At 41.8% G+C, this 72,089-nt stretch overlaps 3 protein-coding genes across 5 annotated transcripts in view; all 3 read right to left on the bottom strand.

Annotated features, from left to right (window-relative positions):
- Nucleotides 1-29,354: 29,354 nt before the first annotated feature.
- LOC147140367 (potassium voltage-gated channel subfamily B member 2-like) lies at nt 29,355-52,690 on the bottom strand. Its single transcript, XM_086042800.1, has 3 exons — nt 52,464-52,690; nt 49,632-50,363; nt 29,355-34,807 (listed from the first exon to the last, which is right to left on the bottom strand). The coding sequence occupies exons 2-3, from the start codon at nt 50,217-50,219 to the stop codon at nt 32,855-32,857; spliced, it is 2,541 nt and encodes an 846-aa protein (XP_085898926.1). The 5' UTR covers nt 50,220-50,363; nt 52,464-52,690; the 3' UTR covers nt 29,355-32,854.
- A 2,415-nt stretch (nt 52,691-55,105) lies between these two features.
- On the bottom strand, nt 55,106-70,533 carry dnajb6a (DnaJ heat shock protein family (Hsp40) member B6a). Its single transcript, XM_086042802.1, has 8 exons — nt 70,351-70,533; nt 63,171-63,271; nt 61,793-61,902; nt 61,590-61,655; nt 59,819-59,929; nt 59,587-59,733; nt 59,293-59,497; nt 55,106-55,920 (listed from the first exon to the last, which is right to left on the bottom strand). Exons 2-8 carry the CDS (start codon nt 63,233-63,235, stop codon nt 55,815-55,817), a joined length of 810 nt encoding a protein of 269 aa, XP_085898928.1. The 5' UTR covers nt 63,236-63,271; nt 70,351-70,533; the 3' UTR covers nt 55,106-55,814.
- Nucleotides 70,534-71,204: 671 nt separating this feature from the next.
- The window catches only part of exoc3 (exocyst complex component 3), a 23,897-nt gene continuing 23,012 nt past the window's right edge, over nt 71,205-72,089 (bottom strand). For all 3 annotated transcript variants that reach the window (XM_086042982.1, XM_086042980.1, XM_086042981.1), the window contains exon 16: nt 71,205-72,089. This exon is cut by the window's right edge and continues 356 nt beyond it. The gene's annotated coding sequence lies outside the window, so the exon portion shown is untranslated.

Genomic DNA, 72,089 nt, shown 5'->3' with positions numbered 1-72,089 from the left:
CATTAGACGTACTCACTATCCCGGCTGCGTCACCCGCTGTTTTCCCGGAGCGAAAGTCATGGACATAGTTAACATCCTGCCGGGTGTTCTTGACTCTCTGCCATCATCCATTACCCGGCTCATCGTTCACGTTGGGACAAACGAGACAATACGCGGACAGTCTGAGCAGACGAAGAGAGACTTTCACGCCCTCTTTGCCTTGTTAAGAACCTGCGGTCTCTCGGTCTGGGTGAGTGGCATTTTGCCGGCATTGTCTCGCGGAGCCGAGCGCTTCAGCCGCCTTTTAAGCTTGAACACGTGGCTCCTACGCACTTGTGGCCACCTTGACTTTGCTTTTATTGACAACTTTAACCTATTCTGGAATCGCCCGTCTTTTTACCAGCCGGATGGTGTTCATCCGAACTCTCTTGGTAGCAAGATTTTAGCCGCTAACATCCACCATGTCGTAACCAATTCCACTCCCAGCTGACTCTTGTTTACCAATCATATTTCTTCTTCTACTCATAAACGCTGCAATGACAATGTCACTACCATCACTTACAGGCCAATACCAGCCGCTCACAGTACCACCACCCTCACTAGCTCCCCCTGCAGGCCCTCATTATCATTACCACTATCGGACAATTTTCCCATTGAAACCATCACCGGCAGACGCTTCCCTTGCACACACAAACAACGTGGTTTTAACAGTGGTAATCTAGTATATGTTAATACTGCTCATTCGTACCACCATGAGCGCACGTCCAGCACAATAATTAATCTGGCCGTGCTGAACGTGCGCTCCCTTTTAAACAAAACTTTTATCATAAACGACCTGATTTTAGACAATTTACATGGTATACTTTTGTCTGAGACATGGCTTGGTACAGATGCTCCAGTTGCTCTCAACGAGGCTTGCCCACCGAATTTTAACTTTTTATTTTCTACAAGGGATGGCAAAAGAGGAGGCGGGACTGCATCAATTTTTATTAATACTCTTTTATCAAAGGAGATCATTTTTAGCAGCTATTTATCGTTTGAACACCATGCCTTTGTTTTTAGCAGTCCCCCTATTCTCTGCATTACCGTCTATAGACCTCCCCATCATTCCACTTCTTTTATTACAGAATTTTCAGAATTCTTATCCATTTTATATTCCAGTTATAACAGGATATTAATAACTGGCGATTTTAATATACACATGGACAACATCTCGGACCCACTATCCAGAGATTTTTCAAACCTTTTAAACTGCTTGGATTTTAAACAGCACGTCTTGCAGCCAACTCACAACAGAGGACACACCCTGGATTTGGTTATAACCTATGGCTTGTCTGCTGGTGTGTCCTCTGTTGTTGACTTGGCAGTGTCAGACCACTACTGTGTCTATTTTAACATCGCCAGTTTTAACCATCTAGCAGTCCCAGTCAGAACAGTGAAGAAACGCTACCTATCTTCTAAGGTGGCAGCAAATTTTATCGAGATCTTAAAAAACACTCCTGCTGACATTTTACCTGCACCCTGTGATCTTATTGTTGACAATTTTAACCTACATCTTAAATCATCATTAGATTCAGTAGCTCCACTTTTAATTAAAACAACAAAAACAAAGACTGTACCCCCGTGGAGAAACAATGCTATCAAAATATCAAAGAGAAAATGCAGGAGTGCAGAGAGGAGGTGGAGAAAAAGTAAACTTACAGTACACTATGAAATTTTATGCGAACAACTGAAATCTTACAATAAAACAGTAAAACTGGCAAGATCTTCCTATTTCTCAAACCTCATTACAGTCAATAAAAACAACCCCAGGGTTCTCTTCTCCACCTTTGAACTTTTAACTAGTTCTGATTTTAATAAGTCCCCACAGAGACCAACAGATGCTCTCTGTGAGGACTTTGCAGACCACTTCAGAAGTAAAATCGATGACATAAGATCCAGTCTTTTAGCCCGTCAAAACACAAGTTTTAATAAACCCGGACAATCATATTTACATGAGGAAACACTGGAAAGTTTTGCCCTGGTTGATGCAAGGACACTTGTTCGAGTTTTCTCCCAGGTAAACCCAACAACCTGCCTTTTGGATCCAATTCCCACATTTCTTTTTAAGACATTTTATGGATTTTTTGAAGAACAAATTTTAAATATAGTCAATTGCTCTCTTCAGACAGGCGTCTTCCCCGCTGCCTTTAAAACGGCGGTGGTGAAGCCCCTTCTGAAGAAGAGCGGTTCTGACCCGAGCGTTTTTAATAACTACAGACCCGTATCCAACTTACCGTTTTTAAGTAAGATTTTAGAAAAACTGGTTTTCATCCAGTTGAATCATTTTTTAAATACAAATAATATTTTGGAGAAATATCAATCTGGTTTTAGGATGAACCACAGTACGGAGACTGCTCTTTTAAGGATCTTAAATGATATTAGGTGCACTGCAGACGTGAGAAAACTCACAGTCTTGGTGCTACTGGATCTAAGCGCTGCTTTTGATACAGTAGATCACCAAATTTTATTAAATAGACTTAAAAATCTAGTGGGCATCTCTGGTACTGTTTTTGACTGGTTTTATTCCTATCTCACAGACCGATATTTCTTTGTAAGTATGGATACTTGTTCCTCTAAAACTCATGAAATTAAATGTGGGGTTCCTCAAGGTTCGATTTTAGGCCCCTTACTTTTTAATCTTTATATGCTTCCCCTCGGGGATGTCATCAGGGGACACGGCATCAGCTTTCACAGCTATGCTGATGACACGCAGCTGTATATTGCCGTGTCTCCTGATGACACAGGACCCATTGATACCCTTTTAAATTGCATTTTAGATATCAAGTCATGGATGGCAGATAATTTCCTACAGCTCAATGAGGACAAGACTGAGGTTTTAGTTATCGGTCCCGAAGGTCAGAGAGAGAAGCTTTTACCAAAACTACACATTTTTAATCCCTCACACTGTGTGAAGAACCTTGGCGTCATTTTTGACTCTGAGCTCAGTTTTATTCCTCATATTAAAAATGTAACCAATATTGGTTTTTATCACCTTAAGAATATCGCCAGAGTCCGCCCGTTTCTCTCTCAGGCTAACACGGAAGTGCTGATGCATGCCTTTATTTCCTGTCGTTTAGATTACTGTAATGCCCTGCTCTCTGGCCTCCCGAAAAAGAGCATTTCACCACTGCAACTACTGCAGAATTCAGCCGCTCGGGTGCTGACGAGAACCAGAGGGCGGGAGCACATTACGCCAGTTTTGAAATTGCTGCATTGGCTCCCTGTGTGTTTCAGGATCGATTTTAAAGTACTTTTATTAGTTTATAAATGTGTTAATGGTCTTGGGCCATCTTATTTATCTGATTTGCTTTTATCATACCAGCCCTCGCGGATCCTGAGGTCCTCTGGCGCCGGCCTTTTATTTATTCCAAGGGTGAGGACCAAAATGCATGGCGAGGCTGCATTCAGCCATTTTGGTCCTCACCTTTGGAATAGCCTGCCAGAGGATGTCAGGTCTGCAGAGACTGTTGATATTTTTAAGAGGAAGCTCAAGACACACCTTTTTAGTTTGGCTTTCAACAACTTTTAAATAATTTATCTTTTCTTTTGATTGAAGATAATTCTATGTTTTGCTTTGAATGTTTTAAAGCACTTTGAGTTGCATTTTTATGTATGAAAAGTGCTATATAAATAAAATGTGATTGATTGATTGATTGATATAAATGTAGCTTTGTGCCAGAAATACAGAACAGAAATAGGAAAAAATTGTCACGCTAGGTTAATATGTCATTGGAAGAGATGGGACTGATGGATGTGTGGAGACATATGCACCCACTAGAGAGGGAATATACTCATTTTTCAGGTGCTCATAAAGTGTACTCAATGATAGATTATTTTTTCATGAATGTAGGCGACTGCCATATTGTTGAGGAGTGTAATATTGGTGCGGCAGTAGTATCAGACCACAATCCATTGACTTGAAAATAGGTCAGAACAAGAGGAAGCGAAATACAGTATGGAGATTGAACACAAGCTTATTCAATACTGAACAGAGGAAGCTGGCAATTAGAAAAGACATCAACACATCTGTGACAGAAAATGACAATGGTGAGGTGGACCCAACGATACTGTGGGATGCCATGAAAGTGGTTGTTAGAGGAAAACTAATTGCAGAAGCTGCTTGGATAAAAAAGAATAATTCAGAATTATACAGGAAATACTTTGGAAAATTAAGGTTGCTAGAAAAACAAAATTATGATTCAAAGGTCTCTATTCTTTACATGGAGATAAAGGGCCTAAAGAGCAAAATAAACATAATATTAGCAGAAGAAGTGGAAAAAAAGAGTAAATTTGTAAAACAGAGTTATTATGAAATAGGCCCGAGAGCCACCAAATTATTATCGAGACGCATAAGAAAACAGCAAAGTATTAATAGTATTAACAAAATAAGAGATCCACGTACACAGGAATTGCTTCACTCTCCGGAGGAGATTGAGAAGGTAATTAAGGAATACTATAGTAAATTGTATGAGCAACCTTTGTCAGCAGGAGAAGGTGTGATCGAGGAATTTTTGAAGACAGTAGACTTGCCTTCGATTGGTTCATCCCAAAATAAGAAATTAATAGCAGAAATTACAGAAAAAGAGGTGTCGGATGCTATTAAGAAATTGAAGAACAGAAAAAGCCCCGGGAGTGATGGATATAGTGCAGAATGGTATAAAGCATTTAGCAAAGAATTAACACCTTTACTGGTGACATCATTCAATTGGACGCTTAAGGAAAATAAAATACCTCCATCATGGGAGGAAGCAATAATTTCTATAATACCAAAACCTGGAAAAGATAAAGAATACATCGGAAATTATAGACCTATCTCATTACTGAATGTACATTATAAAATGTTTACATCTGTTATCTCAGAAAGACTAAACACATTTGTAACAGACTTAATAGACTAGGACCAGACAGGATTTATTAAAAAAAAAAACGACAAGCACAAGATAACATTAGAAGGACACTACATATAGTAAACCAAGCTCAAAAGGACAAACAGGAGACCTTATTAGTAAGTGTAGATGCGGAAAAGGGCTTTGACTCAGTAAATTGGATTTTTTAATTTAAAGTATTGGAAAGATTTGGCTTCAATAGTAAGTCTGTGCAATGTATTAAGTCATTATACCATCAATCCAAAGCCAGAATTAAAATGAATGGCAACCTGACAGACAGAATATATTTACAAAGGTCAACTAGACAGGGCTGCTGTCTCTCACCCACTTTGTTCGCCCTTTTTATTGAGCCATTAGCGCAAGCAGTATGACAGAGTGAAGAAATTATGGGAGTAACAATAAACAACATAGAAAATAAGATTGGACTTTATGCCGATGATGTAATTGCGTACCTCAGACAACCAGAGGTACACACTAATGAATCTATTTGAAACATTTGGTCATATATCTGGATACAAGGTTAATATTTAAAAAACAGAGGTACTGAAGATACACTACACTCCATCGAGGTTCATACAAGAAACATATCATTTCAACTGGAACCAAGATGCATTTCGATATTTAGGGGTCCACATCACCAAAAAACGAACTGATTTGTACAAAGTAAATTATATTATCGATCAGGAAATTAAAAAGGACATAGAGAGATGGTCTACTTTAACAATGGACTTTAGCTCACGAGTCGAGGTGATCAGAATGAATATACTACCTAGACTTCTCTACATGTTCGAATCCTTACCAGTAGAGGTCCCACAAACACAGTTTGTACACAGGGATAGGGTAATATCTAGAGTCATTTGGAGTGGAAAACACCCAAGAGTGAGATATGCGACTTTACAATTACCAAAGGTATAAGGAGGTGTGGGTCTCCCAAATTTAAAGGAGTACTTCCTCGATGCCCAATTCAGATATATAGTATGCTGATTTAATACAGAATATGCGGCTAAATGGAAAAGTATGGAAAGAGAGTTTGAGGGTTACCCGATTCAGAGTTTGGTTGGAGATAAAGTTATATATGATAAGTTGCGTGAAAAACTAGATCCCGTTACTTTATTCACTCTGGAGTTGTGGTTTACAGTTACACAGAAATATAAAATTGAGGATACAAAGCTGTTGAAGTGGGTGGCATATGATAAAGCTTCCAAACCGAACGAATATGACAGGGAATTTGAACGGTGGCAATGTAAGGGAATAACAGCTTGGTGCACCTTGTTGGACGGAGGGCAAATTAAAAGTTTCCATGATATGAAGGAAGAAGGTGTTCTGGACAGTCATGACTTCTATAGATATTTACAAGCAAGGGATTATTATATGAAAAAGATCAGACTTGATCTCGCACATGAAATATGGGGTGTAACTCAACTTATACTCAAATCCTATTAAGGTAACTCTTTCAGAATTATTTCTGCACTATACAAAGAATTGATGAGAAATAAGAATTCAACTAATTATGTAAAGACGAAATGGGAATCTGAGTTTGGGATAGAAATCACAGAGCAACAATAGTGTAGGATGTGGAGTGCACATCAATCGACCACAAGCTCACAATCATGGAGAGAGTTCTCATGGAAAAAAATTCTAAGGTTTTTTGTAACCCCCAAAATTAAAAATAGGTATTCAAAAACGAATCTCAACTGTTGGAGGGATTGTGGTGAAATGAATGCAGATCATGCACATATCTTTTGGAAATGTCATAAAATAACCCCTTTTTCGAAAAAAATACATACGGCAATACAAAACATTTTAAGGTATAATGTCCCTTTTGACTGTAAAATTTTATACATGAATGACTTTGGTGAAGGGAAGATATATGTCAGGTTCACACCAAGTGAGACATTAGTAAACAATGTACACAATGAGGAGAGAAGACACTCTACAACAATATTGTCTTTTTACTTGCAAGGAGAGCGCAGGGAAGTGTACGATTACAGTTCCTAAAACCCTATGCCCGGCTCCCGCGCCTCCTCTCTTTTTATTTTCTTCGGAGTCCCTGATTACAAAGGTGTTCCAGCTCTAAGGGAAAGGGGAGCGAAAGCAGCTGGAACACTATGAACTTGTTTTGTCTATGTGTGTGTGTGTGTGTGTGGGGGGGGGTTCGTGTGTGTGTGTGAGGCATTAGCATACATATGTGGAAGCAAAGCACATCAAGCAAGTTGGGCGTAGATTTGGAAAAAGCTAAAGCTAAATCCACAAGCTAATAAAGCTAACAGGCCTTGTTTACAAGAATCCAACACATGAATAATAAAATACATTATTATTTTTACATTTCCCCCTGTTTTTATATAATATAAAGCTAAACCTACAAAGCTAACTAGCCTAATTATGAAAAATCCAACACATGAATAATAAAATACATTATTATTCTTACATTCCCCCCTGTTTTTATATAATATAAAGCTAAACCTACAAAGCTAACAATCCTAATCATGAAAAATCTAACACATGAATCAGTACATACATCATTCTTACAATATATGATGGGGATAAATATCTAGTAAAAATATTATTAGTTGCATGTAAAAAAGCTATAACTAGAAAATGGTGTAATGTAGATCCACCTGACCAGGGTCAATGGATGGCAATTGTGGAGGAAATCCGCATGATGGAGATACTGACTTTTCGTGTGAGACTACAGGGTACTCAAGGAGACCGAAAATGGGGAAAAATGGACAATGTATAAAACCGGACTGACAAATGGCGATTGACAAGAGGAAGAAGAGGAAGTGGAACTGAATTGTGAATGAATTGTGACTCCCCGGGTGTTGGTGTTATTGTTAGTTATTTTGTTTTGTTTTGTTTTTATTTGACCTTTTTGATGTGTGTTTTCATATATGCTGAAGAGAGTTCGGGGCGGACCCTGGAACATTGTCGAGTAGTAGTAGGGGAACACACACACCTATATATAGGTTAAGATACACAAACAGGGGGTTGGGACGAACTGACCTTTTAGGCCAGTTCAAAACAGAGATGAACATTTTTCAGAAAAGCTCAAGTTTTAGCTGAGTGATCCATAAGGTCACTCAGATGGGGTTGCTAGACTTTTCCTCTTTGGCGTATATGTTTAGATAGGTGACTTGAGCCGGGCCGTTATCTTGCTGTGACCTTTCTCTTGCTTGGCCTTCCGTGGCAAACTTACTAGTTGATTTCATTAGTGGTCACACATAGTCACAGGGGCTATCTTCACAGATACATCTCGATTTTTCTGGCACACTACATGGGTCTAAATTTATGGCGACCCCACTTTTGTGGGGTCAAAAGAGGGATTGTGCTTTTTTACAAATGACTAAATTCCAAGTTATGTTGGCCTCAGTATTTGAGGCCGAAAGAGGGTTTGAAGGATCTGAATATATAAGAATGGCTTTATATTAGCCAACAGGTTAACCAAAAACCAAATTGGGAATTACACATTGCATAATCAGTTCAAAGTCAGCGTGCCGTGATCTGTATGATTCCTGAACTTCAGAGATGGTAAAGAAAACTGACGAGAAAATTCAATCGATTTGTGTGAGTCTTTATTGTGTGAAGGCAAAAGCCTTCACACATTTGTTATTCTACACCATTCAACTTTATGAGTATTGTACTTCTATTTTATTCCTCACACTTTTTTGGCGTTCTTCTAGCTCCACATTTTTCAACTGATTCTCGCCGTTCCAAGTTCAATGTGTTCCAACCATTCACGGCACCCGGGAGTTCTTTTTCTTCATTCAAAAAATTTACGGTTTTCCCAAAATACCCAGTTTATCACTCCAACAAAACCCATTAATTTCCAATGGTGTATTCAACATTTCCCATTTCCACCATTGCAATTTAAAATTCACATGATTCAACTTATTCAACACACCCACAATTCCTATTTCCCAAAAATTCAACTTATTCACCCGTAAAACCCCCCCACAAAATTCCACCATTCATTCCCATTGCCATATTAAACAATTCACATTTAAAACATTCCAATTTGAAATTCACAACATTCATCTCATTCAACTCATATTGGTCAAGCTTTTCAACACTCCCAAAATTCCTACTTCCCACACTTTCAACTCATTCGCTGTTAAAAAAACCCCACAAAAATTCCACTATTAACCATTCAATTCCATTGGAACATTCAACTTTTCACATTTAAACCTTCCCAATTTCCACAAATTCAACTCAAATTCAGCTTTTCAACACCCCCCAAATTCTTACTTCCCACACATTCAACTCATTCACAGTTATAAAACCCACTAAATTCAACTTTTCACCATTCATTGACATTGGCCGATTTAACCTTTCGCATTTACACCATTCCAATTTTCACAAATTCAAGTCATTCAACTCATTCAGCTAACATTCAGCTTTTCAACACCCCCAATATTCTTACTTCCCACACATTCAACTCATTCACTCTTAAAAAACCCACAAGAATTCAACTATTCACCATTCATTTCCATTGGAACGTTATACTTTTCACATTTACACCTTCCCAATTTCCACAAATTCAAGTCATTCAACTCACATTCAGCTTTTCAACACCCCCAAAATTCCAACTTATTCAGGCTTAAAAAAAAACACAAAAATTCACCATTCATTTCCAGTGGACCAGTGTTATTGCCCCTTGGTCGCCCCAGTGTGGCGGCCATCTTGGTCAGGGATATTAGCTAGACTGGGGATACTCACCCTGAGGTCTCCCCAGTGCGGCGCCCATCTTGGGAAGGGACATTAGCTAGACTGGGGATACTCACCCCGAGGTCTCCCTAGTGCGGCAGCCATCTTGGACAGGGACAATAGATGGACTGTGGATACTCACCCCGAGGTCTCCGCAGTGCGGCGGCTATCTTGGACAGGGACATTAGCTAGACTGATGATACTCACCCTGAGGTATTCCGTTTCCGGCGCCGTGCGAGTGGCAGCCCGCTACAGCAGCTCCGGCTCACTGGTGAGCCTTTTCATGTGTTTTTGGACATTACTATTATTCTACCTCATACGTTTTTTCACAAAGTTGATAGTCGTAGACTTGGACACCCACACTGCGGTGTTCTTGCTACTGCTGGTGGCTATTTTTTGCGCTATCGTGTCTGGCAACTTGGCTCGGACCCGTGAGCTGAGGAGGAAGAGACAGGGATCTCGTGCGAGGGTAAAACGCCAGGAAAGGAGGAGACGATACCATCCCGTCCTCCCGTCTGTTATCATGGGGAATGTTAGATCTCTCCCCAACAAGATGGACGAGCGAGCGGCGCTTATGCGGCATGAGAGGGACTTCCGGGAGGCTAGCCTGATGTTAATCACGGAGTCGTGGCTAACAGCGCTAACGCCAACGCGGTCGTAGAATTGGACGGCTTCCAAACCATACGCGCGGACAGGACGCTGGAGAGTGGAAAGAGGAAGGGAGGAGGGCTGGCTGTGTTTGTGAATGATAGATGGTGTAATCCTGGGCACGTCACCATTAAGGAGCAGCTTTGCAGCAGGGATAATGAGCTGCTAGCTGTTGGCATGAGGCCATTCTACATCCCACGACGGTTTGGTCATGTGGTCGCGGTGACCGTCTACGTCCCCTCACCCCCCCCCCCCCCCCCCCTGCTGCCAACGGCGACACAGCCTGTAATGTCTTGACTGCAGCTGTGAGCAGGCTACAAACACAGCACCAGAAGGCCCTGCTACTCATCTCTGGTGACTTCAATCATGCCACCCCTTCCTCCTCTCTGTCTTGATTCACACAGTATGTCACCTGCCACACCAGAAACAATAAAACACTGGACCTTTTCTATGCAAACACCAAGGAGGCATACACATCACTGCCCCTCCCCCTGCTGGGCAAAGCTGATCAAAACCTGGTGGCTCTCCAGCCTGTGTACAAACCTCTGGTCCGCAGCCAGTCAGCTGTGACCCGCACGGTTCAGAGATGGTCTGGAGAGGCCGAGGAGGCCTTAAAGGACTGCTTCAGCACAACTGTGTGGGAAGTATTCAGCGATGCTCACGGGGAAGACATTAGTAGTCTAACGGACACTGTTACAGACTATATAAATTTCTGCATGGAGAACACCATACCCACCAGGACAGTGAGGTGTTTCTAAAACAACAAACCCTGGATCACACTAGACATAAAAGCTCTCCTGAAGGAGAAGAAGAGGGCTTTTGCGTCAGGCAACAAAGAGGAGCGGAAGATTGTGCAGTGCCAGCTGAGGAGGAGGATCAGAGAGGGGAAAAGGTCCTACAGGAATAGGATGGAGGAGCAGCTGCTGCAGAATAATGCCAGGGGAGTCTGGAAGGGCCTGAAGACCTGCAGCACTGTCACTTAGAGTATTTTTCCTCTGTACTATGTACAGTCAAAAATTAGTGATCCTTCATACTTTTTATGTAGATGTGAGTTGGTGTGTATATACACGTGTATATACACAGTGTTACTTGTTTATAAGATAAGATAAGAATGCCTTTATTGATCCCACAGTGGGGAAATTTTCATTGTTACAGCAGCAAAGATATAGGTCATACAGGGACGGCGGCATAATGTGGCCATTAATGTATAACATTGACGGCAAACATTTAGGATCAAACCTATGTGAATATACGCAGTACATGTATATACACACCAACCTACATCTACATAAAAAGTATGAGGAACACTCATTTCGGCCTTTACATAGTACAGAGGAAAAAATACTCTAAGTTAGTGACAGTGCTACAGGGCTGTAGTGAAATGTAAGGAACAGCATTGGATAAAAATAAAACTAGACTAACAGTAGTGGGGAATGTTGAGTATTGCACGGTATCACAGTAGTGGGGAATATTGGGTATTGCACGATATGAGCTCAGGTGCAGGACTGCACAATTGCACTAATGTCCGCCAGTTTGTAGAGACTGCACAATGTTCTTGTTAAAGAGTCTGGCAGCAGCAGGCAAGAAGGAACGGCGGAATCTCTCCTTTGCACAGCGAGGGTGTAACAGTCTGTCACTGAAGGAGCTGTGGAGTGCTGTTAGGGTGCCCTGGAGGGGGTGGTCCGGGTTGTCCAGCATTGATGACAGCTTGGCCATCATTCTCCTGTCCCCCACCGAGTCCACAGAGTCCAGGGAGCAGCCCAGGACAGAGCCGGCCGTCCTGACCAGTTTGTCCAGCCGCTTCTTGTCCCGGGCCGAGATGCCGCCTGCCCGGGTGACCACTCCCTGGAAGATGACCGATGCAACCACCGAGTCATAAGAGTTCCTGAGGAGTGTCCCATGAACCCCAAAAGACCTCAGTCTCCTGAGTAGGAACAGTCTGCTCTGACTCTTCCTATAGAGGGCGTCTGTGTTGTCGCACCAGTCCAGTTTATTGTTCAGATGAACACCCAGGTACTTGTAAGTTGAGACTCTCTCAACATCTGTTCCCCGGATATTCACTGGTGCAGGTGAAGAGTGCTGGCGCCTACCGAAATCCACCACCATTTCTTTGGATTTCCCCGCATTGATCAGGAGGCGGTTCTGCTGGCACCAGTCCACAAAACCCTGAGTAAGTTCTCTGTACTCCCGATCATCTCCGCCTGTGATGAGGCCGACAATCGCAGAGTCGTCAGAGAACTTCTGCAGGTGACAGGCAGGGGTGTTGTAGTTGAAGTCCGAGGTGTAGAGGGTGAACAGGAAGGGAGCCAAGACAGTTCCCTGTGGGGCCCCCGTGCTACAGAGGAGCACGTTAGACACACAGTCCTGTGTCCTCACATACTGTGGCCGGTTTGTGAGGTAGTCCTGGATCCATGTGGTGAGGTGGTGGGCCACCCCCGCCCGCTCCAGCTTGTCTCCCAGTAGGGTGGGCTGGATGGTGTTGAAAGCACTGGAGAAATCAAAGAACATGATCCTCACAGTGCTCCCCGCCTTCTCCAGTTGGGAGAGTGAAGTGTGGAGGAGGTAGATGATGGCATCATCCACACTGATGCCAGGCTGATATGCGAACTGCAGTGGGTCCATTGAGGAGCTCACCAGGGGGCGCAGGTGGACAAGGACCAGTCCCTCCAGGGTCTTCATCAGGTGAGACGTCAGCACCACTGGTCTGAAGCTGTTGAGCTCCTTTGGGTGGGGGGTCTTTGGCACCGGGACCAGGCAGGATGTTTTCCATAGCTGGGGGACCCTGCCCAGCTTCAGGCTCAGGTTGAACATGTGCTGGACAATTCCACACAGCTGGTCTGCGCAGGATTTGAGGAGCTGGGGGCTGATGCCATCTGGACCCGCTGCCTTCCTCGCCTTCATCTTCTTCAGCTGGTTCCTCACCTGAGATGTTGTGAAGGCCAAGGCTGGGCAGGAGGGAGTGGTGGCTATCTGGTGTAGCTGGGAGCTGGAGACTGTGGAGAAAAGGGGGGAGGGGGTGACACGCCCAGCAGGAGGAGTAGGTGGAGGCTGCAGCAGGAGAGACTGAGTGGAGGCAGGCATCTGATCGAACCTATTGAAAAAGAGATTCAGCTCATTTGCCCACTGCAGGTCCCCCCCAGTCCGGGTCTTGGGTTGTCCGTGGCCTGAGATGGTCTTCAGGCCCCTCCAGACTCCCCTGGCGTTATTCTGCAGCAGCTGCTCCTCCATCCTCTTCCTGTAGGACCTTTTCCCCTCTCTGATCCTCCTCCTCAGCTGGCGCTGCACAGTCCTCCGCTCCTCTATGTTGCCTGACGCAAAAGCCCTACTCTTCTCCTTCAGGAGAGCTTTTATGTCTGGTGTGATCCAGGGTTTGTTGTTGGAGGAACACCTTACTGTCCTGGTGGGTATGGTGTTCTCCATGCAGAAATTTGTATAGTCTGTAACAGTGTCCGTTAGACTACTAATGTCTTCCCCGTGAGCATCGCTGAATACTTCCCACACAGTTGTGCTGAAGCAGTCCTTTAAGGCCTCCTCGGCCTCTCCAGACCATCTCTGAACCGTGCGGGTCACAGCTGGCTGCCTGCGGACCAGAGGTTTGTACACAGACTGGAGAGCCACCAGGTCGTGATCAGCTTTGCCCAGCGGGGGGAGGGGCAGTGATGTGTATGCCTCCTTGGTGTTGGCATAGAAAAGGTCCAGTGTTTTATTGTCTCTGGTGTGGCAGGTGACATACTGTGTGAATGAAGGCAGAGAGGAGGAAGGGGAGGCATGATTGAAGTCACCAGAGATGAGTACCAGGGCATTTGGGTGCTGTGTTTGTAGCCTGCTCACTGCTGCAGTCAAGACATCACAGGCTGTGTCGCTGCTGGCAGCTGGTGGGACGTAGACGGTCACCGCGATCACATGACTAAACTCTCGCGGGATGTAGAATGGCCTCATGCCAACAGCTAGCAGCTCAATATCCCTGCTGCAAAGCTGCTCCTTAATCGTGATGTGCCCAGGATTACACCATCTATCGTTCACAAACACAGCCAGCCCTCCTCCTTTCTTCTTTCCACTCTCCAGCGTCCTGTCTGCGCGTATGATTTGGAAGCCGTCCAATTCTACGACCGCGTTCGGCGTTAGCGTTGTTAGCCACAACTCCGTGAATAGCATCAGGCTAGCCTCCCGGAAGTCCCTCTTGTGCCGGGTGAGCGCCGCTAGCTCGTCCATCTTGTTGGGGAGCGATCTAACATTCCCCATGATAACAGACGGGAGGACGGGGTGGTATCGTCTCCTCCTTTCCCGGCGTTTAACCCCCGCACGAGATCCCCGTCTCTTCCTCCTCAGCTCACGGGGGATATCGGGTCTCGCCCCGGGAGCCGGCGCATGGTTAGCACGGAGTGCTAACAGCTGATTCCGGCTGTAAACAATGGGGGCTCGGCTCCGAGCCAAGTCGCCGGACACGATCGCGCAAAAAATAGCCATCAGCAGCAGCAAGAACACCGCAGTTTGGGTGTCCATTGCTACGCAAGTTACGACTATCAATTATACGAAAAAGGTATGAGGTAGAGTAATATTAAAGAACAAAAACACACGAAAAGGCTCACCGATGAGCCGGAGCTACTGTAGCGGGCTGCCACTCGCGCGGCGCCGGAAACGAAAAAAAAAAAAAAAAAAAGTGGGACACTGCTGGCTCAGCGGTGCGACAGTCTGAGTGCCCAGCTTGAGCAGCGCGACATCCGAGGAACGCCCTCTTCGGATTTCCAAGCTGCATCAAGCTTGATGCCTCCTTACATATTCAGATGTCGTGAGCCCAATTTACCCCACCCTACACGGTATGAGGGTGAACCCGGTTTGTGTGGGCAGTTCCTCCATCAATGTTCCCTCATTTTTGATCAGCAAGCACTTACTTATGCCACCGATAGTTCGCGAGTGGCGTTTATGAGTCTCCTGTCTGGTCGAGCTGCTGCGTGGGCTTTGGCGGTGAGCAATGCCAAACCCGGGCTCCGGTCTTCCCTGCCTGATTTTGTTAAAGATTTCACCAAGTGTTTCACCACCCTGTACAGGGTAGGGAGGCCGGAGGTCGGTTGTTAGATTGCGCTCAAGGTAACCAATCCGCTGCTGATTATTCCATACACTTCCGTATTCTTGCGGCTGAGAGTGGGTTCGACGACTGTGCACTTCGTAGCATATTCCGTCGTGGACTGAATTCATCACTTAAAGACGAACTGGCCGCATGAGATGACACCACCAGCCTGGAGGGACTTATTGCACTTGCTATTCAGCTCTTATTTGATGTTCCCTGGCCTTGTTTTCGCCAGCGTCCTTTGTTCATACCTTGTCTGTCATTTTTGGACTTTGTAATTAAAGATTTTTCTGTTCGACGCTTTTGTCTCATTTTGCGTTTTTGGGATCCACATTTTTTCCTGTCCGCTTTTGTCGGACGTGACAGTAGCGTCTCCCAATGATACACCATCAGTCGTAGTTCAATGAACGCGTTTTTATTAATTCAACCCGCTACTGTGGGCCGTAGCCGACGCCAACACAAGTACAACAACCATTCAATACACCCAGTCACACACTCTCTCCTTCGTCCTCCGCTCCTCCTCTCTCGCCTGCACCCCCTCCCATCCAGCGAGCCGTGTGACGCATTCAACACGCTCAAAAACAACATAACTCTACAAAACACGAATTCAACCACAACAAAGATAGCTCAGTTCGTTACAATACTTTACTACTTACAAAACTGCACGCGCTTATTTCCATTGTGAGCACCGGGGTTTTTTTTTTTTTTTTGTATTGTATAATTATTTGGGTCCAGACCATCAGGAATGGCAGTCAACAAGTTACTTATTTACTTTCCACTTCCTCTCCTTCCCGGCCTTGAAAATAAAAGCATTCCAGGAAACCCCTATACACAGCAAGTTTGCTAGTCGTATTTCCGGAAGTAGTGAACGCCAGAAGAAGTGTATGAACTACACCTTGATGTGCCAACGTCAGTTGAGTTGAGTCAGCAATATACTCGTGGACACAAGTTGTTTTGCATTTAATGCATTTAATTTTATTGCGAAAACGATCTGGAAGGTGGCGGCTACGGGAATGTGGGTGCATCCGTCTCCGTGCGGGAAACTGTCATCGCAACCAGCAACGTGCGCTCAAAGCATGTTTGTATTTCCTCATTGTCACACGTCCCATAACCCGCGCCTCCCACCTGCAACTGGGGCATACCATTACAAAGAGGGGCCGGGGGGGTGTGTGTGTGGAGCAATGCCACAATCCCTATAACAGCAGTTATCGCTCGCGCCGATGCAGGAGTAGAAAGAAGCCTAAAAATAAGCCTTTCACCGAGTAGGCTGAGATTAATTTTGGCCACCTAGCGAGCACGTCACACGCACGAGGGCCGATAGTGGGCCGGACTAAAGTACACCTCTGGCCATGCTTAGTTAAGCCATTTTTAAAAATTTGTCGCCCTCCCCCGCCCCGCCCACGAAATGGGCATCCGGCCAGGCCGGAGGGTGGCCATCTTGGACAGGAACATTAGCTAGACTGGGGATACTCACCCCGAGGTCTCCCCGGTGCGGCGGCCATCTTGGACAGGGACACTAGCGAGACTGAGGATACCCACCCCGAGGTCTCCCCGGTGCGGCGGCCATCTTGGGCAGGGACATTAGCTGGACTGGGGATACTCCCCCCCGAGGTCTCCTCAGTGCGGCGGCCATCTTTGGCAGTGACCCCTAGTGACCCGCAAGTCACCCAAATGACCCGGAAATGGACCGCAAGTCACCCAAATGACCCAGAAATGAACCGGAAGTGACCCATATGACCCGGAAGTGACCTGGAAGTGACCCAAATGTCCCAGAAGTGACCCACGTAACCTGGTAGTTACCCCAAATGAACCAGAAGTGACCCCCAAGTACCCGTCACATTCAGTAATGGCACATTCAACATTTACACAATTTCACATTCTCACATTGGGGGTGGCATGGTTCAGTGATAGAGTGGTCGTTTCCCAACCAGAGGTTCGATCCCCGGCCATTCCATCCTTGTTTGCCTTCTTTTTTTCCTGACCTCCTTCTTTTATTTTTTCCTTACTTCTTCTTTTCTTTGTTCCCTTCTGATTTGTGTCTCTTTAAGGAAAGCAGCCCAGCTTGACTTGTCAGATTCCTGAACTTAAGAGACTGAAGGAAACGGATGGAAAATCCAATCAACTTTATTTATATTTGAATGCCTTCTTGAAAAATAAAACGAACATGCAGTGAGTTGTTTTTGTGAATTGATAATTGGGCTTGCGCCCTGGTGACCCAAACCTAACAACTCCAACAAATAGGGGACCCTGACGTGATCTTCCGAGGCGGGTGTCCATTGGAGATCCCGTGGCTTGCTCTTTACTCCACAATATTCTTTAGACCGGCGCCGGCAAAACACAAAAGGTAAGGGAGTGCCTGTTGACACGAAAGCTCCCTTCTATCATATTTGTAGCGTTGATGAGCACTGCCGAAAATAGTGATAAATACTCTGAAATCCAGGAATTTATTGCTGTATATTGGTTGATATTTGTGTTGATTGTGTGTTGTTATTGGCGTTATTTACTTTAGCAGTGTTGTAAAAAATGCCTTAAAGTGACACTTGGATGAGCTTAACATTGGCACTTATATAATAGGTTTGCATGTAAAACGGACATCAGTACTAAAATGCCCACCTCAAAAGACTTTGTAGTAATTTAAGGGATTTTTTTGTGATTAGGTTTACAACAAATTGCCCCGCCCCTTTTGGGGGCGTGGTTTATATTATTTTTTTCGGTCTCAGCTGTCTATGTCACTGGAGGGAGCCAAGCGTGGTGATATTGCTCGCTTTGTCAGTTCTGATGTCTAAAACAGCGACCAATCGCCACCAAAATGCAAATGCACATTGCTCCACTTCAACTTGTGAAAGTATAAAAGTGTTCTGCACAATAGTTTGGATTTATTGACATGACGTGATCTCATCATGATTACCTCCACAAAATCAAAAATACAGTGGCGATCGCTTCTCCACTTGCACAGGCCGAAGCGAACAAGAGCAGGAATGCGCACACGAACCCCGACATTTAGCAACGCTAAACTCGTCGTGTCAACTCTCGGGAGGCAGACGGCAACTGGCAGGGGGCAAGCAATCAGGCAAGCATGGATCTTTATCCCCGCCCCGTCCCTCCCCTCCCCAGCTAAGAGTAGGATAACAGTACAGCTAATGGCAACAACTAGCTTCAGGCCGTTAAAACCAAAGGCGTTAGCACAACAACATTAGCTCCTTACTGTCTGCCCAGCCTGAGTCTTCATGTCGCGTGGTTGCCTCCCAAGCAGTCGCGTGCATTGTCCGACACCGCTTGCAGCCGCCAGCTTCGGCGCGAGTGAAGCGGCGTGAGAGTGAGGTATGACCTCATCGAACAAGCGTCAATGTTCAGCAAACAAAAAGTTCCAGCGAGGAGGCTGACTGCACAGCCGAGTGTGGCCGCATTGGAACGTCTCGGCTGTTACGTTCCATTGGACGGCGTGTTGTCGGTTGAAAAACTGTGACCATTCCTCATCCAAATAAATGTGCACGTCCACTTATTCCCACTTCAATCTCTGTAAATATCTTGACTGGTGTTAAATGCCTCGCCTGTCCTAACTGTGATCAGCAAAGAAGCAGTGTTTATTTTTTATTTTTTTATAGCAAAGAAGCAGTGTGCGCTCATCCCAGCATAAATCTATGTAGCTCTGCTCACTTCCACATTTCCTCATTCTTATATAAATCAGCCATGGAGAGGTTAATTCTTTTGATATGTTGAAGTGGTCAGTAAGGATGTCCACATAAATTTTGGTGCCAATTGATCACCGTTTTTGGACGTAATAAACAATGACAGTACAATGATTTCCAGTGGATAGTTTGTAGTCGGTTCCTCCAGTGACTCCGACCAAACAAGGATAGAACGGTAGGGGGCGGGCTATTCTCCTCATTAACAGGAGGCGTCATTCATGGAGTCACTTATTTCCTAATTTCTCCCAAATTTATTGATAAAATAGAAAATGACAACTCTTTCCATTTTCCTGATCAAAGAATATATAAAATGAACTTGTTAGTGAAAACATGGCCATCCCCCAACCGTCCTTTTAAGTAACAGCTGCATTATTGTATTGTCTTGAACGTCTCAAAAATAAAGCTCTTGTGAAAAATAATACTAAATAATAATACAAAAAAATTGTATTAAAATAAATATGCTGGTTAAAAACAGTAATTCATGGTAAAGTTCACAAACAGTTCATGAAATAATAAGCTTATAGTTTATAATAATATAAACAAAGAAGTTCGTGTGATTTGTCCAAAAATAACTCCTTTTTTTGTTAAGAATCGGAATCGAGAATCGTTAGGAACTGGAATTGAATCAAAGAGCCTGAATCGGAACCGGAATCGTCCAAATTCAAATGATGCCCAACCCTAGTATGGACACGACTGTAGATGGCGGCAAGGTAGCGAAGCACGTAGCTGTATGACACAAAGAGCGTGGCGGATAGGTTGAGCCACTAGAAGTCCAATGTCAACGTAATGGATTGAACGTGAAAAAAAGGAGATAAAAAGAAGGCCAAAGCCGATGCCATGACAAAGTCTAAGCTGCAAGAGAGAGCATGCGTGAGGATGGCAGAGCTTTTGAAGGTGAACATGAAGCAAACCATTGACACCAGTTCATGCGTGTTTCATGTGGGGGCTGGGTGGGAAGAATGTCATCACGAAATAGGCATAGCGAGCCTTCAAGATTGATCACCGTGTGGGATTGGTCGTCAGGTGTCATGTTCGAGCACGAAGTGAGGACAGCGTCCCCGGTTTGCGTATGAGTTAGCAAACGGTTGCTATCAAAGGAGGGGCAGTGTTATGTGCCCTAATTGGGTAGCTCCACTTGGCAAAGGGGAAGGTAAGTGTCCAGAGGATGATCTGTTGTGGTCGCTTGAGGGACAGCAAGCTCAGCCCCCCCTTTTGACAGGTCATCAACCTGGTGATGGTCATGTGCATTCAGGACAAAGTCATCTGATGCACCTGGCAGGCCTAGAGCGTAGCAATAGGCGGTTGATTTGGGCTGAGGTGCAAGTGGCCGTGGCCGCTGCACCTGTGCCCAGATTTTGTATTGACTGTAATTGATCAGGAGTGCGAAGCGGTCCAGCAGGTCCTGACCAATTAGCAGAGGGACCGCTTCCACAGGAGATACGGAGACCGTATGGCCTAATTGGTATGGTCCAATAGGGCTGTTCGATTTTTCCTAACAAGAAAATCCTGATTATTTCCTCTCAAACACGATTTTACGATTACGCTTTCTTTGTAAAATAAAAAATAATGAAAAATGAAGTATTTTGAATGTCTTTTATTGAAACTTAATTTTTCTTTCTTTGAACTCAAAATGTCAGTCAATTTAACTTAATACAAACAGAACAATCCATTGGGATTAACATTATTTTACTTACACATTTCAGATCTGTTCTTAATTAAACCAATAATGACATAAGAAAGTGCATGTACCATCTGAAACAAAATCATCAACATGAGAGAAGGTAGACAGTCAAGTCTGTAAACCAAACAGTCTGTCAGCCAGTAAGTCATTTTGCCAACCAGCTAGTGACTAGCCTTTCACCTTTCTCCCTTGTCTTACTTAAATATAAATCAATGATTAGTGCAAAACTGTCACTCAATAATACAATGCACTGTCAAGCTTAAGTAAGGATGCATAGTCCGGCTGGACCAGAGGTCCGTGGTAGAGGAGAAAAAAAGGGACGCCTTTCAGACGTTGAGTAACTTGCTCACGGGTTGTATTGTACATGCGGGGCACAGACAATGTAACCCAGCTGTAGTTTTATTGTACAGATTGGGTCAGTGTCATAAAAGTACACAAATATAAATGTGTTCATTTTGTTGTCATTGTATCTTATGTTTTTTGTTTCTGTTTGTTTGATGCCCTCTTAATTGTTGCGATGCCGCACTTTGACAGTTTTACGACACTACCACCATTTATGTTAGTGCTCTTGTGAGGGAGCTCAGGGCAGAGTGGAAAAGCTGTCGAGGAGTACTGTGGCTCGTGCTCGTGTTCTTCGCCTTCACCTCATATTGTCTTTGTTTAATGTTTTCTTATTAGGTGAGCACTAACATTAATCGTGGTAGCGTGGTAAAAGTGTCTATATTTGCCAGATTTATTAACTGAACGCTCACTTGCCTGAGCAAATTGCAGAATCGCCGGTAGCCATAGATGTTGTTGTTGTTATCGGACAGCGTGCTCGTGGGAGGAAGCTGAAATGCAGAGGAAACTACGGTGGCTTAGATACACCAAAAATAACAAAATCGAACATGCCGATTTGAACGTTTTTAAAATCTTTTTATCCAGAAAAGTCGATTTATGGTTCAAAATCGCTTAATCGAGCAGCCCTAGGTCCAATAGTCCACTTCAAGAGCGCCAAAGTGTCCAAATGCATGTTAGCTAATACAAACACCATAATATTTGCGGAGCAATGTTGGAGGCGGAGCGACATTTTTGGTTTGCAACCTGGCCTGCAGTTGGTTGATTAGCATGCTTGACATGAGTGTGATGTCCGCACCAGGGTCAACAAAAGGTTCTAGTATTTGTTCAAGTTTAGTCCTCAGGTGGAACCTGTTTGAGTTACCTTTAAAGGTGAGGTCACCCAGAAGTTGTCTCACTGGAGATAGTGATAGCAAAATGAAGCCCCGTAAAGCAGTCAAGCCCTGCAGGGAAATGCTTCACACACAGTAGAGGCTTCAAGAAGATTCATTTCCTCGACTACGCCATCATGTGGACGGAAAAATGTATAACATACTTGGTGCTTGTAATAAAATGGTGGGGTGTAAATCATGCTCTGAATACAAAAAACATTTGAAGAGTGTTTTAACATGAATTGTTCTGTGTTACTTTGTTTATGTTTGTGCTTATGCAACAAGTGAAAATGTTAAATAAGGAGGTCCAATAAAGTGTTTATTCATTCTTATTTAAAAACAATATTTTTTCCAAAGTTTTTGGAATCCGGCAGTTTCTTTTTTTGCAGGGAGTTTCACCTGATTTTGAAAAAACTCTTTCTGATAATGATGAAGCAGGGGTGCATAGATATGAGATAGCAAGTTTGTATGGATTTGGAAGCATATAATTCTGTGATTCCCAGTACTGAAGGGGACTTTCAACTCTGGGGATGTTTGGCGCTCAAAGATACTTTTGCACCTCAGCTCTTGCATTTGCCGTGACATTTGTGGTTCTTGCTTGATGGATTGAGATATCAAAATGATGCCACCGTTTGTTTCCTAGAAAAGATAAACAGGCTATAGTATTAATAATTATTATTAAATATTAACACAATTAGGAGATATTAAATACATACAACAGACTGGGAAGGTTCTAATGATGATGGTGACGGGATGATGATGAAGTAGATGAGGACGCTCTGCGCTTCATAATAGCTGTGCATTCCATCGTGAGCCTTTTTTCTGCCTCTGCTGCTTTATTGGGACTGAAGAAGCCTAGTTTTTTAAACCTTGGGTCAAGCAGAGCAGCCAGAAACATAATGCTCATAGACTGGAGGTTGTTCAGCTTCTCTCTTAGTTGTCATTGCAGAAATCTATAGTGTTTCACTGCCGCTTTCATTTCGAACTATCGTACACTCAAACCTAGCAAATCATTTCCTGAATCAGTTACGTGGTACACCCGCATTGCGGGGCTTCAAACGTCACCACGTACATCATCAACACGCGCATCGACCCGCCGTTCAAGAACCACTCATCTACATTTCTCGGCACACGCTTCAGGGATTCGACCTGAGAAGCATATCACTACTGGAGAAGGAACATCAGTCAAAGGAGGTTCACGGGGCCAAGTCCTGGTCCAGTCTGAGTAGTAGAATGGACTTATCGGGCGCCTGAGCGATGGGGTCAGGATGATGGGACTCCGGCAGTTGTTCTGACTTATCTTTTGCTAAGTCATGGAGCATGCTAAGGAGCTTTTGCGCCACGGCTCCAGGCTCACAATTGTGATTGACAGCTGGGGGCTGGGCCTTGCAAGGAGGCTTGCCAGAGTCTTATGATGTTTGGGTTTCTCATGGTTAGACGGACTGGCGCGAGAGTTGCGCGTCTCCCGTGGGCGTGTATTTTCGCAGTGGTTGTGGTGTTTTCGATGCCCAAGACCGATTTGGTGTGTTACAGTTTTTGGACACTGTTTTGTGGACTGCCACAGGGGCCTCCGAGGATTTGCGGGAGGCACCCTCGAGTTCATTGAGTGGGTCCCAGCTTACGATGTAAGCGTTTGAATGTTTTAACTTTGCGAAGCCTTTAGCGGCCAAGTTGCGCAGTTGTGAACTGGTCAGCGTCTGAGGGCACAAGCCCAACCCAAGATAGTATTTGAGGTTTGGGTGTAGAATTTCTACCAAAAGCGTTTTGAAGTCTTGAAGTCGTTTCTTCCATGCCAGGTTCATTAAGAAATCCGAAATATGCGTCACAAAAGTGGCAGTAATAGGTCTGAGGGGACTCTTGTCTCGCTTAATGGACAGGGCAGCCGCCCTGCAGCTTGTGGGTCGTCAAATTTCAGGACCATCGCTTGGCGTAAAGCTTCTGGATCGGCTAATATATGAGCAGGTTGTCGCTCGATTAGTCAATTGACTGCTCAACTACAAGTCATCTTGATAAGATAGAGTTTGTCGTCGAGGGTAGTCGCTGGGAACCTTTTTAGTTGGTAGTCGATGTCTCTAAGGTATTCTGATGTATCATCAGACCCCCCTGGTTCAGGTTCGAACTTTTGAATGTTGTGTGCCAATTTGTCCAATTCTTTCCAGGTCATGCTCATGTTGGGGAGTGGTCACACTCCCAGTTGGGGAGTGGGCGTGGGACCACTGTTGAACAGGACAGTGCGGTCTTGTGAGCGCACTGCCGTTTGTGGCACAAGGCCCCTGAAGACGTGGGTCACCGGTGTGGCTTCCCAGATGGCCTCCTGTCCCACCACTGGCGATGGTTTAAGGGGTGATGCTGCCGTGCTCGACTCAGGAGGTCTTGTGAAAGAGTGCGTTCCATATGAGGGAATTCCGCTGGCGGCATTTAACTGCCATGCATACTCACGCTTTACCTGCGGTAACTTTGACTGCTGGTCTTGTTGACATTGTTGGAGACGGCTTAAGTTAGTCTCGGCCATTGTCGATTTGATTATCAGGTCATATGAGGAGTCTATTTCCATTTTCATGCTTCAGCTGAAAACATCTCATTCTGAATGTGTCCGAAGTTTAGGAGACAAAGATATGAGTTTAAACCTATCTACACTGTTCTGTCATAAACCTGACCAGGAAAATGATTATTACCATACAGAAGCAGACTCATCGATGCAAAGTTAGCAGGATAAGCACAATACACAAATATATATTTGAATATGTTTCATTTCAAGGTAATTTTGATTCACCAAAGGGCTGCAGCCTTCCTCTGAGCTGTCACTGCTTGCTTGTGACATGTCTAAAAACAGCTGACCGGGTTGGGGAACCTTTTTTTTGTTTCAAATCACAACATTTATAAGGCACTCTTTCAAAAGGGTCTGCACAATTTGCATCTTCGAGATGTAACAGAGCAACCAGTTTCATGTTGTGTCCAACCCTGGCATGATTTGAGAGCAACAAAATACAACTTTGTAATGTCATCTTTTGATACTTACTTACTGGCAACCTTCAAAATAAGGCTCCCTGACCCGATCAAAGCTGCGCTCCACGCGTGCGTATGTAATTGTAAGAGCTAGGCAGTCTGTCCCGGGGCCGGACCGGTCGGCCCCTCTGGCCCGGCCAGACGGCCATTTTTGGGGCGGGGGGTGGGGGCTGACGAATTTTAAATAAGTGCTCGGTTAAGCAAGGCCGGAGGTGGATTTTAGTCCGGCCCACTAATCGGCCCTCGTGCGTGTGAAGTGCTTACAAGGCGACAAAAAGTTCATTCAACCCACTCAGCAAAATGGGCAAACAACAAAAATTGCCTCTGAACGTGTCAAAAGCGCCACTACCAACTGTGCATACTTACTTGTATTTGGCATTAAAACAAAAACAATGTTTCTACCTAACCACAGTGATGTAGCCAACGAGCTACAAGCTGAGTTGATTTTTAGCACACCTCCTGGTCATCGAAGCGAGGACTCTGCTGTTGTTTCTTATGAAGGGCTGACGCGGAGGCAGCGCCCATTGTTTTTGTTTTAATGCTCAATACAAGCGGATGCTGTTGAAAAAGCACAACTGCACCTTAACTGCTGAGACCACACATTGTCTTGCTTAAATTCAAGTTTTAGCTCTTCGGCTACCTTACATAGATTGTAAAAAGCCATCATTTGCGTTGCAATGACGTTACATTTTGGAGTTATTGAACGGACAACTCCGAATGTGCCCATCTGGTGCTAACTTTACCGGACTTGAGAGTGGGAAGCAGGAAGAAGCCAGTAGGATGCTAAAGAACTGCCAGAAGTAAGATAATAATTTTTTAATAATATTCCGCATCCATTTTTAGATATGTTACAGTACTGTATACAGTAATCCCCTCATTGCCTAATTTTAGAAGTTTTGATTTTTACGCACTATTTCTATTGTTTATTGCAGGCAAAAGACATGGCCGGGGATCGACAATGTTTATGAATATGGTCAAGGCCGAAAGGGTACCCAAGTCAAGGGCAGAGGGGCGCGGCCAGACCGGCAAAAAATGGTGCCCAGCTCTGGTAATTGTAAAGCAGGTAGGCCCTCTGGGTGGGGAATTCATATTCTTAGAAAATACAGATGGAACATTAAATAAGCAGGTAGTCATTTGCACTCATTTCAAACGGTGACGTACAGTTTCCCCCCGCCTATGTCGCCCGCGCGAGTATAAAGAAGCATTTCGAAAGAAGAGGGCAGCTTTAAATCTCAGAAATGTGAATAAGTTCTGAGGCGTTTTTTTGTTTTTGCAGTGAGTAAAAATATTGTCTACCACAGAAAGAATGTTAATCATTTTAATTTAGAAATTGTAATTTTCATCTCAGGAGGATTTATTGTTACAATAAAAAAATACATTACTTATGAACAGTATGTTGAACGTATATATCCGTCTTGTGTCTTTTATCTTTCCATTCCAGCAACAATTTACCCAAAAATATGGCATATTTTGGAGATAATTGGAATTGCAATTAATTACGATTAATTACTTTTTTAAGCTGTGATTTACATGATTAAAATTTTTAATCATTTGACAGCCCTAATATATATACATACACACTTGCTCATTCCACAAACACTATATATATATATATAAAGCTGTCAAGCGATTAAGATTTTTAATCATAGTTAATCACATTTTTCATAGTTAACTCGAAGTTAATCGCATATTTTATTTATTGTAAAAAAAATCCCTTGAATTTTCTGTCCCATTATTTTCTTGAATTTTAATACCCTTAACATGAATAAGAGGATTTATTTTCTTATGCAAAAACTTTATTCAAGCGGAGTCAACCCAAACATATTATTTTTTAAGAATATGCTCCATGCAAGCGGTGGTTGACTGGTTAGCACATCCGCCTCACAGTTCAGAGGTCGAGGGTTCAATCCCGGCTCCGGCCTCCCTGTGTGGAGTTTGTATGTTCTTCCCGTGCCTGTGTGGGTTTTCTCCGGGTACTCCTCCCACATTCCAAAAACATGCATGGCAGGTTAATTGATCACTCTGATGGATTTTACAACTTAAATCATATTCCACAAAAACAATATTAACCAGAATGCCTTGTTTGAACTAGGGGGCCTGCATAGAACATATTCTTGAAAAAAAAACGTTTGGGTTGACTTTCCCTTCAATTGAAAAAACAAGCATTGGATTCAACTCACGCAAACAGCCCCTCAGCCCTTTTCAAACACAGACACATACACTCACACACGCACGTGAGTGTCTTTAAGTTGTTACTAAAAGCATGCTACTTAACACCAATTGATTGGCTAACCTTGTCTTGCTTTAGAAAGAAAATATATATATATGACAAACACAACGCTGCATTTAAGGGCAAGCAGGGAAAGTCTACCTAATCTAAGCAGTCTCTGTAACCATACGATGTATCTGTATGTACAGTATTTATGTATATGCTGCCGCTACGTATGATCCATCCATCCATCCATTATCGATACTGCTTATCCTCACAAGGGTCGCGGGGCATGCTGGAGCCTATCCCAGCTGTCTTCGGGCAGTAGGCGGGGGACACCCTGAATTGGTTGTCAGCCAATCGCACTCACAATCACACCTGGGGGCAATTTAGAGAGTCCAATCAACCTACCAAGCATGTTTTTGGAATGTGGGAGGAAACCAGAGTACCCAGAGAAAACCCACGCAGTCACGGGGAGAACATGCAAACTCCACACAGGGAGGCCGGAGCCGGGATCGAACCCACGACCCCTGAACCGTGAGGCGGACGTGCTAACCAGTCGACCACCGTGCCGCCCAGCTACGTATGATATAAGCTAAATATTAGCTGGATATGTGCATTTGTGTGTTGAACTTGTTGGTTCTATGTTGCAATTAGACGTACTTAGCTGATTCTGACTTTGGGTCATGAGCTGCATCGCGTCAGTTCTATGGCTAGGCGTCGGCCGAATGAGCCGGCCGGGCCGGCCCGGGCAGGATCACAGACTCCGTGAAGGGCGACTGCTGCCACCGCGGCCGCCGCAACTGTGGAGATCTGTGGGAAGGGCCCGCCCAGAGTCGCTTCCGCTGCCGCTCCCCATGCTTGCCGGCCGGGACGAAGTAAGCCGAAGAGCTAAGCGCGAGTGGGGGCGAGCTAACGTGCTATTGCTACGCAGCTTCTGTGTTTTTTTTTTTTTTTTTAATCGGTCGTACTTCGTTAGTAGCTTCCACGCGGCTAACTAGGAATCAAAACTTAGCACCGACATTCTAAAATCTGAATGGTTCCGGGTGTACCGTAATGATGGAAGCGATTCCACTCGATTCCGGGGTTTCGGTGCCCAACCACAAGGGGGACACAGCCATGCATGTGTCAGCTGAGCAATTCATCCTCATCGTCAATATTTTGAAGCAGATGTAACGCCTCCTCTACTCTAAAGCTTTTTTTTTTTTCCCAAGATACATGTATAGATCATGGTGACCAGCAGCCTTTATCAATGCAGCCGCTGGTTGCTATGGAAACCTTAATCACGCGATCAAAAAAATTGACAGCGTCAAAAGGGGGTTGGATTAACTTCGAAAATAACCAGCTAAATTGACAACCCTAATATAATATATATATATATATATATATGTATATGTATATGTATATGTATATATATATATGTATATGTATATATATATATGTATATGTATATATGTATATATATATATATATATATGTATATGTATATATATCTGTATATATATATACATATACATATATATATGTATATATATGTATATATGTATATATATATATATCTGTATATATATACATAAATGTACATGTATGTACCTGAACAGATTCTTTCCTAACATTGTCTTTTAACACGGCAGCAACTTTGCTGATTAAAATGGAACAGAACTAAGAGAGTATCAAGTACTTATCTTCAACACACTGCCTGCTAACACTCTAGTTTGTCAGTTAAAGTCCCCCTTTTATTGCTCTACTTCCGCATATGACCTAATTCATAACCTAGTGCATAGCGCCCTCACCTGTTGAACTCCTCCACCTGCAGTCGCATTATGTTATTGGCAATTGTACTGTATTGTATTGTCATTCCGGTTAGGCCGTACCTAGCGGTGGAAAAAAAAGAAAGAATAATCAACAGAATAGCCGCACCTTTATATCAGCCGCATGATTGAAAACCTAGGGAAAAAGTAGCAGCTTCAGAAAATAGGTGAGCCGTGATTCGTCGCTTCCTGAGCACTGAGCAACTGTGATGTCATTTCAGTCGACAGAGTGACAAAATGGCCGCTCCCCGAGATGGCTAAAGATGGGTGAATTTTGCTGCTTAACTCATATTCCACAAACACAATATTAATCAGAATGCCATGTTTAGACTAGTGAAGGTGCATATAACATATTATTGCAAAGATTTTGGGGGTTTGACTCCCCTTTAAGAAGTATATCAATGAAATATACACCAGACAGTATTAGGTCATCCAGACACATTTATTTATTTTGCATGTATCAGAAAATGAATGAAAAGTCACTATTCACTAAGTAACTGTTGATTCTCAAGTAATGCACCTGACTAATCATTACATTTCGGCAGAGCTGGGCACTTGACCCTTTTTTGCCGGTCCGGCCTCGAAATGATCACGCCCGCACCCTGAGTGAGGTTAATTTATTTCAATGAAAAAGTCCTGCTGTGTTGCTTGTTAAAGTAGGGAAGACGCCAGAAGGAGTGCATGAATTCCACCTTGAGCATGCATGAGTATACTCGCGGACACAATGTTGTTTTGAAACAGTTTCATTCCAAGTTGGGGGGCGTCGCTTCAAAAACACAGCGACAACAATGGATATCGTGCCTGCTACAACCATAAAGGGACCGAGATGAATAGACAATGCATTTAATTGTATTGCGAAAACGATCTGGAAGGTGGTGGATAAGGCGTGCGTGAGTAGCTTCTTTACGCACACATACGTGACATAACACCCACGCCACTGCCAAACTAGTTTGCTTTGCAGCAGCAATGAGCTCCGTGGTGCATCCTCGCCTCCGTGTGAGAAAATGTACGTCATCGCAACATGTGACATAATGCACCGATCAGAGCAGCAACAATTCCTGATGTGTGCGTGGTATGTTTTGCAGACCTGTCGCCAACAGCACAATGCGTCGGTCATGTGAATCAATGCGGTAGTTGGCGCTCACGCCGATGCGGGAGTATAAAGAATCCTAAAAAGAAGCCTTTCATCGAGTAGGCTGAGATTAAATTTGGCCGCCTCATGTCCACGTCACACGTATGAGGGCCGTTTAGTGGACTGGACTAAAATCCACGTCCGGTCTTGCTTAGTCGAGCCCTTTTTCAAAATTTGTCAGCCTCCGCCCCAAAAATGGGCGTCCAGCTGGAGGGTCCGACCGGAACGGGCCGTCCCTAGCGATGGACTGCCCAGCTCTGCATTTCAGTTTAACTAGATAGATGATGATGATGAACCTCACAAAAACAATAACAGTCGGAGAGCAGAAAGATGGAAATAAAGGTTTCCATTTGTTTGTAGGCTATTTGCAATATTTAGACGATGATGATAGTAACACTGGGAAATGTGGATTTGTCCATGCTTGTCTTTGACAAGACTACAGCAGTACTTTTATAGTTAACGGAACAATAATATGAAAATACACAGCTACATCTTTTTAAAGTCATCTACAGTTTGGGGTTATCAGTTAATATTGTGATTTGTTATGACACAATTACCCTTCTTAACAAATGTAGAATGTAATCCAACAATATTGGATTCATTTATAGGTGCTGTAATTCATGGACTATTTATTCTCCTCCTGTATTTATACACCTACATGGTACATACTGTATTTAGGTCAGCAGTGCAATGTAAATGTACTGTAATCTCACAGAGAAGCTGAAGTAACTAGCAAACGCAGAGGAAATCATAGTGAAAATGCGGCACAGTGAGGTTAAAACTGTAGGCGATGTTACTAGTTGAGTCACAATGAGGTTACGTGAAGTACTGTACAACAAAGTCAAGCAAAACCAGAGGATTTGCTTATTATGATGTGTCCATTGAACAAGAAAGAAGAGCAAAGAACTCTGCTCTTTCTCTACATTTTTTTTTCTTCCACCTTCTCATAAATTGTCTATTTATGAAAAGGCACCCATGTTTAAATATATCTAGATGTCAACAAGAAAATGCAGTGCCATTGTCTTATAAAAAAAAAAAATACAGTGAATCACTGTTATTAGACAGAAAAAATGTCATATGACAATCTATAGACTTGGTATGTACTGTATTTACATGCAGAACTCATGTTTTATTTGTTGTTACCCGTGCTCAAACTATATTTTTTCCTCTTAGTCATTTTACTTGCATGGAAGTAAATCTGATCGATAATAAGTAAGCCATGCATTCATTTGAACGTGCAACACATCTAAAACCATGAGATTTGAACATGCAATCATTTAAGGGGAACTCTTTCACAGTAAAATAACTCACACACTCACAATAATATAATAATAATGTGCTGCAGGGTGTAGCCTTGGTTAGCACCTCGGATAGACTCTGGCATCAGTATTTCAGTGTGGGACAAAAGAAGATAATAAAAGAGACACTATATTATAATGATGTCACATTTGGGTAAAGCACTGCATTAACTGCTTGTGTTTCTTCACCTATACACCTTTGACGTTCCAATATTTCCAGAAGTCCGCAACTAAAAGTGCCAAAAGTGATCAAAACTGAAATGACAATGATGACGAATGTACAATAAACATGATTAGATTAAAAGACATACATAAGTCTCATAGAGACCAAATTGTTTAGGTGCTTGCACAAGTGCACTTACTTACACGTGAGTAAGTGATGGGCAATTGTCTTGTCTATAGAATGTGTCAAGGCCCCTTGATTTGTTATGACTCTTTATGACAGGAGACTCAGACCTGGGACTCAGGCAGTGTATAATGACTCCCTCCATGGTGTTACTTTTGGGGACACTATCTATTCAGTCAATGCAATTTCCAATACATGATCAAGTTTTTACTCTGTATAAACTGTTGCTACTCTCTAATTGTCCCCTTGTGAGTGTTTCCTCAAGAGGTGAATGTGTGCCAGGATGTGAACAAACAGCAAATACAATGACATGCTGTTCCTCCTCCGTCTCTTTTAAGTAGCTTTTTTTAGGCTTTGTAGAAAAGGGGAATGAAAACAAAATGCTGTACAAACATACAATAAATATACAACATGGTTCAACCAATCTGTTTGACTCTGCTTTGGGCTGCATTTCAAGTACAGTACATAATACCTGAGAGACTGATGTGGCTAATTTTCATGTATGGCAAAAGACACACACATTGGGCAGAATTATTTATATCCTTGATGTAATAGCCTGAATATAAAACAATAGAAAGGGACAGAGGTGGGCATTCTGTCAGACAGACGGACCAGTCTGTCACTGGCGAATGCCCGTTTTTCTGACGTTTTTTGGGAGACTGACTGATGAACAAACCGCCTTGTGACGCACTAACTGACGGACTTAACTGATGGACTGACTGACGATTACAATTCAGTTCGTAATGAGAATTGACTGACTGATGAATGACAGACGGGTGCCCTGGCCGATGACGGACAACAAATGACGGACCAGCAAAATTTGGAAATCTGGAAAGGGATGTACACTGGTATGACAAATATCTTCCCATTTGCTATTTACTCAAGGCTTTGTTTATGTTCATGTGAGTCATCTCTAGTCAAAAATGTTTCCGTGGTTTCTAGGCGATAAAAATAAATAAATAAATAAAAATAAATATAATACTGTCTTGTGTCAAAATTATGCACTGGCATTTTTCAGGAATACTTCCCTCACATCCAGAGATACAACAAGATCAGGCAGTAGTCCTTAGTAGTAGCGTATTGAGGGATATGACACAAGTTCATCCCTTCCATAGAGCTATGATAACTTTCAGTCCCTCATTCGGGCTCACATGCTAGTTTCATTGGAGGGTGCCAGACTTCCATCTAGTATGTGGTTTTCTTGTCTCTCACCACCCTGCGGTGCTGCCTCCCTTGCCCCTCCCTCCATAGTTACCAGCTCCTGGGAACAGTTGAGGAGGTTGGCTTTCGGCAGCGGGCTAGTGCTGCTGCCTGAGCCGACAGCAGACCTCTCCATGTGATTCTTCCCCTGGTGTCTTAAGCCTGTGAGCTGCCCTTCACCCTCTAATCTCTTGGCTGCTGAGCCCTCACCTTCCCCCTGAGAGTTGCTTGGACTAACAGATTGTCCGACCAGGGATGAAGATTGTAGCAGAGCCAGTGGCGATTTAGTATCTTGCCTTCCAGAGCTGAGCCGTGAAGAAAATCCAGAGACCTTGTCGTCTGACAGTTGCTGAGAAAGCTTGACTGTGCCAGCAGAAGTGGCCACTGGTGTCATTACTGCTACAAGCACATCATCCTGGGTTCCAATGTGGTCAACCTTGTGGTCTATTGTCTTTTGCAGGCTGCTATAATCTGTTGAAGAGCTGCAGCTGCTCTCTGCAATCGTATTCACGTTGGGACCGGACACAAACTTGTATAGCCCCTCTTTTATAATGCTCATCGGCTGGGTGCTCTCAGTAGTCTTACTTATCTCCATGGCACTAATCTGACTCAGATCCAAGGGAGGAGGTGCACGCTGTTGTCTTGCAGTACTTTGGCTACCTCCAACACTGGGAGTCAGAGAACTTTTTTCTCTTCTTTCTCCTGAAAAGTCCTCAGCCACGTTGCAGCCTGCCCTTGCACCTCTGGCAGGTGACGTTTCTTGGGTCTGGGTGAGGGTCAACACATTCATCTCCACCTCTTCTTCTATAAATTTTGCTTGCTTCTCCTGGAAAGTGGTTGCCTTGTCATAAGAACATTCTAATGTCTTAACGTTGAGGCGTTGAGGGCTGCCTTTGTTAGTCAAGGGCTTGGGACAGTCAGGTGAGCCCACTTGAGCCACTTCATGGTAAAGAGATGAGAGTTTGGACTGGCTGGGGCTGCCTAAATCTGCATTGGAGTAGCGTTTATGGTAGCTCCAGCGGCTAGGTGATAAGTGGTTGTCCACTGGACACTTACTGTCTTCCTTCTTTTCGATCAGCACATCTGTAAGTTCCATATTACGTGCAAAAGCCTCTTTGGGATTAATAGAAACAATACTTCCACTTCGTTTGGCTCGTTCAAGAGCTTCCCTCCTCTTGATGGCCTTCTCCTGCCTCTTCTGCTCTCGATAAAACTCAGAGAAGTTGTTGACAATAATTGGGATGGGAAGAGCAATGACCAGCACACCAGCTATGCAGCAGAGGCCTCCAACAATCTTCCCCAGCAAGGTTTGAGGGTAGATATCTCCATAACCAACAGTGGTCATTGTGATTGTAGCCCACCAGAAAGAGGCAGGTATGCTAGTGAATTTGGTGGAATCCTCATCTTTCTCAGCAAAGAATACCAAACTAGAAAAGATCATAATGCCCATGGCTAGGAAGAGAATTAATAGACCCAATTCATTGTAGCTTCTTCGCAAAGTGAAGCCCAAAGACTGGAGTCCCGTGGAGTGCCTAGCCAGTTTTAGTATCCTCAGAATCCTCATTATTCTGAAAATTTGGACCACACGGCGCACATTCTGGAACTGCATTACGTTCTTGTTTGATTCGGTGAGGAAAAGAGTTACATAGTAAGGCAGTATAGCCAGCAAATCAATGATATTGAGTGGCGCTTTGATGAAATTCCACTTGTTGGGTGCTGACAGCAGGCGCAACAGGTACTCCATGGTGAACCAGGCGATGCACACTGCTTCCACATGGGCGAGGTTTGGGTTGTCATTAAACTGGCCAAATTCATCCACAACTTGCAGCTCTGGCAAGGTGTTGAGTGACAATGAAATTGTGGAAATAATAATGAAGAGGATGGAGATCATAGCCAGGATCTGCAAGACAAAGGGAAGCGAGTGTATGTTATCTTTAGTTTGCACATACTCTATTTCTTTTTAATATACACAGTTAAATATGTGTCTATGTGTGCCCTGCGACTGGCTGGCGACCAGTTCGGGTTGTAGTCTGCCTTCGCCCATTGACGGCTGGGATAGGCTCCAGCAACTCACCGCGACCCTATATAGGATAAGCGGTTTGGAAGATGACATGACATGACAGTTAAATATGAAGGCTGGAGGGGCTTTTACAACAGCTGGGCAAAACATAAAAATCACGAACATGAAGACTGCTATGTTGTCTTTTGAGATTGAGATGCCAATTAGTTTATCCCACACTAAGAAAATGTCAAAATGATCAAGATAAATTTCATGGCAATTCAGTTCTGCATTAGGGAGTTTAAAAGGGAAGTCAACCCCCAAAAATCTTGACAATAATAAGTTTTATGCACCTCCACTAGTCTCAACATGGCATTCTGATTATTATTGCGTTTGTGGAATATGAGTTAAAAGGGAAGTCAACCCAAACATATTTTTTTCAATAATATGTTCCCAGCAGGCCCACTAATTGAAACATGGCATTCTGATTAATTTTGCGTTTGTGGAATATAAGTTAAGCAGCAAAACGCACCCGTTTTTAGTCATCTCTGGGGGCGGCCATTTTGTCACTTCTGTTGAATGAAAATGACATCACAGTTGCTCTGGGCTTAGATAATGACCAGTCATGGCTCACCTGTTTTCTGAAGTTGAGTCATGATTGGTTGTTACCTGAGCCCTGAGCATTTGTGATGTCGTTTTCAACAGTGAGAGACAAAATGGCTGCCCCCTGAGAAATGGGTGTATTTTACTACTTAACTCACTCTTACACAAACACAATATCAATCAGAATGCCTTGTTTACACTAGTGGGCCAGCATAGAATTTATTATTGTAAAGAAAATTTGGGGGTTGACTTGCTCTTTGAAGGATAAGAATATATTTCTGTGCCTGAATAAATCTTAAGTGGGCATATGAAAAATAAGAACTGTTCATATAAATAGAACAGTTAATATACAATAAAATACACTACAATAAAATGATACTAATTGATTTTAAAATTCCAACTTTGTACATTGTCGTTTAACCGTACCAAGCCTGTGACCTAGTTACTGACACAAGTGGCAGGCGGTCCAGTATGTCCGTCTGTCATGTTTCTGTTTTATTTGCTCTTGTAATTTTTTTTTTTTTACCCTTAAGGGATCAATAAGTTATCTGCTTATCCTAATGAGCGTAACATTATCAGATCAAAGAAGTATTCGAACTGAAAACTGAGTTAGGGGATTCCACAAAGACCTAAGAATAAAGCATGTTGAAATGAAGCCCAGGTAGACTCAAATATAAACTATGTTCAAATGAACTCCAGGTGGAACGGTGAGGAGCCATAAGCTTGTGTAGTCTCTCACTGCAGCCTTTGCTAGGACATTTCTGGATAATTGTAATAGGATTGTCTTGCTATCTATAGCGAGGATAGAGAGCTGTTAGAAGTGGTTACTCATTCTTTCCTCCACTGCCAGGAAGAATCAAACATGCTACTATTGATTACTAAATAGCTTTCCAAAGGAAACTATTCTTGAAAAAATTTGATTATATGTAGAAAGATATTTTATTGAAAATTTTGGTCAAGAAATGTGTGTCCCTCCTCCTCTAAACTACATTTCAGCAGTACTTGACCTTTAGTTTATAAAGTGAAAAGATGGTCCCTATGTTGAAGGCTGACCAAGGCCTAAGGTAGATGACTCAAAGTCACATATTGTCACTGTCATGTGAAAAACACTTATCTCCATTTTTTTTTTCATTTTCTTATTTTTACATGAATCATGTTTAGACGTTACAGATGTCGCACTAAAGTGAAAATTAAAAAAGTTTCCAAAATTGGAGATAAGTGTTTTTCATGTAATAACCACGACATTTATCAGACATTTTACTAAAAATTTGTGGTCCGTTTATCGCCTTCCGCCTACAGCCGAGGCACCCTTCCGCCATCCATTTATCCGCCATTTTGTCCAGCCGGACCAAATAGTAATCGCCTATAGGCCGGTCCGACTGTCATTTTAAAGTGATTGTTTCCGACTATCAACTTCGACGAACTACCACTAGCACCACCCCACCCCCCAACCATTAATTTGTTTTTAGCAGGTTATGTAGCAGTCAGAGATTATATCAGCAATCTTTTGATAATGAAACCAATAATATATTGGTACATATAAAATATATTTCAATAAATAACCTGTATTAACTTTTTTCTGCATGTATTGAAAACATCATCAATAACTTTTACATCAGCACCAGCCATGCATTTTCACAAGCAATCTATACCTGAATGACACATGATGAATGATGAATTTGTTTAGGAAATTACACATTTATTTTTTCATCCACAATCTACAGTCATTAGCCAGTTTTTAGACATCTACATGGCGAGTGGCTCTCAAATTTTTCTATTTTTTCACACTCTACACAGGTATAGAATTTTCTTAGCCAACCACAGCTAACATACGCCAGCCAGCATGATGTTCTTACTTTGCTTCATAGATTTTAAATGAAACATTTCTGTCAGGGAGGCAAATTGAGATAATAACAATATGATAGATCCATCTGTATTATGCATGCATGCTGTCGCCTACATTTTTTTTTAAAACAAATATGTTTGGTTTCATAAAATGTAGTTTTAAAAAGGGAACCTTCTCCAAATGTTTCTGTGTTTTTTGCTATTCTCTAACAAGAAGCTGGGCACGGTTCACAGTAGGTGTTGTTTGATCACTAAATCAAATAATGCAATACCAATAGTTTCCTGGTTCAATTAAACTTGGTATCTAAACAGTCCTCTTCATCATACTGCTTGCATTTTGATGTCATGAGACTAAGATGACTCCGAACAATTGATCAACAGTACCTTATTGTGAGGTTTTCAAGCTTAGAGTGTCATCAGCAGGTTGCAATAATGACACAGAGAGACTGGAAGAGTTACAGAAAAGTGAATATCTCTAAATGTTTTGACAATTGTATGTTCACTTTATATATACTCTACTTGCAAGTATATGCAAGTATTCCCTTATGTACCTTGACTTGCAGATGAATTTAAGTGACATCCCATTCTAAATCCAAAGGGTTTAATAAGCTTCTCTCTCATCCATGTCTTTATGGAGCTAACTTTGGGCATGGGGGCATTGTCACGTTGGAACATGAAAGGACCATGCCCAAACTGTTCCCACAAAGTTGGGAATGTGGAATCTTCCAAAGTCTCTTAGGTATGCTGATGCTTTCAGAGTTCCTTTCACTTGAACTAAGGGAGCAATACTTTGGACATTCCTAACAGTTTGGTGGTGGTCCCTCTTCCAACAAGACAGTGCACAATGAGGTTGCTGATGCGTTGGAGCCAGGAGCCTCTCGTCAGAAGTCAGCTGGGATCGGTTCCTGTTCATCTGCAACTTTACTAAGGACAAGTGTTATATGAAATGAATGTATATACAATATACTGTTTATGGGGTGGCTACAAACACTGTGTAAAAAAGTAATAGTACTACCAGTACTTCTTTAAATTGGATGTCAACCCCCAAATGTTCCTTACAATATGTTGTATGCGCCCCCACTAGTCTAAACGTGGCAAACACAACATCAATCAGAATGCTGTGTTTAGACCAGTGGGACTGTATAGAACAGATTATTGAAAATATTTTTTGGGGGTTGACTTCCTCTTTAAGTTGCACATTGTTACCCCAAATTTACTGAGGACATCACCACAGTTTTTAGCCCTACAGTCCAGAAATCGGTACCAATAACTTTTTCAGGAGGAAAGGAAAACTTACTCAAGTCTTGTGAAAATTGTATATTAGTGTACTGTAACTATTCATAACGTTATGAACCCATTCAGAATCAAATAAGAGTTATACAGGACTATTTCAAAAATCACTATGTTAGTGTAGCACTAGCAAGGCGAAATATTCTGCATAGCAGCTGTTACAAATGTAATTTAACAGCATGTAGAATTAAATGGAAGAGTTTCCAATCAGATTTGGTGGACGTGTGTATTTCTTATATTGTTATGTTCCATGTTCTGCCAAAGAGCCACTTCTGTAAAAGAAATAACACAGATCTGCCGTCCACTTATGTGCAATAACTCAGATCAGACCACCTAAGAAGTAACATCACATTTACAATACCAAAATGTTACAATTAGTGCTGTCAAGCGGTTACATTTTTTAATCGTAATCACATTTTTTCATAGTTAACTCTTAGTTAATTGCATATTTTATTTATTGTAAAAGAATCTCTTGATTTTTCTGTCCCATTATTTTCTTGAATTTTAATACCCTTAATGTAAATAAGAGGATTGATTTTCTTATGCAAATAGTTTATTAAAGTGAAGTCAACCCAAACATATTATTTTCTAAGAATATGGTCCATGCAAGCCCACTAGTTGAAACAAGGCATCCTGATAAATATTGCATTTGTGGAATAAGAGTTAATCCACCTGTTTTTAGTCATCACTGGGGGCGGCCATTTTGTCACGTCTTTCAACTGAAAATTATATCACAGTTGCTCAGGGCTCACGTAACGACCAATCACAGCTCACCTGTTTCTGAAACTGAGCCATGATTGGTCGTTATTTGAGCCCTCAGCGCATCTGTGATGTCATTTTCAGTCGACAGAAGTAATAAAATGGCAGACCCCTGAGATGGTAAAAAATGGATGAATTTTACAACTTAACTCCTATTCCACAAACACAATATTAATCAGAATGCCTTGTTTGAACTAGGGGGAATGCATAGAACATATTCTTGAAAAAAAAAAACGTTTGGGTTGACTATCCCTTCAATTGAAAAAACAAGCATTGGATTCAACTCACGCGAACAGTCCCTCAGCCCTTTTCAAACACACACATATACTGTACACTCACACACACGCACGCGTCGTTCAGATGTAATTCTGACTTTGGGTCATGAGCCGCATCGCGTCATTCTATGGCTAGGCGTCGGCCGAATGAGCCGGCCTGGGCAGGATGACCGACCCCATGAAGGGCGACTGCTGCCACCGCGATGTCCCAGCGGCCGTGCAGCTGTGGAGATCTGTGGGAATTGCCCCGCCCAGAGTCGCCACCGCGATGTCCCAGCGGCCATGCAGCTGTGGAGATCTGTGGGAATTGCTCCGCCCAGAGTCGCCGCCGCTGCCCAGCTTGCCAGCCGGGACGAAGCGAGCCAAGGAGCTGAGCGCAAGTGGGGGCGAGCTAACGTGCTATTACTATGCATCTTTGGACCCCGAGGCTGCACGCCATGCGCGCACATCCGTCGTAATCGGTCGTACTTTGTTCGTAGCTCTTCCGCGCGGCTAACTAGGAATCGAAACTTAGCACCGACATTCTAAAATCTGAACGGTTCCGGGTGAACCGTAATGATGGAACTGATTCCACTCGAATCCGGGCTTTCGGTGCCCAACCCTAAGGGAGACACAGCCGTGCATGTGTCTGCCGTGCAATTCATCCTCATCATCAATATTTTGAAGCAAATGTAACGCCTCCTGTACTCTAAAGCTTTTTTTTCAAGATACATGTATAGATCATGGTGACCAGCAGCCTTTATCAATGAAGCCGCTGTTTGCTATGGAAACCATAATCACGCGATCAAAAAAATTGATGGCGTCAAAAGGGGGTTGGATTAACTTTGAAAATAACGCGCTAAATTGACAGCCCTAGTTACAATTAACTTAAACATCACATTCTACAGTATATACTGTTCAGATTATTTTTACTTTATTACGACTTTATACGACTGTTCGACAGCATCTTTTATAATGCTCATTCAATATGTATGTATTTGTGATTGGAAGATTGCCATGTACCGTTAGTCCTCGCTTGGACACGGACATTATTTGTGAAATTAAAATACTTTCAACGCCAGTGTACAATAACCAGACAAAATGTGGATGACTAAAGACATACTGTAAATTGTAAAAAATAAGCAAATAGTTTTCTAATACCTGCAGTACAGTTGAGCCTTACCTGCAAATTCACCTATTTGCAGATTTAACTGATCAGCAAATTTTAAGCAGAGATGGTTTTATGTGTCCCTAAAAGTATTTTTGATACTGATTTCAAATATGTTTTAATTTTTTTTTCTAGCACATCAGGGTTTTGAGATATTTTCATTTTTTGGTTTTAAGTTTGACCAAGGAAAGCTTGCACAATCCTGATTCTACCATGCATTGTAATTTAAAGCTATGATGCTTCAGAAACAAATTTCACCTGTTGCTAATCCAACCCTTAATTTACATATATTACTAAATATATTATTATTATTATTATTATTATTATTTTTATTATTATTATTACTGTTATGAAAACCGCAGGCGAGAAAAAAATAGGGCCAATTCTGAATCAGCGCAAAAAATTAATCTTGAAAACTACTTGCATTTGAAGTGTGCCCATGTTGCCTGCACAGAAGTAAAGTAAGTGAAGGACACATACAACTAGAATACAAAGTGTCCCAAAAGTCACTTTACATTTCCTTGTCTCTATTGTGTTTCAGATATAATTCAGACAAATGTGAGGCATTTGACAGCTTAGCTTTCCAACTTTCGCAAACATGACCGTGGCTTGCCAATTACCACTTGGCCAGCGTTGAAAATTTGCTGCCTTGGAAGTAGGTTTTTCAGACCCCAAATGAAGTTCAGTGAGAATTTCGGAAGCTGCGTGCACATCATATTGCTCCAACAAGTTTTACGCAAAATTTATGCCATCCAAAATTTACGCTAGTTTCTCAAAACAGGATCTGTGCTTGACAAACAATACACAGGGAGGCCTGCTACTACCACCACTGATGAAAACACCAAACTCAAGCTGGCCAGTGAAAGTCCATCCAGACCTCGGCATCAACAAATGTTAGACTCGGTTAAAGAGCAAGTCAACCCCAACATTTTCTTTACAATAATATGTTCTATGTTCCTTCGCTAGTCTAATTACGGCATTCTTAATAACATTGCATTTGTGAAACATGAGTTAAGCAGCAAAATCCACCCATTTTTAGCCATCTCAGGGGATGGCCATTTTGTCACTTGATGAAAATGACAACACAGTTGCTCAGGTAGCGACCAATCATGGCTCACCTGTTTTCTGAAGCTGAGCCATGATTGTTCGTTAGCTGAGCGATGAGCAACTGTGATGTCATTTTCAGTCTCCAGAAGTGACAAAATGTCCACCCCATAAGATGGACAAAAACGGTTGGATTTTACTACTTAACTCATATTCCACAAACACAAAATCAATCAGAATGCCGTGTTTGACTTCTTCTTTAAAGCTTTGAAGAATGAGCGCTTTTGTCTTGATCTGTGTTTTTGAGATTTTTATTTGGTTTTGCTCATGTTGTCTTGTTTTGTGGTTCATGTCTTGCCCTGCTTGTCAGGGTTTTTGTTTTGTTTCCACCTGTGCTTGTGACCCTGGGCCCCTGTGTCAACAAATGAACTCCCTCAGCCACGCTTGTCTTGTCCAGGCGCTTCTCATTGTTCTGACTTTGTCGGTTCATTGTGTTTGCTGTATTGGTTCCTGTCAGTAGTTACATTCAGTGGTGGGTCGAAGAGGCCTTGTGTTGGGTGCCAGCACATTGTAAACTCTACTGATACTGTGTTGGCACTGTCACTGTTTGCTCAATACAGACACTTGCTGGATCTTACACAGCATTGAGTTGCAGGCAACGTATATAGGTATTTAGGTATGCTTGTATTATCAGAGCTGGGAATCGCCTATTTCCCGTCTGCATTTTTAATCGACCCACGTGGTCCCAGTTGATCCGAGTGAGCCAAACGATGTCGAGAACGGACTTAACCTGTACCACGTCACACGCAGGTGCCGTAATTCTGACACGCGCCCGAGTAAGAAAAAATAAAAATAAAACACTGTTGTGTACCTTGCGGTCCCACAGACACAATGACGTATCCCATTTTGTTTTTATTTTACCGATCACCACGCTGTGCGTGTGTCTGTTGCCGATTGGCTGTCGCCGATAAGGGATGGACCACGTGGGTCGATTAAATATGCAGGACTGAACGTAGTGGCGGTTAGGCGATGCTCAGCTCTGTGTATCATTATTATTATTACTATTATTATTATTACTATTATTATTATCATATGTTGTATTATTTTTGTCTTAATCTAAGTTTAAAATATTTTTGAAATATACAGTCAATCAATAACGTGAACGTGTCATAATGTGAAAATCAGAGTGAAAGTGTCATGAATGTAAATGTGATGTTGCTTATGTGCTTATCTTTGAGGCGCAGAGTTTTAAACATTTTTTTCAATATACTTTTTTTTTTTAATTTATCCATTGTTTTGGCAGTCTGGCAATTCCAGTTTTTTTCTCCAGCAATTTCTCTAGCTTTAGAAAACACTCTCCCACAAGGTGTTGATGAGGCTGGTGTGCCCCCTCCCACTCCAAAAAAAACAAACAAACAGTGGAGACAGCCAAAGATGTTAAAATATAGTGTCACTGTCCTGTGAAAAACACGTATGTCCAATTTTGTAATTTTTTTTAATTTTCATGTTAATGGGATGTCTGTAATGTTGAAACCCGATCCACATAAAAATAAAAAAAGGAAAAAAATGGACATAGGTGTTTTTCAAGGGACAGCGACGATATACATTATTATACAGTAGGGATCTCACGATATCCAAAGATCACAGTAGGATAATATCACGATACAATTATCACGATATTGCGGGGAGGTTGGCGATACATGAAAAGCTCACGATACTGTATAAAAGCTCACGATATTGTAAAAAAAATGAAGCTCATATTAAAAAAAAAAAACATCACAATATTCTGTTTTGTACAGAATAACAGCATTCACACAGAAATAGGCTTGGCCAGTCATGCGCGCCTATTGGCAATTAGCGTGGGTCTTAAAACATAGTGGTCATCAAATTAAACAGCAATAATATAATAACCACCAGAGGGTGCTGTAACTGCATAAATGGAAACAACTTGGGCTTTAAAACAGATTTGCTCTTATTAATATCGTGACGACGATGATATATCATGGCAATTTTAATATTGCGATATCACAATATTGACGATATTGTGACATCCCTATTTTATACATTAAATATTAAAGTACTTAAATACAGTACATCAACTACAGTACTTATCTAAAACATTTTCCATGCAAAATCTTTCAAGGCTGTTCAAATTAGGCTTCAAGTGAAAGATTTCGCCGCTCAACAACCAGAAGTTGACATGCAGCTTTATCACTCACCGAAGCATTCACTGAATCGCGCTTATGTTGAGGCTGACGCCCAGTGCAGCCCCTCGGATAGACTGTGCACAAATGCCTCCTATAGGAGTTGGGTGAGTTCATCTGTAATGGTGTCCACTGATAGTGTAGTGGTACACACGCCCGAGTTGTGTGCGGGCAGCGTGGTATCGATTCCCGCTCAGTGACGGTGTCTGTGTGTGCCCTGCAACTGGCTGGCGACCAGTTCGGGGTGTAGTCTGCCTTCGCCCGTCGACGGCTGGGATAGGCTCCAGCAACTCCCCGCGACCCTGTATAGGATAAGCGGTTTGGAAGATGACACATGACACATCTGTAATGGTAGTATCAGGCCTTCCACTCTATGATTTGTAACGAACCACTCCTGATTCAATTGTTGTGTTGTGCTTATAATCCTGTTAATATGCCCTACCTATACGCACACATGTAATTATAGGAGCTGGATACACTATACCGCCTGCTCACATTTAGACTGCTAGCAATAAGAGCGTTTTGTCAGGAAGGGCATCTGCCATAAAAATTTTGCCAAATGATTCATGCGAGTGATTCACCTAAGTGACCCCTGATGAAAGAAATCAAGTTGGATAAGAAATATTTTACTGTATTAGGATATTAAAATAACATGGTCATAAATCCCATCAAACTAAAATAAAAAGATTAGGAACATGAATTTAATTTTCGTGATTGGAAAAGTTACTACTGGTATAAATAGTATTGTAAAAAACGGTGGTGTGTGTTGTGTGTGTTCCACTTAATACTGTGTCTAATCAGCTGTACTGTATTATGCTCAGAGGAGGATCTCTTATTGGCTAAGAGCTGAGTGACACACAGATAGTGTCATTGCGCAGTGGCCTAAGAAGCTTCCCTCTTGCTGACCCCACAGTTCTGAAATAGTCACATAGATCTCTGTTATATTTAGAAATTATGGGAGTTTGGTGCTAAACATATGGATGTATGCATGTATTATTGCATATCACACTTAACACGCAGTTTAAGCTTAGGTTGTTGATTTAAAAAAATAAAAAATAAAAAAATAAAAAAAAGGTTTTACCTTTGCGAGGTTTTTGCCTCATTCCAAATGGTTAAGACAGATGGCCACTATACGAGCATCAAAGCCTAAGAAGCAACGTGGCCACAAATCACGCTTTAATTCTCCAGCGAGTTATACTGCACGTTGTGTAATCTACTGTGTCCAGCCGAGTGGCATTACATACTGTACTAGCCGCAAATTCTAAACTCACATATCCACAGATGAAAGTTATTCAAAATACAGTGTTCTCTCTTCTCCATACAAAAGTTTGCAAATGCATTAAGTGACGTTTTGAGGACTGCGTGGTCTTGGAATTCCTTCCACGATGGCTGCCAAGAGAATCACTTAAAGGGGAAATAGAGTAGGTGAAATATGAGTTAAAATGGAAGTCAACCCGGACATATTTTTTTCAAGAATATGCTCTATGCAGGCCCGTTGGCAGAACAAGGCGTTCTGATACGTATTGCATTTGTGGAATAAGAGTTAATCCACCCGTTTTTAGCCATCTCTGGGGGGCAGCCATTTTGTCTCTTCTGTCGATGGAAAATGACATCACAGTTGCTCAGGGCTCAGGTAACAACCAAGCACAGCTCACCTGTTTTCTGAAGCTGAGCCATGATTGGTCGTTATCTGAGCCCTGAGCAACTGTCATTATTACATTTACAGGCGACACAAGTGACAAAATGGCCGCTCCCTGAGATGGCTAAAAACTGCTGGCTTTTGCTGCTTAACTCATATTCCACAACTGCAATATTAATCAGAATGCCGTGTTTCAATTAGCGGGCCTGCATAGAAAATATTATTGAAAAAAAAAATTGTTTGGGTTGACTTCACCTTTAAGTCAAATGTAGCTGTTCAAAGAACACTTTTTGCCAATACATTATCTACCACTGGAAAGCCGTTTATTATTCTTTTAACGTTGCGAAATTTTCACTGCGTTGGACACACAGCTTAAGCCAGTTTTGCTACAGACTTTTGTTTGAAGCAGATTCTTTGCACTCATGAGTGTCTGGGCCGAAACGCCATCCTAACGTCAGAATTTGGGGGTAGAGAGAATGAAGTGGCCTGCCTCCTCCTGACCTCGAACCAACTGAACACTTCAATCAACACAAGCAAGATGCGTCTGTTCCAGGTTGGGGTGTGTAATGCGATCCCACAGCATTATATGACAAGCATGAGGTGGAGGTGGTCTTGTACACGCAACTGAGGATCCTGACCATTTGTTAGTGATAATAACAATTATAAAATGACTCATACATTTTGTTACTGATAAGACTTCAACAAAGAGGCGCATTTTGCATTGACTCAGTTGTTTTTCATTTGACAAAGTGGTCATTTCCATGCTCTCTTTAACTGTACATGCAGACGTTCTATGAGATGTTGGCATGTATAGGATTGGTTTACAAGCTCTGTTGCAGTTTTATATATGGGCCAGTCAAGTTATTCCACATCCAAATCAGCAAACCATGTTTTGAATGGACAGTCCTTACACACTGGTGTACACGGTGAAGAGGTTTGTCTGAATACTTCCCTTTACACTGTGTTCTGATGAAGCAAACAAGTAAGACTGTTGGACTTATTTCTTCCCAATCTCTCTAACCTTGAAAGCATGGGGTTTTGAGGTCATACTTCAAGTCCGTTTCAACATGGATATAGGGCAAATGGAATGAAAAAGTCCATATTATAATATTATTAGTGCTGTCAAGCGATTACAATATTTTAACTAATTCATCGCAACATTTTCCATAATTGATCGAGATTAATTGCAATTTTCAACTACAATTTTCGATGAAGCTTGTAACAGATATTTACTTGAGTAAAATCTTGGAATTAATGTGGGGAGAAAAATTCAAAATATATTTCTATTTGTAGAATGTTCCATAGCTTTCTTAGATCCTTGAATATAATTCTTTCCCTGTAAAATACAACTGTTGAACGATACGCCAAAGACGTACAACTAACATGGTATTCGAATTTGGCTTTGCAAAGTGCACATATTATTTTGGATTTCTCCAATGAGCCGTCGAGAAACTTTGTAAAGTAAAACTATGCAAAAGCCCATCTTCGTCTGTCTTTGCACCAGTGACTCTCCTCAAGGTTTGGCTACAAAGTGAACAGAGGTCAACTACCACAGGAAGTAAATGAAACGGAGTTAACTGAGTGAATATTTTTAACACTTTTAACAAAATATTTTAATTAATCTCCAAAGTTAATGCTTTGGATATTATTTAATCTACATACTCTAGACCAGGTGTGTCAAAGTCAAATGGACGGAGGGCCAAATAAAAAAAATTGCAACAAGCCGAGGGCTAGACTGATGTTCGGAGTTACTAAATAAAAAATAAAATAAAGTACATTACTGCTACTTTTGCGAGGCAGCTCGTACGTCACTTCCGCTTATGACCCGAGAAGAAGCCGCTGCCCGTCTTGTGAAACAAGGTCAGTGGAACATTTGCGTTTCTCCTGCCAAACTGGAAACAATTTTCTGGTTGACTCGGGCTTCAAGATTGTATGAACTGTACATAATGTGAATTAAAAAAAAGAAGATCATATGATTGGTATGATGTCTCCAGCTGACTCTATTTTAGAGTGGCAAGGTATGAATGTGGGTGCTCCTGTCAGAAAACACAGGCCCGTATTCCACTTGACACGTCTATTTATTGTGGTCTGCAACAACACAGACAAATAACCTATCATCCATCATCCAATGCATATAGTTAACAATATGCCTAAACATTAGAATTCACTGTATTAAGCAATTAAACAGCCAAACAATACATACAATACACATTCACATGTTTCATCACTAGAATAGTTAGCATACGAGCCGAAATAATTAAGTAGCAGGGCTGGGCAGTCCGTCCCTGGGCCGGACTGGTCGGACCCTCCGGCGCGGCCGGTTGCCCACTTTGTGGGCGGGTGGGGGTTAAGGGCGACACATTTAAAAAAAATGGCTTAACTAAGCATGGCCGGAGGTGTAAGGCTTGTTTTTAGCGACAGCTGCTGTTATAGGGATTGTGGCATTGAAACTCCCCGCAACAAACGTGGTGAAACACGGGAAATCTGCAACTACTGAGTTTGATGGCACGAACAAACTACTAGCTAGCTGTGTCGAAGGAGGAAAAAGAAAAGAAACTACACTTAGCGCTCGAGGAGCGTTCCATGCCTGCTCACAGTGTGGGACATCTCATCACTACATCGAAACTCAATGAATTTATCAAATGTCAACAATTACTACTCATAAAATAACGTGAGATTTCTAACATGAAGTATTCTTAATAAAGTGTGTTTTACTCCGAATAACGTTTCACCACAATCCGATTTTGAAAGCCACGTAAAGTGACGTGAAGTCTTCAGTCAGCACGTAGACAACCGAAGGACGATCCTTGCAAAAGTAACAGTAATGTTTGTTATAACAACAGCCAGGGGGTGGCAAACATAGATGCAAAGAAATATATTACAGAAATAGTGTAACGAATTAATTGCGTTATCTATGTTGTGGTCAAATTTGTGTCTTGCCAAGTTGTGTTGTTTCCAAGGTTAATGAATGCATCGTGCGGCTCGCTGGATGGGAGGGCATGCGAGCGAGAGTAGCAGAGGACGAAGAGGAGAGCCGTTGCTCTCTTTTTTGACTGAACGGTTGTCGCACTGTATTGGCGTCGGCTGCGGCCCACAGTAGCCGGTTGGACTAATAAAATCGTGATAATTAAACGACGTCTGTGTTCTTGGAAGACGCTACAATATATTTTAAAGCGTGACGTCATCGGCAGGCGCGAAGGACCCGATCACATCTGCTACCCACACCGGATGGCTGCGGGCAGCGCCCGGGCCGGATCTAATAATAAAGCAATACTATCCCAGGGGCCGTAGAAAACCTTCTTGCGGGCCGGATGTGGCCCGCAGGCCTTGACTTTGCCAGTCTGCTCCAAACGGTGTCCAAATTACAGTAAAGAATACATACTGTAGGTACGTTATTATGAGCTAATTAAGTCTCAATACAATTTGTATTGTCCCGCATTGTCCACTCATCAAAAATTGAAAACATGTCATTTAATAAAATACAAACATTTCTATTCATTAGACCTCTGAAACGCATGAAAGATCATCATTTGAGGGGCTTGTAAATTACGCCCATGTTTGGACTTCCTGAATGGAGCGAGCTGCTGCCTGCAGCGTCTCGTCGTTAGTGCGTGTGAGTGGATGTGTGTCAATGTATGCTTCAAACTATAGTGAATAAATGCACTACTGCCATAAAAGTGGGAATGGGGTGGGTCCTGTTTGTAGATTGAACTTGAGTGGAAATGAGTGTAGAAATGTAATGTGTGTGTGTGCATGGTGCGCGCCAGCGTCACCGTGTGCGCTGAAAGCCTGACAGTAGTGCGCAATTGCTCACGCGCAGCTTCGAGGCAACATTGGTCGGGAACATTGGCCGGGAGCGCCCTGGAATTTGAAATGTTCCCATTGGGAGTGTTATCATGGGAATGAGAGCTGCTGTTACCTTTGCTGCCACAGATGAGCTGGGTTTCTCCAGCAGATCCCACAGCTTCTGCCTCTGGTCCGGACAGCAGCCCAGCTTCTCCTCCTCCTCGCCTTCCTTGTCTCTCAGAGTCTCCGCCTCCCTCCTCAGCTCCTCATTCATCTGCTCTTTCTTCTGGTGGTATCGCACCTGGCAGCACGACTCCAGGTAGATCTCATCGATGCCCCAATAGTCCAGCTCCTGGCCAAAAGACAGGGCGCACATCTCCTCCATCATGTGCAGTTTGCCAGTTCTGTAGAAGTTGAGAATGGAGGAGAAGGCCACAGGATGGCGGTCGAAGAAATACTCGTTATCAGAGAGGCTGTAGTCATCGCAGACCTCCAGCAGCGACTCGTGGGTGTTGCAGTCCCTCAGCTGTCCCAGACGGGTTCTGGGTAGGCGGTCCAGTGTTCGCCATAAAACCTCATGTGTGAGACCGCCCACGTTGAGCCTGACCCTCCGAGATCGGGCCTTGGCGCGGATGATGTCGATGGGTTCGGGGGGCAGCACTGGAACTGCCGGGGGCCGATTGGTGACTTTCGGGGTACTGTACAGCGCTTTGTCAGTCATTTTTGTGCAGTGTGGACTCCACTAATGGATGTGATGTTAACTGGTTTGGATGACTTTGTGGTGGCTGGTGGGCACAAAGTGGCGCAGGCCCACCAAGCTCACCCGGCTCTTTTCAGATAGTAGAACCTCTGCTTAGATCCATGGCTAGAAGGGCAAAAGGAAGCATGCTTGTCAGAGCAAAGTGTATGAAGGGCAATAATATTCAAACATGAATCCATGCACTGTACTTGCAAAATTTAGTTCAAACCCCATTTTTCCCACTTGTGTTTCAATTCTTGCTGTTTCAATAACTTTCTTCAAAACAGCCATTTTGACACAAAACAGCAAATAACCGGACAAGTGTAGTTAGCTTACAGTGCAAAACCCATTTCCACAAAACTGCATGTCGCCAAGAGTTAATTCAGTTTGGTGAGGATCTGGGTAAAGCTGCTGAATTGATTTTCACCTTTTGAGTCACTATTGGAACCCTTCAATGGAAGCGTCTAAATAGCTTTCACTCAGATGGACAAACAAACACAAATACGACCTTTGGCCTTGGCAGTGGTCTGTGCTTTACTGAGTGACATTCTAGTTAGAGGTCAGTGGTCAATATAGAATTGCTAAATAAAAACAGATCCAATGATGCCTCACTGTAAAATAAACACAATTTATATTTTTTGTCATTGAGACATTTAGGAAACAATTTTAGTTAGCACAACAAAGCAAGCAAGTTGTTGGCTCCAAAACAAGTTGCTGAGTTGTGTTACTTAAATCTTTAAATTTGGGGTTGATACAAAGGACATACGTTCTGTATACTCTTATTTATTTGTTGTGAAATGTGGGAAAGGCAACTTTCACAACAGCAAAACTGAAAAAATGTTAGGGTTTTTTTTCAGTCAGACTATTACACGATACTGTACATGTGTATTATATCAATTACAAATACACACCCATATCATTTCTCAACTAGTTCACTGTGTACATTAAAGCAACATTTTTTTAAGATGATTTGTATGACTATAAGAATGGGGGATGAAGAAATGTTTCAAATAATGTCAGCGCTTTAGGAAAAGAAGCTATATTTGCTATATATGTTAACACGTTGAAATGGGAGAACCACCATCATTTTGGGGAATTAAAAATCTTTCAATGAGTGCTCTTTAAAAATTTCACAGTATGTTTTTTTCCCCAGGTATACCACTTTTATGGTTGAACCACAAGGGTTTACTGTATTTTGCCATTCGATGTCCTTTGACAGTGAGACCTTTATCTGATTGTATAACGCCGTACCACAAATCCTAGCCGGGGCATTAGGCTTCGTCTGCCCTAGCTCAAGTCTACCCAAGTTAATTATAGTCCGTCGATCTTCTCTTGGGACATTCATAGGACACACAACTATGTCAGCATCCAAAACGACAACGTCACTAAATATCAACTTCTATTCAGTCGTCCAATCACAAATAGTTTATGCTGACGATACATGTCTCATATTATAATGTTAAATTATTATTGCAAGTTGAACAATACTCCATTTGCTAAGACTCATTTTAATACTGTTTTTTAAATTGAGTATAAACAACTGTGTGCCTTTTATTTTTAATCTTACTCGAAGAAGAAGAGAATATTTTCATTGCTGAAAGTTAACCAAATATAAGACTGATGTTAACACTTGGCATTGTTTTTTGCAGTGTTGAATATAAATGCCATTTTAAGTTATACTGACACCATTTGAAATATATCCATGACTGCATGTAGACAAATGTTTCAGGCATCAGAACAAATATTAATTTTCTTTACCATTACATTTTTTTATAAAGTACTGTAAGCCTAAATGTCACCAGTAGACAAATGGGTTAATGCACCTGTATTTTATATAGTTAATGAAGGCCATGCAATCCAAAACTAATGATCACGATTTTTAACGTGTGTATCATTTTCCATTTCATAAAAACGTTTTCCAAGTCGGATGCATCTTGTTTAGAACCCAGAATTAAAGTCTAAAGTGAGAGCATTCATTTCTAATTCATCATCAGGAGATTAGGTAGACTGCGGCTTATCCTGAGATTATGCACCTGAGTACCTCAAATTTAAAAAGCACAAAGCACACGGACTAAAACAATCTCAGGGTAATTCAAAAACATTTAATTTCTAGTGAAGCCCCCACCACCCCCTTTTCAAATCTTACTTCTGTAAGTAAAATTAGTTTCAAAGGAAAGAAATGAAAAGCCAGGTTGTCATGCATCAACCAAACTCAGAGAAGCCTACCTGTATAGATTTTGCTGAACAACTCTTGAAGTCGAGCTTTGCTTCTTCCAGGAGGTCCCACCATAGCAGCCACGAGGTTATCTCAGATTTTCAACAGCATACTGATAGATGAAACCCACAGGAGATAGGTCCACATTTTGGCTAGAAATTTAAGGCAAGTTTGAACAGTGCAGGTAAAGTGGCATCAAGGAAGGTGTCTCTGAGGAAACCTCCACACAACTGCAGACAAAAAGGGAAGCCCCATCTAAGAAGGACTAAACGGATCAGAGAGAGAGAGAGAGAGAGAGAGAGAGAGAGAGAGAGAGAGAGAGAGAGAGAGAGAGAGAGAGAGAGAGAGAGAGAGAGAGAGAGAGAGAGAGAGAGAAGAGAGAGAGGATTCCTTCAGCACCAAGGACAGCTCTCCAGTGCTCCTCTTTGCAAAGCAGCCTACACTTAAAGAGGAATTCCACCCCAAAATGTTCTTAACAATAGTATGTTCTATGCAGGCCCCCTAGTCTAAACACGGCATTCTGATTAATAGGGGGTTTAATTGCGTTTGTGGAACCAGTTAAGCAGCAAATGAGTTAAGCAGCAAAATGCACACATTTTTAGCCATCTTAGGGGCAGGGGCGGAGCCAGAGCGTGACAAATGGGTGGGCCTGGAAAAATCAGGGTGGGCCTGAATATTTCTCTCACTGAGCACAATCCTCCTGTCCCAACACATCGTATATTCAAATAAAATGACAGACTGAATATAAAGTTCAGATCTTCCGAAGACAACCACAATTATGCCATTCTAAATATTCAATAAAATAAAAAACACAACAAAACACAATCTAAAAAATAATTTAATAATAATTTAAAAAAAAATATTTTTTCATGAATCTTACTGGGTGGGCAGTCTGTCAATCCGGGTGGGCCTGTGCACACCCAGGCCCACCCATGGCTCCACCCGTGTTCAGGGGGCGGCCATTTTGTCACTTCTGTTGACTGAAAATGACATCAGAGTTGGTCAGGGCTCAGGTATTGACAAATCACAGCTTATCTGATTGCCCACCCCCTGAGATGAGTCAAAACTGGTGGGTTTTGCTGCTCCACAAGTGCAATATTAATCAGAATGCCTTGTTTCAACTAGTGGGCCTGCATAGAACATATTCCATCCATCCATTATCTGTACCGCTTATCCTCACAAGGGTCGCGGGGCGTGCTGGAGCCTATCCCAGCTGTCTTTGGGCAGTAGGCAGGGGACACCCCGAATTGGTTGCCAGCCAATCGCAGTGCACACAGAGACAAACATCCGCACTCACAATCACACGTAGGGGCAATTTTAGAGTGTCCAATCAACTTACCACGCATATTTTTGGAATGTGGGAGGAAACCGGAGTACCCGGAGAAAACCCACACAGGCACGGGGAGAACATGCAAACTCCACACAGGGAGGCCGGAGCCGGGATCGAACCCACGACCTCTGAACTGTGAGGCGGACGTGCTAACCAGTCGATCGCCGTGCCGCCCTAGAACATATTCTTTAAACAAAATGTTTGTGTTGACTTCCCCTTTAACTCATTTCACAAATGCAGTATTAATCGTAATGCCATGTTTACACTAGTGGAGCCGCATAGAACATATTCTTGTAAAAAAAATTTGGGGGTTGACTTCCACTTTAATAGTTGCAGTTCTTCTTGTCACCATCAAATTTTGGACATGTTGACATGTGAACAAGAAAAAATGTTTGAGTCCATTAAAAACGTTGGCGAACGTCTTTGCAACCTTGAACAAATGCTGATGAAAAACACAACATTGGATAGGGGCGCACATACTTGCAAACCTTTGCTACTCAGTGAGATACAGCCAAACACAGCCTGCATCGCCTATATTTGATTTTCCCCCCCAAAATGCATGCTTTATTTTAGACATAATTTTCCTTAGACGTCAGGCCTGCTTTGTAAGTTATAGCCACTAGTCTAAGCCTAACCATGAGTGTAGAGCTTTTCATTTAGTGTTGTGGAACAATCCTGTGTCAAAGACTAGCTTTTTGTTTCGACCAAAAAAAAAGTCTGACACAGCAATACTCTGGGACTAATTGGCGCATATTTACTGCCTTTGCAAAAAAGTCAGTGACGATAGAGTTTCATGCAGTCCGCAGACACCTAACTGTTGATCACGGGTCACCAACATGGTGCCCCCTGGCACCAGGTAACCCCAATGACCGCATGAGTAGCCTGCAGGCCTATTCCAAAAAGAGTTCACCAGTAATGGCATTGTGATTTTCTAGGAATGTTGTATAAGTGATCCTTTGAAAATGTGAACAATTGTAAAGATTTATAGAAATAAAGTGTTGTATGTCACTGTTTCCCAATTATTGTGAGAAATCATTAACACATGATCAGTGTCTTCAGATAAATTAATGGCATTATTGATAACTAGAGCTGTCACTAACAAATCTTTTGAGAATGGATTAGGATGTGGTTACTTCGCCTCCCGTTTTGAGGCAGAAATGTTGATGTAGTAAACAATGGCAAGCACTTTGTGAGTCCTCCCTGTAAGACATGCTCCGCAAATAAAATGTACTTACTAATCACTACTGAAATGTGTGAAAAAGCAGTCAATCGTTTTCATTACTTCACTGTTGAGGAAAGACCAAACTTCAGGATTCCCCAGAATCAGAATGAAACTTAAATTTATTGGTTTACAAAGTACACTAAAGTTCTGAATTCATATACATTATAATTTATAGAATGACTCAAGTTATGTGTGCATCATAATGCAGCTTTAACATTAAGACTTAACAGGTATACATGCAACTTTAAATAAACAAAACATACAAAATACATCATACCAGCATTGGAATAAAACAAAAACACAGTAATTAAGAACAGGTTAGACAAGCAATAAACAGAGAGGGGATGATGCATTGATGATGTCTACCCACATTAGATTATTCAATTTGACACTTTTGTAATATTTACAGGGAAAGCAGAGTTAGACTTTTTTGGAATGCTATGAGTCGTCTGACACACACAAGGAGTGGACACAAAATACTGGAGTAGAGGGGTCAGGGGTCAGAGTAACATTGTGGTCCCGCACACTGAAGCATCAATACCAACCCGAGCCAAAATTCAAGGTCAGTTTCGGTTCAGAAATATTTCAACAAAATGCATAATCCTCACCCAAATCCACTGATGTGAAGCATCAGATCAGGTCTGGCAGAAGGGACCATCAATGGAAATAATAAACACAACTAAAGTACGTACATCAAAACAAAAGATGTTACACGATCATTACAATTCTTTGTTGCTTTTTGTTGTGGCCGATGTTTTGTTTCAAGCTGAAGTCTGTTGGTGTGTTTGTGCTGAGGTAACTCGCGGTCCGTTACTTATGTTCCAGTCGTAACAGCTGCTCTTTACCATTGATGGTTAGTGACCTCAGATGGCCGTCCTCCTCCACCTCAACCCGCTCTTGACCGTTCTCGATGATCCTGGAAAAGGACAACATACCACACAATCCCGTTTAGACACACGGCGCAAGCATAAGTGTTGGTATCCTTTCAAGAAAAAAATAAATAAACAAACACACAATCAGCAGCACTGTGATTAGACTGTTATTTACTGAACTGCATATTTCTGGGGAAAAAAACCCTCCACTCATACGGGAAAAAAACACCTGGTATGAGGTTCATTTTTATGTCATGTGTACAGAAACCGCTTGTCCTCTGAGCCCTACATGTATTTTTTATATTCTACTCACTGCATCTTTGGGTTTAGAGTTTGTCCCGTAGGACAAATGTGTCTTTTCTGGTCACAGTAAATGTATAGCTCTCTGGAGAAATGCTTTAAAGCTTATTATGTTGAGCAACACATGCAACAAAAGCACCGTGCTTGCCCCTTTCCTGATTTTTTTTTTTGGCACACTTACATGTTTCCCCATCATCAAACACATATAAATATTAGTCAAAGACAACACAAGTATACACAAATGCAGTTTTTAAATGAAGGCTTTTTATTAAGAGAGAAAAAAAATCCAGACCTACTGTATATGTATCACTCACTCACTCACTCACTCACTCACTCACAGCGCATTTATTTTGTCAGAGACCTGCGCCAGACTCTACCATGTGACTGTTTCACCAATCAAACATAGCCGTATGGCAGTCTCGTCACGTGATCAGATTCAACTTCAGCTGCGGGAAAGAGTTGTTTTTGGATGAAACAGATCGAAAATGTCACGCAGAAATGCCAACTATGCAGACACAGAAGAGGAGGTACACTCCTGGCTCCACATCAAAAGCATGTTCTTATTCTTTAATTAAATGTAATTCATGTTAATGATTGGATGGACTTTAATTTGCCTGAAGATTATTATTTTGTATTTTCGTCTTGGATACAGTTACTCAGTACTTGAGTAGTTTTTTCACAAATTACTTTTTAACTTTTACTCTAGTAATTATTTGGATGACTAATTTTACTTCTACTTGAGTCATATTATTCTGAAGTAACAGTAGTTTTACTTGAGTACAATTTTTGGCTACTCCATCCACCTCTGTGTATATGTCCCTGTGTGGAAAAGTATTTGCCCCTAAACCGAATAACTGGTTGCAAAAACCAAAATCAAGCGTTTTCTATAACTGGCAATGAAAGTTTCACATTTCTATGGAGATATTTTGGCAAAAACTTCCTTGCAAAATTGCTTTAACTCAGAAACACTGGAGGGTTTTTGAACATGAACGGCCTTTTAAAGGTTATTATACTGATATGTTTTCAAACGTTATTGTGATGCAGAATACCTCAAGCACTTCAGCTTGAGGTCACAAAACTGATGTCTGAACATTCTCCCTCAGGATTTTCTAGTAAGGAACAGAATTCACAGTTCCAAACACAGAAAGTCATCCCGGCCCCTGAAAAAGCAAAGCAGCCACAGGCCATCACACTACCACCACCGTGTTTGACTGTTGGTATGATGTTCTTTTTCTGAAATGCTGTGTTACATTTATGCCAGATGCAATGAGAGACATACCTTCCAAAAAAGTTCAACTTTCGTTTTGTCAGCCCATTGAATATTCTCCCAAAAGTCTGGGCCATCATTCAGATGTGTTTTACAAAAGTAAGACTAGCCTTTATGTTCTTTCTGGTCAGCAGTGGTTTTCGCCTTGGAACTCTGCCATGGATGTCATTTTTGCTCAGTATCTTCCTCCCTGTAGAGTCATGAAGACCGACTGAAATGCGAAGGTTCACCACTATTCCATGCTTTCTCAGTTTGTGGATGATGGTTCTGACCTTGAGTCCAAAAGGAATGACTTTTCCATACTGATAGGTTTCAACTAATTTATTTCTCATCTGTTCTTGAATTTCTTTGGATCGTGGCATTTTGTTACTTCTATTTGAGATCGTTTGGCCGACCTCATTTTTGACGCTGATTTGAAACATCTTTACTTTTTTCCTAGCATATCAACATTTTTTAGATATTGTCATTTTTTGTTTTTAAGATTGACCCATAAAAGCTTGCACAAAATGGATTTTATCATGCGTTGAAAGTTATAGCAGAACGTTTCAGAAAAAAATTCCACCTGTTACTGAACCCAATTCTTTATTCATAAATATGACACAATATAGCACTATATTACATATTATATTATTGTTATATTATTATTATTATCATTATAAAAACTTGATGTGCTAGACAAAAAAAGGGCTGATTCAGAATCAGCACAAAATAAAAATATTCAAGAAAAACTTTACTTGCATCTCTAATTTAAAAACAAGAAAAAAATTGTTGACCAGTGTATGTAACGATATACAAATGTATGCATCCTGATATGAACCTTAGGATGCGGTAATTATCACTGTATTGTGGGGAGGCTGGCAATATAAAAAAGCTCACGATACTATATAAAAACGCACAATATTGTTAATAAAAAGCTCAAGATATTGATTAAAAAAAAGGACAATATTGTGTTTGTGTACATAAGAGCAATGACAAAACAATAGGCCTGGCCAGTCATTTTATTAGTTATTAGTTCTTGACGACAACGATATTGTGGCAATTTTAATATCATTCGTGATTTTTGGGACATGTATTGAACATTTGAGCATTCCTAATCTTTGGGACATGTATTGAACATTTGTATAGAACAGAAAACATGTAAAATAATCAAAATGAAGTACTTAATTATACATGCTTTCCTGGGAATGTAAAGTCACTAATGACTGTGAAGAGTCATTAGTACTTGTTCATACACACATAATGTAAATGACATAAAAATAATATTTAATAAAAAAAATATTGAGTCAGCCTACAATGGGAAAATGGTTGAATCTGGTGGAAATAACTAAAAATGTCAAACATCACTATGTTTCTTCTAAATGAAATGCTCATATTAGAAAATGTTTTTTTTTCCCCCAACTAGAATGGCAAAGGGGTTCAAACTGCAGTTTTAATGGCAGTCAATGAGGCATTTTGGGCCACCAAGGCATCCAGAGGGAGTATTTAAAACTGCACAAAAACATTAACGCAGTCAAATACATTTTTATTGTTAATCTTTGACATATGCAAAACTCTAATCACCAAAGCCACAACACTAATATTTTTTAGATGGAAAATAAGCTTTAGTTATTAGTTGATTTTTTTGGTCATTAAAAAACGTAATGATCAAATATAACTAACTTTTAAGGGTTAATATCCTTAAAAAAGCCCTTATTTAGATGATTTAGCACAAAGGTGTTCAAGGGGTAGTAAAGGAGGATTGTGCCCTTAAACCTGTTTGATGACGTACCTTGAGACAACAAATTTGATGATACACAGAATTTAAAAAAATGAATGCATTACACATGGATTTAACTGAATGAGTGTTTACCTTTTAGTAGTGATCTTCCTGCCATTGATGATTTTGGTGGAAGTAGACACGGATCGAAAGTTACCCATGCCTCCTCCACCACCTCCCCCAAAGGAGCTGCTGGAGAAAGAAGTGAAGCCCCCACCTCCTAGACTACCCAGGGTTGTCATGTGACCCATATGACCCATGTGACCCATGGTGTTCATGGAGCCAAATGAACCGAAGCCTGGGGGAAAAACAATTCAAAACATTAAAAACTATTCTATGCTATAATCATGGAGGGAATTCTAGTGTGCTTTGTTGGTGGTTTCTTACCCGGATCAAAAGGTGAGAAGCCAGCACCAAAAGGAGGAAAACCTACAAAGCCCCCCAAAAATGAGCCCCCTGTTCGGCTTCGACTTGCCCGACTTTGGTGGCGTCGTCCGTTGCCAAAAAAAGGATCATCACTAAATGGATCTGCACCTTGAAGAACAAGAGGAGAAACAGTGAGCAAAAAAGTTTTATATCAATATAAGGAATGAGGAAAACCAAAGACAAATGGACTTACCGAAAAGGTCTGCAAATGGATCCCTGCCTCCAAAGAACTCCCTAAAGACATCTTCTGGGTTGCGGAATGTGAAGGGTTCTTGGAAATGATCTCCATTGTGGAAGTGACTCCCTGTAACACATTTATTTAAAGCGAAAGTCAACCCAAGCATATTTTTTTCAAGAATATGTTCCCAGCAGGCCCACTAGTTGAAACACAGAATTCAGATTAATTTTGCGTTTGTGGAATAAAAGTTAAGTAGCAAAATGCACTTGTTTTTAGCCATTTCTGGGGGTGGCCATTTTGTCTTCTGTCGACATCACAACTGCTTACAACGACCGATCACAGCTGACCTGTTTTCTGAATCTGAGCCGTGATTGGTCGTTGTGAGCAGTTGTGATGTCATTTTCAGTCGACAGAAGACCAGAGATGGCTAAAAACGAGTGGATTAACACTTATTCCACAAACGCAATATTTATATAATATATAATATTGATCAGAATGCCCTGTTTCAACTAGTGCGCTTGCATAAAACATATTCTTGAAAAAAATATGTTTGCGTTGACTTCCGCTTTAAATCATTTGTTATATATATTTTTTAAATATCTATTATATAAACTAAACGACAGTCAGGACCGATCGCCCCATACTAAGGCGCATGGAGGCTACACTCTCGTCCACCGGGGCGAACCCCAATGTACAGAAGACAAGCCGCGGGGCAAGAAGTATGCCCACACCTGCTCGGCCCCTCTCACCTTGGGCAACTCCAGAGTAGAAGAGTGTTCATCCCCTCTTGAGAGGACTGGTACCAGAGCCCACAAGCTGTGTGTGGAAGTGAGCCCGACTATATGTAATCGGAAATTGTCTGCCAACACCAGCTCGGGCTCCTTCCCTGCCTGAGAGGTGACATTCCATGTCCCAAGAGCTAGTTTCTGCAGCTGAGGATCAGAGCGCCTTTTGCTGCGGCCTAGCTCACAAGACACCCAACCCCTCTGGCCCCTTGCACAGGTGGTGAGCCCATGGGAAGGGGGACCCACATTGCCTTTTCGGGTTGAGCCCGGCCAGGCCCCATGGGTACAGGCCTGGCCACCAGGCGCTCGCCAATGAGCCCACCTCCAGGCCTGGCTCCAGAGGGAGGCCCCGGTGACCCGCGTTCGGGCAAGAGAAAACGTAGTCCATAAATTGTACTCATCATAAAGGGTATTTCGAGCCGTACTTTGTCTGGACCCTCACCTAGAACCTGTTTGCCATGGGTGATCCTGCCAAGGGCATAATCCCCAGACAATTTAGCTCCTAGGTTCATTGGGACAAGCAAACCCCTTCGCCACGGTAAGGTGATGGCTCATGGAGGGGTTATTCATTATATATATTTTTTAATTAATCGGCCGATTAATCGGTTATTGGAATTTTATCCAGCCACATAGAATCAGCATCCATTTCCAAAAATACCTAGCGGTCGGGCACTGATGTATACACACGGTATATTCTCGTCTCATCCTTAGCTTCACACCAATTGTTGAGCTTGTCATCTTTTGGAATATGTTGCAAGAAAAACAAGTCAAAGAAAAAGCAAAACAGCTTGTAATGTTCTACCAGGCACGGTGAGTTGATGCATCATAAGTTACAACTCAAAGCGTAAAACTTTGAAAGGCATAATTTCCACGAATTCTGCTACCGCAGGGGTGTTTGACTCACTCCATTTCGCTTTCATCAAAGTGAAATTTTGTTTAGCTTTAGTCTGGGTTATCAGAACATTTTTTGTGTGTGTTTTTGTACAAAATGATCACATTACCTCTCCCTCGAGCACCTCCTGTCAGTCCTTCTTTGCCATATAGATCATATGTGCTCCTCTTGTTGACTGAGAGGGGGAAAAAAAACACAGCTCAATTAGAAAACTATCTGTTCAACGCAGAACAAAACCAAAACCAATGACAATAATGAAGTCGATCAATTTTCACACATTGGCAAGTTTCAAGTGGCAAATATGTTACAAACCATCAGACAGAACTTCATAAGCCTCTGACAGCTCCTTGAATTTCTTCTCAGCCTCTTCTTTGTTTTCTGGGTTTTTATCGGGGTGCCACCTTAGGGCCAGTTTTCGGTATCTGCAAAAGGTCAATGGGAAAATAAGTCTAAGGTAGTTAGTTTGCTACCAAGATAACATTTAGATTTAAGCAAAGAGTCGTTGAGAAGTGTGTCATGTTCCAACAATAAAAATAATGAAAATTTGCCTTGGATCTGGATAGCGGCTTCAGGAGGTTCTCTACAGGGGGCACTCTGTGCTTTCGAATGCCTATGCAATAAATATACTACTTTGGTCTGTTTCATGTTATTTCAGTGACCATTGTTTATTCCTTTAAAAGGAATTTTTGAAACCGCTCAGGATATTGATGGTAAATGGCAATGATTAAAATCAGCGGCATGAAATACTCTTGTTCTGAATGATTAATGAATATGTCTGCTACTTCAAATTCTTCACTGCAGTTTTTGGCAGTTTCTCAAGGTCAAAGCACGCGCCACGCTGCACAACATGAAATTAATTGATCATAAATTAACTAAATGGTCACTCCGTGTGATGTGTGAAGTTACATGTTCAGAGTGGCCCACTTGGGATGGTTTTTAGACGGAGCTGAAGGTGAGTTACATTATTACGTTGCTACACATAACTTGCTTTATCTTGCTAAGGCAACCCACAGCATTTCTCTGAGTCCCTCATTCTGCCTCCACCTCTTTTTTGTTTTTTGGTGCTGATGATAAAGCTGTGAGTGTGTGCCTGCCACGATTATCGCATCAAATTGTCAATGTACGGTATGTTCCAATTTATTGTTGTTCTGTCAGCGACAATTGACAGAATTTTTTTTTTACTCCTCCTTCAAAATGCATTGAAAAGAAAAAAAAGAAAAATAACAATAACATGCCAGCGGATACTAGTTAGCCTCAGTAGCCCACGGGTCTGCTCTAAACACAGTGAACCAGTGGTGGGGCAATGTGACTTGCTAAGAGGAATTAAACAGAAGAATGTTAATATTTCTTTTTTTATTTAAACTTAACATGGTACACGTTTCTTCTGTATCAAATATGTGTTCAATGTAGAAAAATGCCGTTTTTTATTTACCCAAATATTTCAAAAAGGGCATTTTATAGCAGCAATTTTAATACCCTGACGCTAGTTTTGCTCACTATCACACTATCAGAATCTAATATCGGCCCATGCATAGTTGAAGTACATATTGCAGAACATTAATTATTTTAAAAATTATTTTGTCTCAGTACGTTTTTTTTAAAACAAAACCATTAGACAAAACCTCCCAACTTTCATGTTCTTTGACAAGCATCAACTACAAATCCAAAATTGTAAAACTTATCCACTAACGATTTCTTTATGTCGTCCGCAGATGCATCTCTTCGTACTCCTAGAATCTGATAGTAGTCCACCATAGTGAGTGGCTGAAGAGCACAATAGGCCTGGGGAACCTAAAAAGGAAAATGAAATGATATATGTCAGGAGAAAAAAAAAACAACCACAGACTAGTGTGTCAATTGTACGTTGGGATGTAAAACATCCAATAACTATTGGCTATTAGAAAACCAGTTGTTTGCTTTCAAAGCAGCTTGTCGCAAATGTGGCTAATGTCTGCACACTGTGACGCGTCACCTGTAACCAGAGCTGGGCACCAGGGTTATTATAGTTTTGGATTTTTCATTTTAGCTTAGTTTTTATTTCGTTTTGACTTTTTATTTCTAATTGAGTTAGTTTGAATTAGTTTTTAGAATAGATTTGTTCATTTTTATTAGTTTTAGTTTTGGGGAAGATGCTTAGTTTTAGTTTAGTTTTTATTAGTTTTAGTTTTTTTAGAATTTGATGTATTTGTCAGGTGCAGCCTTTTTTTACAGTACAAGTTATTTATCCAAATAAAGATAACATTTGAAAAATGTATTAACTTACTAACAATGTACGAATAACCATCAACAAATAAAACATAACAGTCCACTTAAACTTAAGTGCAATATGGCCAAGAAAAGTGCTGTGTATTAATGCTGCTTCTAAAGTGAAAATGCAGATGAAACAAGCAACGTAAAACATAAAAACCTGGCAATTGAACAGGAACGTGCAGACTTGTAACATCAGAATATGTCAATAAATTTAAGTCTTTCCATATTGAAAGAGAGAGAGAGAGACAGAGGGAGAGAGAGGGAGAGAGAGAGAGAGACACAGAGAGAGAGAGAGAGAGAGGTTTTTCCCCTCGAGCAATATGCCGCACGAGACCCGTCTCCGTGACAATGCATGTACAATGGGGCTCTGTCGTTTTCTCCCACCTTTCGCCATTATAATGTTGTTTTAGTTTTGTTTTATACCCATCAGACCTAATTGTAAACGCGTTACGTCACTTCAGACGTCGAGGTGCCGTATGGCTGTACAACTGTCGTAAAACCGGCAGCGCCGTGTTTTACATTCTAAATGATCACAAAAGCTTTCAAAGACGAAAACGAATTGTATTTTCGCTACGATTATCGTTCGTTTTAGTTAGTCTTGTGAGCAGACAATGTCGTTTTAGTTAGTTATCATTTTTCCAAAAACATTTTTGTTTTTTTATTTTATTTTGTAAACGAAATTTTTTTTTTTATTTTAGTTTTCGTTATTTCGTTTGTTTCCGTTTACGATAACCTTGCTGGGCACTTGACCCTTTTTTGCTGGTCCGGTCGCGAGCCTCCACCCTTGACCTGGGTACCATTCCGGCCTCAACTTGTTCCCCCCCCCCCCCCCCAAAAGAAAAAGCGCCGTGCATGACGCCGCCGCGCGAAAGCTGCTAACGGCTGAGCTTTATTTAAAGATCGATAGCTGGCTAATTTACTTTTGGCATGTTGAAAAGATGACAAAATAAAAATAATTTTAAAGAGTGAAGAAACCGGACAATAATAACCCAGTTTCAAACTCAAAACAATTTAATGGGTCTGTGAGTTTTTTTTTTAAGAAAAACAGAATCGGCAGGATGACAATCTCCCCTACGTCTTTTGCCTGCGGTAAACAACAGTAAAAAATACGTTGGCTAAGAGAGCCATCTCCCTTTACTGCACACTGGATATAGAGCTCAGAAACGCTGCAGGTGTCCATTTAAAGGTCAGGCTGCAAACATTGAAAACTTTTCTGTAGCCCTCTAGAACCCCCTTTGCAATGCATAACTGTCATTGAAATGTGATTAGGTCATTGGCAGACAGCAGATTAATCACTAAATACAATTCAGAAGGTGTCGTCTGCCGTTTGAATCTCGCGCCCCCTCATCTTCGGCTTTTTCCAGAGATGTGACGTCACGGTAGCTGGAGGATTCGGTCCCTACTAATCAGGAACAGTCTGATAACGCCCCCTTCTGTCGGTTCGTGTGTTTCAAAATCCTCTCATTCCAAAACATCGCTCGCCATTGAATGTGCTGTGTTTGTAGCGCATGGAAATTGTACAGTCTATGGTGTAGCGAGCGGTCTAGTTATATCTACGTCACTTCCGGTGGCTAGAGCCACGATTCCTCGAGCTTACATGAGGTTCGGAAACACTCGGAATGAGTAAGTAGAACCTATTTTCTAATCGATCTGTGGTTGACAACTTGCAGGAAGTGACTTGTATGTATTATAAAACCTATAACCAATATGAGAATATGAATTTTAAAAAATATTTGCACCCTGACCTTTAAAGACAAGCAGGCAGATGTATATTAATTAGGAAGTTTAATCCTCTTCACCACACACAGCACGTGTGTCCAGAAAGAGTTAGTGGTTTTCTGAAAATTGGGAATTATACACAAACAGTGTATAAGTTACAAGGACTATGTAGCACAGCGGCTACAACGAAAACAAAGTGGAGCAGCAGCTAAAAATAGAAACAATTAGCACGTTCATGCGTCGCTCCTAATAGCAACAAAGTAAACAACCATTCGTGAAAACACGGTATAAATTTACCAAAGGGATGGTTGGGCCGGGATGGCCATGTTTTCACTAACAAAATAATTTAATATATTTTTTGATCAGGAAAATGAAAAGAGTTGTCATTTTCTATTTTATCCATTCATTTTGGAGAAATTGGGAAATAAGTGACTCCATGAATAACACCCCTTGTTAACGAGGAGAATGACCGCACCCCCTACGGTTCTATCCTTGTTCGGTTGGAGTCTCCGGAGGAACCGATTCCAAACTCTCCACTGGAAACCATTGTAAGTTCATTGCTTATAACTTCCAAAAACGGTGATCAATTGGCACCAAAATTTATGTGGACATCCCTATTAATTACCACTTCAACATATCGAAAGGATTAACCTCTCCGTGACTGATTTATATGAGAATGAGGAAATATGGAAGTGAGCAGAGCTACATAAATTTATGCTGGGACGAGTGCACACTGCTTCTTTGCTAAATAAACAAAAAACAACACTGATCTTTGCTGATCAGTTAGGGCGGGCTTGGCTTTTAACACCAGTCAGGATATCTACAGAGACTGAAGTGGGAATGAGTGGACGTGCACATTTATTTTGATGAAGAATGGCCCCAGTTTTTCGATCTACAACACGCTGTCCAATTTGGAACGTAACAGCCGAAATGGTGCATTCCAATGCGGCCACACTCGGCTTTGGAGTTGAATGCACACGTTCAAGACACCCCCGATGTTCGATGAGGTCTTACCTCACTCTGACGGCGCTTCACTCTCGCGGCTGCAAGCAGTGTCAGACAACTCACATGACTGCTTGGGAGGCTACCCCGCGACATGAAGACGCAGGCTCATGGTCACCTTCACACGCTGCGCGGACACATGTTGTTGTGCTAACGACTTTTGTTGTAACAGCCTGAAGCTAGTTGTTGCTATTAGCTGTACCGTTATTCTACTGTTAGCCGGGGAGGGAAGGGGGGATGAGGAAATAAAGATCCATGCTTGCCTGATTGCTTGCCCGTTGCCTGTCGCCGTCTGCCTCCTGAGAGTTGACACGAGTTTAGCGTAGCTAAATGTCCGAAATATAAGCGGGGTTCATGTGCGCATTCATGCTCTTGTCTGCTTCAGCCTGTGTAAGTGGAGAAGCGATTGCCACGATATTTTGGATTTTGTGGAGGTGATCATAATGAGATCAAGTTTTATGTCAATAACTCCAAACAATTTTGCAGAACACCTTTATACTTTCAAAGGTTGAAGTGGACAAGAGTAGTAATGTACATTTGCATTTTGGTGGCGATCAGTCGCTGTTTTAGACAACAGAGCTGACAAAGCAAGCGAATATTAACACGCTTGGCTCCCTCCCGTGACGTAGACCGCTGAGACCGAAAAAATAACATGTCCAGCCCCAAATAGGGGCGGCAATTTGTCGTATATCTAATCACAAAAAAAGCCTTTAAATCACTACAGAGTATTTTGGGCGGAGCATTTTAGTACTGATGTCATTTTTACATGCAAACCTTTTATATCATCCAAGTGTCTCTTTAAGATCACATAACTAGTGTACATGTATCCATCCATCCATTACCTATACTGCTTATCTTAAAAAGGGTCGCGGGCGTTCTGGAGCCTATCCCAGCGGGGAACACCCTGAATTGGTTGCCAGCCAATCGCAGGGCACATAGAGACAAACAAACGTCCGCACTCACAATCACAACTAGGGGCAATTTCGAGTGTCCAATCAACCTACCATGCATGTTTATGGTATGTGGGAGGAAACCGGAGTGCCTGGAGAAAACCCACGCAGGCATGGGGAGAACATGCATACTCCACACAAGGAGCCAGGATCGAACCCACGACCTCTGCACTATGAGGCGGACGCGCTAACCATTCGACCACCCAACTAGTGTACACTCAAACAAATTATTGGATAACGGTATGTGGTGTAATCAATGGTATTAGACTGATTACACTCAATGGTATTAGACTGATTACACGACATACCCGTGTGTAATCAGTGGTATTACACTGATTACACACTGGAACCTCTAGAGGGCAGCATAACAAAAAAGAACAAAAAATTATGTATAGACTTACATCGATTTTTGGGAATATTTATGTCATTTAACTCTCTGTGCCGTTATTCCATAATGATGTGACAATTTGATCTGCAATAAGTACTGGTGTACCACTGCCAACTACGAGAGCAATCAGAATGAGAAAAAGGTGTTAACTACAGCAACCAGAATGAGAACAAATGTATTTGATATGTGACGTGTGACGAAGTGTCACCCAGTGAGGGGAAAAAAAAGACGTCGTCATGACAACACCTTCTCATTCTCATACATTGCCCAACGTATTCAAAATAAAGTTGAATAAGAAAACTGCAATTTCCCGAAAAGTGCATTTTCCCACTCATTCGTCGCTGTGATCTGTAGGCTTGTGACTTTATTCATGTTTGGGTGTATGCTGGCGTCACACTAAAAACCGTTTGTGCAACATGCCTCGGGAATACAGGCTAGTTATGAATCATGCGGACTAAAAGTAACCGGTCATCCAGGATATCACATTTGACTTGCTCGCTAAAGTGCTGAGTGTGTGTGTGTGTGAGTGAGTGCGTGCGTTTATATTTGTTGGTTTAACTCGGCAACTGTTTTCTGAGTGTGTGTGTTTAAGCTTTTGTTTAGTGTGCTTGCGTGGTCGCCAAGTCTTCCTCGTAATCCATATGGCTCGTGGTGCAACAGAATTGCTCTTCACGGTGACCGTTTTGGCACATCTAACAATGTTATTCCCACCGATGTCAGTCTTGTCAACCCCAAACCATTTACAGACTGTACGGACGACGTGGACTCGCGCCTTGCTATTATTCCCCGCTGGACGCTCCTTCATACTTGAAGCTTGGCTGCAGTGCGGACAGAGTCACGTGACTGGGTCCTGCCCGCTGATTCGGCGAATGATTATCACTTCCTCTTCCTCTGCAGTCAATGCGCACTGATTTTTCAGCATTTCTTCATACTTTGCGGCCATCGACTGACTCGAGTCAGAGGCAGTATTAATACTCAATGTAAAATTACACATCGTGAAAGCAAGATTGACGATGATATCGATAACAATATATCTCACCCACCACTACCTCTGGCCTTGCTTTTTTAAAATTTGTCCCCCCGCACACCCTGCCTCAAAAACGGGCGTCCGGCCGGGTCGGAGGGTCCGACCGGTCCGTCCCCGGGACGAACTGCCCAGCTCTGCCAATAAGGTCTGTGCCTTCGTATCAGTCAAAGGAGACTTTAATCTTTCGCTCATCTCTCATCTCAACAGATAAGCTTCATAATACATGTGCAACTGGGAGATTTCGCATGGAGTAACTTTTGTCTTATTAGTAATGATTATATTATTTTAGGGCTGGACAATATATGGAAAAAATATTTATATTGCGATCATGGTCTATGCAATATGCATATCGCAAAGACATGCAATAATTTTCTTATGGAATTGTATGCTTTTATCTGACTTTGACCAGGCAGGTGCAAACTTAAATGCACATCGCCACACAATAGTTGGACGTTATCTATGGAATTACAATTAAATAGCTAGTGTACATTGAGCTTGCTTATTTTGCTGCATGAAAAAATAAACTTTTCATTAGATAATAAAAATGTAATTTCTTTAGTTACATGTTAAAAACCGCAATATTGATATCGCTACAGTTAACATCCATATAGCAGATCACGTTTTTCAAATATCGTGCAGCCCTAATATTATTCTATCTGGGCAGTCCGTCCCGGGGCCGGACCGGCTGGGCACCCATTTTCGGGGGGGGGGGGGGGTGCTGGGGGCCTTATTTTTACGAATAAGGGCGGGGGTCGACTGTGAATTTTCTCTTCGTTCTATTCCGTTTTAGTCAGCAAAAATGCCGTCATGTTAAAAGGCACTGTTAGGAAAGGATCTATTCAGGTACATAGATGTACATTTACACTTTAAAATCTTTCTTTAAATGCAGTAAATGTAATGTAATTGACACAGCAAGAGAATGAATCGGTTCTAAATTGCCTTACCTAGATAAATTAAGGTTTAAAAAAATTTACATTTAAAACATTTACATCCAGAGCAGATCATTGTTTTACCCCAATTGTTATACTGTCTAATGTCTGTGTTATTTCAGCACATACAAAATAAAGCATTTTATCTGTAACATGGAGTTTGGCATCTTAATTCAATCGCTGAACTTTACACATGCACGTGTTTCTGCTTTTTTTTTCTGCGCACATGTAAACACAAAATACTAACATTGGGATGGCTTAGCAATATAAAATACCGTAAGTAAATAGACACCAAATTCGCTGTACTGTGCAGTATACTGAAAAATTCGCTGTGGTTATTTTGGAGTAAACAAATTAAAGGTAACGTTTGCTTGGTGCGACCGCATCAACCTGACGAATACATCAAAGGACAAAGGTCCTCCCCTGTTTATAATCTACCTGCGGGATGATCAAATCTACCTATTCCATAAAACATGACCAAAATTAATTCGCAAAGTGGTCGAGGCCGGTTAGCTTCTGAGCTACTTGATGTGTGGTGCTCCAAAGCTAGCTTAGCGCTGCACGCTTGTAAACATCACATACACTCACTGTTCAAGTGGTCTTACCTCAAACAGATATGGCGATGTATGACGTCAGACGTTACGTGGAGTGGAATTTATACAAAACTGCTTGTGAGGCCTTCCTTGAGCCTAAACAGGTTTAGTCTTGCCACAGTGTGCAGTTTCTTGGATTAGCCGCATCGTCCTGATACTGCGTCTTCTTCACCTGAATCTGCTGTGCGGTTGCTTTTTTTCCCTACTCACGCACACTGTGCCACTAACTGGACACAAAATGTATTGCAAGGGCCGAGCAATGCAAACCAAAATGGTAATGAAACTAACGTGTTTCACACTGCTCCTTTTATAATACACACATTTGAGTTAGTTTCTTTTCCAATTTTAAAAGCAAGACGGCATGTGCAAATTGGATGCATTCAACCATCCAACAGAGCTATTATTAAACCTCACATGCGTCCCTTCATTGTCGGAACGGTTGGTCTGAGACCTGAGTTTACTTGGCAAGTGGCCAGGTTCAATCCTTGAATGGCAGTAAATTACAAATTTAACTTTACATAGTGGTTACATTGTAATATGTGTTGGGGTAAATTACATAATTAAGAAACATTGAATGAAGGGAACAATGTGTCAATCTGTACTAGTTATTCTGAGCATTTGGTCAAGCCGATGACTTTGAAATACTTTTGGGCGCAGACAGACCACATACTGTGCGACAGGGGCCACGAACGTGGTGCCCACGTGCCCCAGGTAGAGACCCCACCCACCCCACCACCCTCAATGCGCATATAGTAGCCTTTTCCAATAATAGCTCACTATGTGATGGGACATTGTGGTTTTCTTTTCGAGAAATGAGACACAACTGATCATTTGAAAATGCAAACAGTGGCAGCGATTGAAAGAAATAACGTGTTGCATATTTATATTTATTTGTTTCCTAATAATTGTGAGAAATCATTAACATGAACAGTGTATTCACCTAAGTACATATGATTAAAGGTAGTTTGAGCAAACTGGTAGCTAGGCCAGTCACAATAGTATATTTAAAGAATCAATTATTCCATCAATTAATTGAATATCGGCTAAAAAATAATTTTGCATTAAAAGTAACAAAAAGAGTCTTATGATTACTGTATTTAGTATCAATGTCAATTCCATGTAAGTTAATCAATTAAAGGTTATTGCTAATATAACTGCACTTAACAATGAATTCGTAATGGATTAAAGTGACTATACTTTTTGTCCATGAATTGATGATTGAGTTGCTGGTTTGCTCCATAGCATGACAGATATTATGGAAAAATGTTGATCACTATTTTCCAAAGTAAACATATGTTTGCACGTCTCATTTTGATCCAAAACAAATTATACTTCTGCTTCATGGACAACTTCAGAAATAAGAGCATATTTACTTGTGAGCATGAAATCAGAGGACAATTTTAAGGAAAGCAATGTCTAAACGACTCAATCATCAAAATAGTTGTCGATTTGATGATCGATTGACACCTCTATCAGTGGTAGCAGTTCACACTAATCAGTAGGCTCTGTTTCACTGCTGCTATATGATAACTGATACACATTTTCAGTTTAAAGAAAAAGGACTGTTCCTGTGAAATCCAAAACAACTGCCAAAAAAGCAGATTAAGAACTTTTTATAACTAGTTTGTCAGATGCAAAGTTACCTCTTCGTATTTACTTGCAAATGGAAAGAAAACAAATGTGGTAGGCATCCTCAAGGATGATGATATTTTCAGTTATGTCATATGCAGAGACGGTTCGTTTTTACAAGT

The sequence above is a fragment of the Filicampus tigris genome, chromosome 10, assembly GCF_054856515.1.
Source record: "Filicampus tigris isolate MCC_2025a chromosome 10, RoL_Ftig_1.0, whole genome shotgun sequence".
Classification (NCBI taxonomy): domain Eukaryota; kingdom Metazoa; phylum Chordata; class Actinopteri; order Syngnathiformes; family Syngnathidae; genus Filicampus; species Filicampus tigris.
Note: the sequence above shows the minus strand (reverse complement) of the source record. Positions and strands in the feature narration are given on the sequence as shown.

What these genes read in the sequence shown, in the direction of transcription:
- LOC147140367 (XM_086042800.1), bottom strand. Translation starts at nt 50,219, where the DNA reads ATGACTGACAAAGCGCTGTACAGTACCCCGAAAGTCACCAATCGGCCC. An exon ending in GCTCATCTGTGGCAGCAAAG is followed by an intron (nt 34,808 to 49,631) that starts GTAACAGCAGCT and finishes TTTGTCTTGCAG; the next exon opens with ATCCTGGCTATGATCTCCAT.
- dnajb6a (XM_086042802.1), bottom strand. Translation starts at nt 63,235, where the DNA reads ATGGTGGACTACTATCAGATTCTAGGAGTACGAAGAGATGCATCTGCG. An exon ending in TTATGAAGTTCTGTCTGATG is followed by an intron (nt 61,656 to 61,792) that starts GTTTGTAACATA and finishes TCCCCCTCTCAG; the next exon opens with TCAACAAGAGGAGCACATAT. An exon ending in AGGAAGATCACTACTAAAAG is followed by an intron (nt 55,921 to 59,292) that starts GTAAACACTCAT and finishes GTCCTTTTCCAG; the next exon opens with GATCATCGAGAACGGTCAAG.